The sequence below is a fragment of the Nomascus leucogenys genome, chromosome 15 (assembly GCF_006542625.1).
Source record: "Nomascus leucogenys isolate Asia chromosome 15, Asia_NLE_v1, whole genome shotgun sequence".
Classification (NCBI taxonomy): Eukaryota; Metazoa; Chordata; class Mammalia; order Primates; family Hylobatidae; genus Nomascus; species Nomascus leucogenys.
In genome coordinates this window covers 9,146,270-9,218,358 of record NC_044395.1, presented here as the reverse complement: position 1 = coordinate 9,218,358, position 72,089 = coordinate 9,146,270, and the positions used below count along the sequence as shown (strand labels likewise).

Sequence of the window (72,089 nt, the reverse complement as noted above, 5' to 3'; positions counted from 1 at the left end):
TCCCCACCTACCCAGTTCCCTTATTAGGCTGAGATATTTTAACCAAATTATCTGCTTCCCTGACTATTCCTGGACTACAGCTGCATCTCATTGCCGCCCTTCTCCCCAACCGAAAGCCTCCTTCGCATCTTCTTCTCGTATCCCTCCACCTTAACCCACAAGTATGGAACATCTCTACTCCTTCCCTGGCAACCGATCACATGCCCGTTACCATCCCATTAAAACCTAATCACCCTTACCCCACTCAATGCCAATATCCCATCCCACAGCACACTTTTAAAGGATTAAAGCCTGTTATCACTCACCTGCTACAGCACGGGCTTCTAAAACCTATAAACTCTCCTTACAATTCCCCATTTTACCTGTCCAAAAACCGGACAAGTCTTACAGATTAGTTCAGGATCTGTGCCTTATCAACCAAATTGTTTTGCCTATCCACCCTGTGGTGCCCAACCCATACACTCTTTTGTCCTCAATACCTTCCTCCACAACTCACTATTCCGTTCTCGATCTAAAAGATTCTTTTTTCACTATTCCCCTGCACCCCTCGTCCCAGCCTCTCTTTGCTTTCACTTAGACTGACCCTGACACCCATTAGGCTCAGCAAATTACCTGGGCTGTACTGCCGCAAGGCTTCACAGACAGCTCCCATTACTTCAGTCAAGCCCAAATTTCATCCTCATCTGTTACCTATCTCGGCATAATTCTCATAAAAACACACGTGCTCTCCCTGCTGATCATGTCCAATTAATCTCCCAAACCTCAATCCCTTACAAAACAACAACTCCTTTCCTTCCTAGGCATGGTTAGTGCGGTCAGAATTCTTACACAAGAGCCAGGACCGCACCCTGTAGCCTTTCTGTCCAAACAACTTGAGCTTACTGTTTTAGCCTAGCCCTCATGTCTGCGTGCAGCAGCTGCTGCTGCTTTAATACTTTTAGAGGCCCTAAAAATCACAAACTATGCTCAACTCACTCTCTACAGCTCTCATAATTTCCAAAATCTATTTTCTTACTCACACCTGACGCATAGACTTTCTGCTTCCCGGATCCTTCAGCTATACTCACTCTTTGTTAAGTCTCCACAATTACCATTGTTCCTGGCCCGGACTTCAATCTGGCATTCCATATTATTCCAGATACCACACCTGACCCTCATGACTGCATCTCTCTGATCCACCTGACGTTCATCCCATTTCCCCACATTTCCTTCTTCCCTGTTTCTCACCCTGATCACACTTAGTTTATTGATGGCAGTTCCACCAGGCCTAATCGCCACACACCAGCAAAGGCAGGCTATACTATAGTACAAGCCACTAGCCTGCCTCTTAGAACCTCTCATTTCCTTTCCATCGTGGAAATCTATCCTCAAAGAAATAACTTCTCAGTGTTCCATCTGCTATTCTACTACTCCTCATGGATTATTCAGGCCCCCTCCCTTCCCTACACATCAAGCTCAAGGATTTGCCCCCACCCAGGACTGGCAAATTAGCTTTACTCAACATGTCCCGAGTCAGATAACTAAAATACCTCTTAGTCTAGGTAGACACTTTCACTGGATAAGTAGAGTCCTTTCCTACAGGGTCTGAGAAGGCCACCACAGTCATTTCTTCCCTTCTGTCAGACATAATTCTTCAGTTTAGCCTTGTCATTTCCTTCTGTCAGACATAATTCCTCAGTTTAGCCTTCCCACCTCTATACAGTCTGATAACAGACCAGCCTTTATTAATCAAATCAGCCAAGCGTTTTTTCAGGCTCTTAGTATTCAGTGGAAGACTAAAGGTCTTTTAAAAACACACCTCACCAAGCTCAGCCACCAACTTAAAAAGGACTGGACAATACTTTTACCACTTTTGCTTCTCAGAATTCAGGCCTGTCCTCAGAATGCTACAAGGTACAGCCCATTTGAGCTCCTTTTTATTAGGCCCCAGTGTCATTCCAGACACCAGACCAACTTAGACTGTGCCCCAAAAAAACTTGTCATCCCTACTATCTTCTGTCTAGTCATACTCCTATTCTCCATTCTCAACTACTCATACATGCCCTGCTCTTGTTTACACTGCTGGTTTACACTGTTTCTCCAAGCCATCACAGCTGATACCTTCTCGTGCTATCCCCAAACTGCCACTCTTAGCTCTTGAAGTAAATCAATAATCTTTGCTGGCAGGACTATGCTGAATCTCCTTAGGCACTCTCTATCAGATGTCCTATGTCCTCCCAATTCTTAGAACTTTTATACCTGTTTTTCTCCTCTTATTCCATTTAGTTTTTCAATTCATACAAAACCGTATCCAGGCCATCACCAATAATTCTACATGACAAATGTTTCTTCTAACAACCCCACAATATCACCCCTTACCAGAAAATCTTCCTTCAGCTTAATCTCTCCCATTCTAGGTTCCCACGCCACCCCAATCCCACTTGAAGCAGCCCTGAGAAACATCGCCCATTCTCTCTCCATACCACCCCCCAAAAATTTTCACCACCCCAAGACTTCAACACTATTTTATTTTTCTCGTTAATATAAGAAGGCAGGAATGTCAGGCTTCTGAGCCCAAGCCAAGCCATCATATCCCCTGTGACTTGCACGTATACATCCAGATGGCCTGAAGTAACTGAAGATCCACAACAGAAGTAAAAATAGCCTTAACTGATGACATTCCACCATTGTGATTTGTTTCTGCTCCACCCTAACTGATGAATGTACTTTGTAATCTCCCCCACCCTTAAGAAGGTTCTTTGTAATTCTCCCCACCCTTGAGAATGTACTTTGTGAGATCCACCCCTGCCCGCAAAATATTGTTCTTAACTTCACCGCCTATCCCAAAACCTAGAAGAACTAATGATAATCCACCACCCTTTGCTGACTCTCTTTTTGGACTCAGCCCACCTGCACCCAGGTGAAATAAACAGCCATGTTGCTCACACAAAGCCTGTTTGGTGGTCTTTTTACACTGATGCGCATGAAAGTCTCCTCTGACTGTGAATTTTCAAATAGCTTGTCTTCAAGATTACTAATTCTTTCTTCTGTTTGATCAATTCTGCTATTAAGAGACTCTGATGCATTCTTTAGAATGTCCATTGCATTTTTCAACTCTAGAACTTCTAATTGATTATTTTAAATTATTTGTCTCTTTGTTAAAGATGTCTAATAGAATTTTGAATTTCTTCTGTCTGTTATCTTGAATTTCTTTGAGCTTCCTCAAAACCACTATTATTTGGGAGAAATTGGCCAAAACACAGTGGCTACAGGACCCATGCAAGTCTGAAAGCCAATAGGGCAGGCATTAAAGTTCCAAAACAATCTCCTTTGACTCCATGTCTCACATCCAGGCCACGCTGATGCAAGAGATTGGCTCCCAAGGCCTTAGGCAGCTCTGACCCTGTGGCTTTGCAGGGTACAGCCCCCCTCCCAGTTGCTTTCACAGGCTGGTGTTGAGTGTCTGTGGCTTTTCCAGGTACACAGTGCAAGTTGTCAGTGGATCTACCATTCTAGAGTGTGGAGGATTGTAGCCTTCTTCTCACAGCTCTGTTAAGCAGTGCCCCAGTAGGGACTCTGTGTTGTGGCTCCAACCCCATATTTCCCCTCTGCACTGCCCTAGCAGAGGTTCTCCATGAGGGTTCCACCCCTGAAATACACCTCTGCCTGGACATCATGCATTTCCATATATTCTCTGAAATCTAGGCAGAGGATCCCAAACCTCAATTCTTGACTTCTGTGCACCTTCCAGACCAACACCACGTGGAAGCTACCAAGGCTTAGGGCTTGAACCCTCTGAAGCCATGGCCTGAGCTGTAACTTGTCCCCTTTAGCCACAACTGGAGCAGCTGGGATGCAGTGCACACAGCAGGGGTTCCTAGACCCGCCCCAGGAAACTATTTTTCCCGCCTAAGCCTCTGGGCCTGTGATGGGAGGGGCTGCCACGAAGGGTTCTGACATGCCCTAGAGACATTTTTCCCTTTGTCTTGGAGATTACCTTTTGGTTTCTCATTATTTATGCAAATTTCTGCAGCCAGATTGAATTTCTCCCCAGAATTTTTTTTTTTAATCACATCATCAGGCTGCCAATTTTCCAAACTTTTATGCTGTGCTTCCTCTTGAATGCTTTGCCACTTAGGAATTTCTTCAGCCAGATGCCCTAAATCATCTCTCTGAACTTCCAAGTTCCACAGATCTCTAGGGCGGAGGCACAATGCTGCCAGTCTCTTTGCATAGCAAGAGTGACTTTTACTCCAGTTCTTGCAAGTTTCTCATCTCCATCTGAGACTACCTCAGCCTGGACTTTATTGTCCATATCCCTATCAGCATTTTGATCAAAGCCATTTAACAAGTCTCTAGGAAGTTCCAAACTTTCCCACATCTTCCTGCCTTCTGAGCCCTCCAAGTCTCTAGGAAGTTCCAAACTTTCCCACATTTTCCTGCCTTCTTCTGAGCCCTCCAAACTGTTCTAAACTCTGCCTGTTACCCAATTCCAAAGTCACTTCCACATTTTTGGTTACCTTTACAGCAATGCCTCACTACCTGGTACCAATTTACTGTGTTAGTCTGTTCTCATGCTGCTAATAAAGACATACCTGAGACTGGGTAATTTACAAAGGAAAGAGATTTAATTGACTCACAGTTCTGCAGGGCTGATCAGCCTCAGGAAACTTACAATCATGGCAGAAGGGGAAGCAAACATGTTCTTCTCCTTCTTCGTGTGGTGGCAACAAGGAGAAGTGCAGACTGAAGCGGGGGAAAAAGCCCCTTATAAAACCATCAGAACTCAGGATAACTCACTCACTATCATGAGAACAGCATGGAGGTAACTGCCCCCATGATTCAATTACCTCCCATGACATGTGGTGATTATGGCAACTACAATTCAAGATGAGATTTGGGTGGAGACACAGCCAAACCATATCAGTCATGATCAATGATATTTTAATGTGTTGTTGAATTCAGTTTGCTAGTATTTTCTTGAAGATTTTTTAATAAATATTCACCAGATATGTGAGCCAGTAGTTTTGTTTTTCTGATATTTCTTTCTCTGGTTTGGTATCAGGATAATACTGGCCTCATAGAATGAGTTTGCATGCATTCCTTCCTCCACTATTTTTTGGAATAGTTTGAGTAGGATTGGTATTAGTTCTTTAAATGTTTGGTAGAATTCAGTAGTAAAAATATTGGCTCCCATTCCTTACTTTACTGGGAGACTTTTTATTATTACTTTGATTTCATTACTTATTATTGGTCTGTTCAGGTTTTGTATTTCTTCTGATTCAATTTGGTTGGTTGTATGTATCTAGGAATTTGTCCATTTCTTCTAGAGTTTCCAATTTATTGGTATATAGTTCCTCCTATTAGCCACTGGTGATCCTTTCATTCTCTGCAGTGTCAGTTCTAATGTTTTCTTTTTCATTGCCAATTTTATTTATTTGAATCTTCTCTCTTTTTTCTTAGTCTGGCTTGTCAATTTTGTTTAACTTTAAAAAAAAACCGACTTTTTGTTTCATGAATCTTTTGTATTTTTTAATTTCAATTTCATTTATTTCTACTCTGGTCTTTATTATTTCTCTTCTTCTGCTAATTTTGGGTTTGGTTTGCTCTTATCTTTCTAATTCTTTAAGATCCATTGTTAGTTTGTTCATTTGAAGGTTTTTTAAATGTAGGCACTTAGAGCTATAAACTTCTGTCTTAATACTGCTTTTGCTATATCCCCTAAGTTTTGGTATATTGTGTTTCCATTCTATTTGTCTCAAGAAATTTTTCAACTTTCTTCTTAATTTCTTCATTGACCCACTGGTCATTTAGGTGCAATTCAGGAGAATATTGTTTAATCTCCATGTATTTGTATAGTTTCCAATGTTCCTCTTCTTACTGATTTCTAGTTTTATTCCATTGTGGTCAGAGAAGATGCTTGCTATTATTTCATTTTTTAAAAATGTTTTATGGCTCGTTTTAGAACCTAACATATGAAGAGAATGATCCATGTGCTGAGAAGATCAATGTGTGTTCTGCAACTCTTGGATGAAGTGTTCTGTTAATATTTACTAGATTCGTTGGCCTGTAGTGCAGATTAAGTCTTATGTTTCTTTGTTGATTTTCTATTTGGGAGATATGTCCAGTGCTGAAAGTGGGGTGTTAAAGTCTACAGTTATTATTGTATTGAAGTCTCTCTTTTTAACTCTAATATTTCCTTTATATATCTGAGTGCTCCAGTGTTGGGTGTATACATATTTAAAGTTATTATAGCCTCTTGCAGACTTGACCTCTTTATCATTATATAGTGATATAATGATATTGCTTCTTCTTTGCCTCTTCTAGTTTTTATCTTGAAATCTATTTTGTCTTATGTAAGTACAGCAACTCCTGCTTTTTTTTTGGTTTTCATTGGCATGGAATATCTTTTTTCATCTCTTCATTTTCAGTCTATGTGTGTCTCAGTAGGTGAAGTATGCTTCCTGCAGGCAACAGAGCAATGAGTCTTGTATTTTCATCCATTCAGCCAGTCTATGTCTTTTGATCAGAGAGTTTAGTCCATTTACATTCAATGTTATTATTGATAAGTAAGGACTTATTCCTGCCATTTTGTTATTTTTTTCTGGTTGTTTTTTTGGTCTTCTCTTTATTCTTTATTTCCTTTCTGTCTTCCTCTAGTGAAGGTGACTTTCTCTGTTGATATGATTTAGTTTCTTTCTTGCTTTTTATATATTTTAGTTTCTACTTTGCCACACCTTTTCTTCTTTCTGATTTCTTTGTGTTTTTTTTGTCGATTATTTTGAGTTGGGTGTATTGGTTGTTTCTTTTCTTTTTCTTTTTATGTATATTTAATACTATGAATTTTTCTCTGAAAAATGCCTTAGCTATATTTTATAATTTCTGATATTTTATGTTTCCCTATACTTGCTATTAAAAAATTCTGCATTTTTGTCTTAAATTTTTCTGTTGATGTAAGAGTTGCTAAATAGTATGTTGCTACATTTCCAGCTTGCAGTGCTTTTTCGGATTGGTTTTTAGCATCTAGTTTATTGCACTGTAGTAAGTGACTATTGCTTATGTTAATTCTATTTTTGGAAGTTATCAAGTATTTCTTTGAGGCATTGTGAAGGTTTCTCAAGTTCAGATATTTGAAAGAACCACCAGACTTCATAGAACACACTTATTCTCTGTGGAACATATAAATTCATAGAGCATACTTAATAAGGTCTTTATTTAAAGATAAAAGACACTGCAGCAAATGAAACAGTGCAGACAAACACTGGGAGATCTGAGAGAAATCCCATGCACAAATTCTGCAGTCCTTTTTTTGCACAGAGACCACACTCTGTCTTTGGATTGTGCAACCACAATCTGTGTGGGGAATCTTGGCTTCAGGAAACATCAAAGAGTTACAACATTTCAGTCCGACAAGATGAATAAATTCCAGAGATCTATTGTACAACGTATTAACTATTGTTAATAATAATGTATTTTATACTTACAAACTGCTAAAAGTAGACCTTAAATGTTCTAATGACAAAACATAACAAGTATATGAGGCAGATATGTTAATTAATTTGATTTAACCATTTCACAATTTTTATGTATATATATATATATCTCCAAACATCATATTGTACTATCTTCCTATCTTTCTTCATGATGTGATGATTTTTTTGTAGTGATATGCCTTGATCCCTTTATCTTTGTCTCTCTCTCTCTCTCTCTCTCTCTGTGTGTGTGTGTGTGTGTGTGTGTGTGTGTGTGTGTGTGAATCTACTACAGACTTTTTCTTCCTGGTTACAAGGCTTACATAAAACATATTATCATTAGAACAGTCTATTTTAATCAGATGAAATCTGAATTAGCTGCATACAAAAACTCTACACTTTACCTTTTTCTTCCCTCACATTATGTTTTATTGATGCACAATTTACATCTTTTATATATTGTTTACTAATTAACAAATTATTATACTTATAGTTGTTTTTAATGTCATTGTCTTTTAACTTTTTACTAGAGTTAAAACTGATTTATGCACTACCAATACAGTATTAAAGTATTCTGAATTTGACTATATTCTTACCTTTATAGTGAGATTTATACTCTCATATGTTTTTATGATGTTAGTATCCTCTTTCAATTTAAGGCATTCTGTTTAGCACTTTTTATAAGGCAGGTCTAGTGGTGATAAACTCCTACAGCTTTTGTTTCTGCGAAAGTCTTTATCTCCCCTTCATTTCTGAAGGACAGTTTTGCTGAGTATAGTACCTTTGGTTGACAAGTATTTTCTTTTTCTTTCAGCATTTTAAATATATCATCCCACTCTCTCCTGGCCAGCAAGTTTTCTGCTGAGAAATTACTAATAGTCTTACAAAGGATACCTTCTATATGATGAGTTTATTTTCTCTGAATGCTTTCAAAATTTTCTTTTTGTTTTTGACTTGAGAATTTGATTACAATGTGCTCATAGAAGGTTTTTTGTATTTAATTTATCACAGTTCTTTGGGATTTGTGGATCTGATGTTCATTTACTTCTCCAGATTTGTGAAGCTTTCTATCATTATTTCTTTAAAAAAAAAAAAAGGCTTTCCATCTTTTTCTTCTGCTCTGCTTTCTAGGACTCCCATAACATGTGAATTAATTTCCTTGCCAGTGTCCTATATGTCCTGTAGGCTTTCTGCTTTCTTTTCAATTCCTTTTTCTTTTTGTTTTTCTGATTAGGTAATTTCAAATGACCTGTCTTCAAGATTACCAATTATTTATTAAGCTTAATTGAGTCTGCTATTGAAGCTCTCCATTCAACTTTTTATTTCAGTCATTGTATTCTTCAGTTCTAGAATTTGTGTTTGGTTCTTTTTAATGGTTTTTATCTGTGTTGAAATTCTCATCTTGTTCATATATTGGGTTTTCCTGATTTTGTTTAGTTCTGTGTTCTCTTGTAACTCAGTTTTTTAAAGATAATGATTTTAAATTATTTGTCAGACAGTTCATAGATCTCCATTACTTTAGGGTCATATACTGATACTTTATTTTTTGCCTTTGCTGGTGTTATTATTATTATTATCTTTCATGATTCTTGTGGCCTTATGTTGGTGTTTGTGCATTTGAAGAAGTATGCACTTCTTCCAGTCTTTACAGACTGGCTTTGTCCAGTAAAGCCCTTTACCAGTTAACACATATAAGGATTCTAAGTATGCTACCTGGCAGGGTCTATGAGCAGGCTTGTTACATGAGTCCTCAGGAGAGCTGGTTGGTGCCTACGTTAGCAAGTGGAAGATCTTGGTGCTGGGTTGGTGCCTGGGTTACCAAGTGGAAGATCCTGAGTCCAAGAGGGCTGGCCTAACAATGAGGTGAGCCAGGTGCCTGGATCCACAGGAATTGGCCTTGTCCTGAGTCTGCCGGCCTTATGCCAGGGTCCACTGGAGCATGCCCGGTGCCTGGGTCCACAGGCATGGGACTGGAGCCTAGGTTCACAGAGGCCATTCTAGTACTGGAGTGGGCAATAAGCCTAAGCCCATAGTGGTGGATCTAGGTTCTGATCTGAAGGTATCATCTTGAAATCTGGTCTGGAAGGGTGATCCTGGAGACTGGGTTCATGTGGCCCAGTCCAGTGCTGAGGTCTCCTCAAGTGGCCTTATACCCTGGATCCACTGAAGCAGGCCTGGAACTTGGTGCCACTGGAAGCTAGGGCTATAGGCTTCAGCCTGGCATTGGAGTGGACCTGGAGCCTGAGCCTTTGGGATCTTGTATAGAGCCTGAGTCCACAGGGGCTAATATGGCATTGGGGCAAATCTGGAGCATGGGGTTGCAGGTGGTAGCCTGGAGTCTGGGTCTGCAGGGAGTAGCCTGAGTCCTGAGGCCACAAGGGAAAGTCTATAGTCTGGATGTTGGGGGACAGACTGATGGTTGGCTCTGCGGGTGCAAACCTGGAGCCTAGGTCCATGGGGGCTGGCCCAGAGCCTGAAGCCATGGAGAACAGCCTGATACTAGGGTTCACGGGGGTAGGGGGAGTGGCTCATACAGGGTCTGCGGTGACACTGGGTGTTTATTTCACTCTCTTTACCCCATGCAGAGGGTATCTGTCTCCATGTTGTACTGCCTGGGCTTGGGGTAGGGGTGATATGGGTAATGTGAGACTATTCTTCCTACTCTCTTCAATCCATCTTTTCTTATTTGTGTACTCCACTAAGGTTCTATAATCTCTCACCTGAATTCCTTAGCTCTTGTCAAGGTGTTTTGATGGATGGATAGTTGTTTAAATTGATGCTTCTGCAAGTGATGATCATTTGAGTGTCCTATATGGTCATCTTGCTAGTCACTAGTCCATTAGGTTCTTTTTAATACATTCTATTTCTCTGTTAAAATTATCTATATTTTCATATTGCCCATCTTTTTCTCTCATTTAATATATCTTAATAGTTATTTTAAAGTCATCATGTCATAATTTCAACATCTGGTCTGCTTCTATTACCTATTTTTTCCTGCTTCTTCATATGTCATATAATAAGAATTTATGTGACATAAATTCTTATTATATTCCCAACATTGTAGAAAGCATTATCTTCCCCTAGAGAGAGCACACTCCTTTCTTTGTGAAGCAGATACATGGAGGAATTCATCACCAAGATCACATCAGATTTGAGCAGGGTCAGGACTATTCTGAAGCTTTGGTTGGTTTAAGTTCAAAAAGACTCTCTATCTATGGCAAACCTGTTCTTCTATCAACTGTGAAAAGTCTTGGCAGATATCTTTAAAGCTCCTATTCATCTCTGCTCACCTCAGAAGAGGGTCTTCCTTTCTGGAATTTGAGTTTCTTTTTATTCTGAATCCACACACCTCTCATATCTTTTTAAAATATTTGATTATTTATACAAAAAATTAGCTGGGCGTGGGGGCGTGTGCCTGTAATCTCAGTTACTCAGGAGGCTGAGGCAGGAGAATCATTTGAACACAGGAGGCAAAGGTTGCAGTGAGCCGAGATTGTGCCACTGCACTCCAGCCTGGGTGACAGAGCGAGACTCTGACTCAAAAACATAATAATAATAAATATTTGACTATTAATTTATCCATCTTCCTGGTTATTTCAAAGGCATTCATTGTTTCCAACAACTCTCTACATTATAACCAAAAGCCAGAAATAACAGTATTAATTTCTGAAATGTTTTCTACAAGTATTTTCAAACATATCTCTTACAGTGTTTTTTTTTGTTTTCTAGCCATCTCCATTCTAAGCTTTTCTATATATTTTTCTCAAATTGTATTTAACCCAGCCAAATTCTAAGCTAAATCATATACTTTAGATTGATTATAGTTTGATTGAAGAGTTACTGTTTCTAATACTACAAAGAATATCTTTTTTCTGCACTACTTGTTAATGATACAAGTTAATAATACAATGCTTCATTATTTCTGAACTCTTTCCTATGTGTTTCCTAAAAACAGAGATATTTTTTCTTATAACCACAATACAATCATCACAATCACAAAATTAGTACTGACAAATTACTATCATGTAATCTACAGACCCCATCCAAGTTTTATCAATTTCCCAGTAATATTTTTCATAGCAAAATAATTCAATCTAGGATCATGATATTGCATTTATTTGCAATGTCTCTTTAGTCTCCTCTAATCTGGAACAGGTTCACAGTCTTATTTTCATGGCTTTAATACTTTTAAAATTATAAGCTGGTATTTTATATAATTCCCCTCAATTTGGGCCTGCACAACATGTCTGCATGATTAGATACAGATAATAGATCTTCAACAAAAATTTCGCCGAAGTGGTGCTGTGTTCTCAGTGCATTCTATCTAGGGGCACATAATTTTATCTCTTTACTAGTGATGTTAATTAATTACAATTAAAATTATTTCTCTTCTATAAAATTACTCATTTTCCCTTTGTAATTGCTAACTATTTTCTGGTGAGGTTCTCAGACTTTGTGAATGTCCCAGTATCTTTCCATTTTCACGAAGAAGTTTTATCACTTACTAGTTTTATCATCTGTTAACACTAATAAGTTAGTGATAATCTTAGCATTTTTGCCTGAATTAATGAATTATTTCTTAGCATTTTTGTCAGATGGTGATTCTCCAATTTCAATACTCCTTCAATGTTTATTAGAAGGAATCTAATTTATTAGCTGGCAATCTACTGTAAGGAAAAGTTTTCTCCTCTCCTTATTTACCTATTTGATTACATAAGTATGAACTCATTATTCCTATTTTGTTCAATGAGTCATATTGATCATTATAACATTTATTTTGATGCTCAATTTTGGCCAGTGAGAGTCCCTTTAAGCTTGATTCAATATCCTTTCAGCATTTCCATTATTCTTTGAACACTTCCTTATTTCAGCCCTAGCCTAAATATTCCAGGCTCATTTTGTATTTTCCCTGCAAGGAGCCCTGCCTACTTCTTCTTAATGGGAAAGGATATTTAGAAACCAAAATACGGGTGCTAGGTGTGCCCATTGCTATTGTGGTGTTACTGCTCTATGTCCACTCTATGTTCAAAGCTAGAGAATACATGTGCATACAGAAACATTATATTCTTGGCCAGGCACGGTGGCTGACGCCTGTAATCCCAGCACTTTGGGAGGCTGAGGTGGGCAGATCACCAGGTCAGGAGACCAAGACCATCCTGGCTAACACGGTGAAATCACGTCTCTACCAAAAATACAAAAAATTAGCCAGGTGTGGTGGTGGGCACCTGTAGTCCTAGCTACTCGGGAGGCTGAGGCAGGAGAATGGCATGAACCTGGGAGATGGAGCTTGCAGTGAGCCGAGATCACACCACTGCACTCCAGCCTGGGCATCTCAAAAAAAAAAAAAAAAAAAAAAGGAAACATTATATTCTCTGATAATCGCAATCTTTATACCCTGCTCAATTTTGTTTCTACTAACAGTTCCTTTCTTCCTAAGGATCAAGCTCTATTTTGTGAAAGGAATTTTAGTGACGTATTTCCATATATCTGAGATATCCAAGGGCTTGGGGAACCCTGGTTCCCTGATTTTGTCTATGGCATGTTCCCTTTGCTATCCTAGTGTTACATGTTTTTGTAAAAGGATTTACAGAGCTTCATAAACTATACTGCTGCCTCCAATATGTCCTAACTGAAAGTTCAGAGTACTATGTTGATAGTTCTAAGCAAAGCCTTTTAAAATTAACCCAAGAATTCTAAGGCAGTCAACTTCAGCCTTCATGACTCACAGCCTCTTTTCAGTTGCTGTTCACAGCAATTGAGAGCTGTTTCCCCTGACTGAGGGCTAGGGGGCAGGTTACCCTGCCCTAACAAATCTGCATTAAAAACACAATATATAAGCAATAGTACACTAAAAGCCCAGACTAATATATTTCACGTGACACAACTGCGCTTGTATCCAGAAATCCACACACACACATACACAAATTTTTGCGACAGTGTCTCACTGTCACCCAGGCTGGAGTGCAGCAGTACAATCACGACTCACTGCAGACTCAATCTCCTGGGCTCAAGCTATCCTTCCACCTCAGCCTCTCAAGTAGCTGGGACTACAGTGCATTCCATCATGCCCAGTTAATTTTTGTATTTTTTGTAGAGATGGGGCTTCATCATATTGTTCAGGTTGGTCTTTAACTCCTGAGCTCAAGCAATTCACCTGCCTTGGCCTCCCAAAGTGCTGGGATTACAAGAATGAGCCACCAGGCCCGGCCAAGAGAAAAAAAAAAATTAAGAAAAGTAAAAATAAAATTTTCAATTAATTATGGATCATTTAAATTATACACAGAGAAGGACCGAGCAAGATGGTTGAAAAGAAGCCTACATCATTTGTCCGTCTAGTAGGATCACCAAATTTTAACAACTATAAGCACACAGAAAAGCACCATCACAAGAACCAAAAGTCAGGTTGTTTGAACAATCACAGTACCTGGTTTTAACTTTATATCACTGAAAGAGGCATTAAAGAGGGTAGAAGAGACAGCCTTGAATTGCTGAAACCACCATTCTCCCATCCTCTGGCAGTGGCCATGTGGCACAGAGACCCTGTACACTTAGGAGAGTGAGATCGCAGCAACTGGGGGACTTGGCATTGAACTCAGTGCTGTCCTGTCACAGAGGAGAGTAAAGCCATGCTGGGCTTAGCCAGCACTTGTGTACAGAGGGAACGATTTGGACCAGCCATAGCCAGAGGGTAATCACCCATCCCAGAAGCTAGAACTTGAGTTTCTCAGCAAGCCTTGCCACTGCAAGCCAAAGTGCTTTGGGGTCCTAGGTAAAACTGAAAGGCAGTCTAGGACACAAGGACTGCACTTCCTAGGGAACTCTGGTGCTGGGCTGGGCTCAGAACCAGTAAATACCATGAATCATTGCATTTTTAGAACATACTGCCTGCATCTTCATTCTGTCCATTTAAACTAATTAATCAACCCTGCATGAAAGAATCTACTTTCTATTTCTCAAGATGTTAAAGTATAGTATTCATCCAAATATTATAAAATTTGGGAGAAATCTCATCATACATATATTGAAAATATTTTTAAATTTATTTGTAGATTTAAATATTTAATTCTACTTATATAAATACAACATTACACAAACTAATGAGCAGTCATAATCCTGGATATCAATAGGGATGAGACTAACCCTGGGATAATATTACAAATGTGTGTATGTAATTATAAGCTAAAAAAGTACATTATCATAGTGCCTGTAGATTCTAATACATAGGATGGCTAAAATCATTTTTAAAACGTAAAACTAAAGTCAACCAATAATAATTCAGGGATTAATTATTGTTATTTCATAACTTATTATTTTTGTTAAGGAAAGTACAGTGATGATCTGAAACTCTTATCTCTCCTTAACATTTTTTGTTACAGGGCTGTGCCAATAGATTAAAAACAATCAGCTTTTATCAATGAGTATGTAGAATATGAGGTGATATTGAATATTTTTGAGGACTGGGCATCCCTCACATGCTGTCTTAATTTATTTTCTATCGCTACAACAGAACTGGGTAATTTATAATGAACAGAAATTTATTCAGCTCATGGTTCTGGAGTCTGAAAATTCCAAGAACATGATGCTGGCATCTGATGAGGGCCTTCTTACTGCATAATAACATGGTGGAAGATCAAGCAAGCACACAAGACAGAGAGAAGAAATCAAGCCAAACTCATCGTTTTTAGCAGGAGCCCACCCTCATGATAACAGCATCAATCCATTCATGAGCTCAGCACCTCTTAAGTGCCCCACCTCCCAATATTGTTACATTAGCAATGAAATTTCAACATGAATTTTGGAGGGGGATATTCAAACAACAGCACATGCCAAGAGACAGAGTAACTGGCCGACACTCAGCCAAGTGTGATCAAGGAAAGATGATTAGAAACTTTGTAGCTTAAGACGTGTTGTCAGGAGTAGCTGTGCAGTAGTTTCCCAAAAATGGTGACAGGCATTGTGACTCTTATGTCTAGTACATTGACTATTTCTTTCACATAAGTCAGAGTTTCTAATTTCACATTGACTTTCCCAAACCCCTTCTTAATATAAGCCCTACCTACAACCGCCCCCCACATCAAATACTTTCCTACTCTCCTCTCAAATCATTCTCCCAAAATTTCTGGTAACTTTTTCCCTATTTTTATACAATCTACTTTCTCCTAATCTTCCCCCAGAAGCTCTACCATAAAAATACTCTGCTTCCTTTGCAAGATACTTTAGAATTCTAACTTCAGGCCAGGTTTAGCATCGGAGAACTTAAGGGCAAATGGAGACTGCCAGGCGGTATCAGGTAGCAAAGACCGAGGAATCCAACCAGAAGGCAGAGTTGAGGTTTTTGTGACCTAGATATTTACCCATTCCTGTTAATGGAAACATGGACACTGGAAAGACAGAGCTTCCATAGGTAGATATGCTGGAATAGAGAAGAGAGTGGTTTGGGGGAAAATGTAAGATGATGGTATTACCATTGGGTAAAAAAAAGGGCCAAGACTACAAGGAGATATAGTTTAACAACCTTAATCATTCATAATTACTTAATCATTCATTCATACACTACTTCATCATGAGGCTCTGCTCCAAGAATCCTCGTAATATCTACATTATCTCTGCCAGTATTACACCTGTTTTGATTAATGCAGCAAGTTGTTTCTCTCAGGAGGTCGTGGAATACTTGGAACATTCCCTCATCACAGGGCCTGCAAGACAGTGTTGTATAACGGAACAGATATCTCCCTAAAGGGAAGAAAAGCAAATGTGGTCAGTTTGCCTCATTTCATCATCTTCCTAGCAATGACCTGTCCCCAGTACCTCCTCAATTTTCTGTAGACTGGAATAAGCCCCTAGACTGTGTCTACATCTTGTCTATGTCTCTCTAGCCATGACCAGGCAGAAGACATCTGCCTCCCACACAGGCCCCCATACCCAGGTCTGTGTATGGTGAATCCCACTTCCCACCCTCTCCCATGATTCCAGATTCCCTCCATTCCTTGGTTCCAAGGAATGTGGGCACCATTGGTGATATTTTGTGTCTCTCTGTAACCCCCACACCTACCTGTAGTGCGATCACTAAAGTAATAGTGATCTGTGGCACAACTCCTGTTTTTCAAATATATATTAAACTTCCAGCAACTTCTCATGCCATCACGGCAAATGGATCCATCAAAGTGTTTACAGGAATTGCAAAATCGAACCCCTGAAAAAGAGAGGCACTTTAAAGAATAGCACTAGGGAAAGTGATTCTGCTTCAGAAGTCTGTTCCCACCTGGAAACATTTATATCAGGGTGGTGCAAACCTCATGAGAAGAAAGTTGACACTAGTCCTGGCCTCTGTCAGGGGACCTTACTCCCTTGATTGGGTAACAGCTATGACCCCCAAAGAAGTCAAGGAGCCTCCCAAGTCTAGGGAGGAAAGAAGACACTGGAGTATTGAGTGGGGAGAGGACAATGTGTAAAGAACTCAAGAATGTCTCCCTCATTGTGGCATTATTTATCCAAAAACGACAAACCAACTACACCGTACATTTCCATGTCAGGACTCTGTCTCCTGTGAAGAGAAGAAAAATTGGCCTTAAATTATTTCACAGCAGCCCCAAAAGCCAAGTGTAGAAACCCCTTTCTCCCTCTCCATACATTCTCTCACCACCCATTCGTGCATTCCTCTCCAGACCTTACCCTCATCCATGAAGAGCACTACAAACATGCCCAGTAGAAGCAACCGGAACATCCTGGGGCCTTTTCCTGAGAACATCACAGTAGGAGGTTCCAGCTTTATTTATTCTCATCACCTGCCCTCAGGCATCCCACTAGACTCACAGAATGATAAATTTCAGCTCAAACCACCTGAATGCTCTCTACAACGTTCCTAGAAGAGGGTACATCCTGTCTGTGTTTGCATTCCTCTGGCTACTTGGAACTCAGCCCACCCAGACACCCCATTTCATTTTATCATAAGACATTAATTCATGTTGGCATAGAATCTCTTTGGTTGTGTTTTCATATGTTGGTCTACACAGAACATTTCTAACTCCACATCCACATGACTTCCTTTCACTTATAATAAAGCTGGGATCACTAAGCATCTAAGAAAGAGTCCATCCTTTTCGGGCACCACACCATCCTGGGTTATCACCTGAGCATGACCTCCAGTGGGACTTTCCCCCTCACAGTGAGGCATCAGGAACAGAGCCCAATACTCCAGATATGGTCTGACTGCTCAGTGTACCACACATCATTGATGGATGGGATGAATAGGACAGGCCAGGAAAAAGTGGAGAAGACTTGAAGACTGTCTCAGCTTCTCCTGAGCTTTATTCATCCATTTTTTTCAAGGGAGACAAACATCATAAATGATTCCAGTGGGAGAGAGTTACACTGCTATTATAGGGAGAAAAAGGGAGATCTATTTGGACTGGTCTTTGGAAAGGGTATGTAGAGGGGAAGTTAGGGAGGGCTGGAGATGAGTTTTCCTATTGGTTCTCTGACTTTTCCTTACTTCCTCCAGAAGATGTCATACTTTCCTGCCACCCCTCTTTCTGCTGTCAGCTGCCACTTTCTCCATAAGGCATTTGCTGACCACCATATACATAAAAGACCAAAACTCCCTAACTACACTGCTTTGTCCCTTCCCTCCTCGGTTTTTCTCCAGGATACTTAACTCAATTTGTGCTCCTATAACTTTTGCTTATGTGTATGCATTTTGTTTCTCTTCCCCCACAAGATGAAAACTCTACAAACACCCAGGTTTCAAGTGTTGCATTCATTGCTTTCACCATAGTACCTGTAATTATGCCCTGCACACATCAGATCATCAGCAATATTTGATGAAAAGATTAATGGTGTGACTGGATAAGGGTCACCTGAGAGGCACAAGGGAAGGGTACAAAAGTCTTTATATTGACAGTCCCTAATTCCACTTGACAAGATGAAATTCCTAGCCTTAACCTTGCAGTTGGCAGTCACTACAGAGAAGACAGGCAATGGTAATGGCAGATTCCCTTGTGGTGAACACAGACTGAGGGTGGGGCGCATGTATCTGAGTGGACTCATTCCTATAACTCGACATGGGCTACGTGCTGCATGTCAAGTACGATCCCTCACATAATCCTGACTATGAAGGTACTCCCCACACACCTGGGATAGAAGTCCAAGTATGCTGCCCACTTGCTGTGTGACCCTAAACATGTTATTTAGCCTCTCTGTGCCTCTGTGACCTAATAGGTAAAAATAAAAATCATCACAGGTACATCCGAGGTAGTTGTTAATAAATTTACACATGGGAAAGGGGAGAAAACAAACATTTGTTAAGGCTCTACTTGGCGTTGGACATTCATCTGGGCATGTTACTCACCTGATATCTTTGAATTTTCTGAACAACCTTGTGGGTTAGAAATAATTGACCTCATCTTACAGATGATGACCAAGGATTCTTGAAGTTGAAGTGTTTTCCCTAGGGTAACAAGATGTGCATCTGTCTGATTAAATAGGACATTATCTATCCATTTCACCACAAGGTTTACAGTCTGGAGAGGGGTTCCTAGAACTGGAGCTCCAGGCGGGTCTACCCTAGAATCATCAGGACGATGGGGAGAGAAGTAGAATGAGTAAGAAATGGGTCTCGATCAAAGAAAAATGGGTCTTTCTCTGTCTGGCAGAGACAATACTCATCAGCAAAATCCCACTGAGACTAAGGGGTTCCAAAGCATGACCAAGATCTAGGATTTATGTGCCATTGTCAGAGAAGCAATTCCCATGGGGACCACCTTTATGGATCTTGCATTTGGAACATGTGAGACACAGGCAGCAACCCATGACCATAAGCCCCAGAGGGTCTGAGCTGGGAACATCAAGCATAGGCCTCCAGGCCTTTTTCCTGGCCTAGGAAGATACTCCTGCATAATGATCTGGCCACCCAAACAGGTGGGTGTGAATTACAGACTCCACCCAACCCAAGTCTCTCTCTTCTAGTTCATCCAAGGCATTTTGAACAATGTTTTCCCAGAATAAAAGTAACAGAAATTTTGAAGATACTTTAAACTTACTAATAGATAAGTGAAAATTCCCATTGTGCTCCTAATTCTGAGAAAAGCAGTGTGACTATTTCACCAAGCTCCTTCCAATATAACTTCTGTACATGTATCACACAACCCCATGTTAATAAGCACTACCGTGGTTAATATCATATATGTGATACTCTGATTTTTGCACTTAATATTTTATTGTAGAATTTGTCCCCTTAAATCACTCTCCCTCCTAGAAGTGAGGCCCAGAATTGGCCAGGAGATTCAGGAGCCCATCACCTGATAAACTCCTGTGAAAAGGCTGATGCCCCAGTCCTGACTTCCAGCCTCAGCCACAGCTTCAGCCAGCTGCTCAGCCTATCGACACCTCTCACTCTACCAGCCTAATGTGGACTGCAGAAAGGCCTTGGACACCTGGGGCCACCTCTCCCTCCCAGAGAAAGGAGGCTGTATTGTCTAACTTGCCCTTTCTTCCCCACCTTTCATATCTGAGCCTCCAGAACCTTCCCAGCCCTGCACCGAGTCCTCTCCTAGGGCCCAGAGCATGTACTTTCTCCCTTCCATGCCTGGCTCCTGCCCAAGGCTTTGACATTCCTCTCTGCTCCTTCCTATACCAGGGGTTGTAGGCCATGCTGCCCTGCCCTGCCCTGTCCTACTCCTGTCCTGCCCAGAAGCACAAATTGCACCCATCCCTTATCCCTACAGAGAGAGGAGAAGGTGGTAGATTTGAGACCAAATTAGGCTCCTTGTAGTCAGTCCAGAGTTGTGTTTACTTTGCCCCTTTAGGGAAACGAAGGAAAACAAAATAAAAACAAAAGTCCCCAAAAGAAAGCTTCCTGCACTCAGCAAGATACCACTTCTGCCAACTCCAAAGGAGCAGTGCCCCAGTCCTGCTCAGCAGGGAGGAGACCCAAAAAGCAGAATCACCATGGTTCCAGTGAGTCAGCAAGACGGCAGAGACTGGCTTGATGGCCGGGCTCTATTACAACTCCTCACAGGCGGAGAAAGGAAGCATGTGGCCAGGGTGTGGTCACATTTCTTCTCCATGACAGTTTCTTCTCCATGCCATCTAGTCTGTATCACTCCCAGACCTGACAGGATTTAGGGGTCTAGACAACTAGGTCTCCTGACACTTAGGCCTGCCTCAGACCCAAGCTCCCTCTAGCAGCCAAAAGCAACCCCACGGCATTACCCTGCCTGTCTTGATATTCCCCAGAAACCCTTGACCCGCCCCCCATCTCTTTCATGGCCAATGCACATCAGCCCGCTGACCAAGCCCCATTTACCCTCCTCTTAACTGCCCTCTAAGCTTTCTACCTTCAGACAGCCTTGAAGGTACCATGGAAGGTGCCATTTTACCATATGCATAAAAGAGAGGAGTTGGGCATAGAAGCAATATAGCCCAATGCTTTTATTTTACACACAAGAAACAGGGCTCAATTAAAATGTCACCCCAATATAAAGGCAGAGGAAAACCATGATCCATGTCTTCGTAGTCATCAGGCCAGTGACCATGTTGGCAGGTGAGGGAGTCACGGAGTATGAATTGGATGTCAGATACGAATTCTGAGTCACTTCCTTCCATTAGTTCAGCTCCTGCCACATGCCTGGCATAGGGTATAATTTACTGAACTTGGTGAAAGGAACCCCATAACCCTGCTCCTATGACTTTGCCTCATTTGAGTCACCAGGATGTCAGTCTCTGAGGGTGACAGGGCTTTCACCCGAGTCCCTTCCTCCAGCCTTATTCCAGCCTCCTCGCCAGCCTCTTGCCTTCCACGTGAGATGGTAGCCCACCACCTTTGGGAGTGACGAGCATAGGGATGGGGGATTGCTGCAAGCCACCCCCAAACAACAGTTCTCGAGCAGTTTCCATGGCTGCAGCTTCAGCAGATCTCCCCACTTGCCCTCCCCACTGGAGGCTGCTGGGACACTGACAAGTCAGGCTGGACAGGAAGGACTGGATGCTGTAGCTCCTAGCTGTGACCTCTGCCAGTTCTCCCCTGCCTGAGAAAATCTTTGTGTAAAGCACATGAGAGTGAGAACGTTGATCTTAGGTTCAGATAAATGCGTTATAAAGTTATTCTGGGAAAAGGAGGGCCCACTGCCGTGCAACATAACTTTATGGGATTCATTATTTCTCTTTCACCAAGTAAAAGTGAACCAAGTACTCTGCCATCTATTCTCCCAAAGGCCAAAACACAAGGACATAATCGAGGTAAAATCATGAAACACTTGGTATTTGGGATTCCCAGGAGCCACACAGACTCACTAACCAGAGAATAGGTCTTCGGTCAGCATTGGCCACTCTCAGAGGTCACTTGTCCAGGGAGGGGAGTGACCCAGGGCCTATAGCTGATGCTCTCGCATGGGAAGGGAAAGACCTGGCAATGGGCTTGGCTGCAGGGGCGACCGCTTAAAGGTCAACTACCATCACAGATGAGATTTTGCTTGCATGTTGGAGTGGGCAGGAGATCAAGAACAGTTTCTTCTAGATGGCCTTTGAAGTCAGGAGCTCAAGTTCAGAACAGATTGGTTTCCCTCAGATGGGTGAGCAGCTAAGAAGTTAGCTGAACTCTGACTCACTAAGATAGAGTAAGAGCTCGACCTCTACAACACAGGGTAATCTAAAGACAGAGATATATTCAGAGGATTGTGTAGATCCCAAGAAGGATCTCCACTAAAGGTTCTGGGGATGCTCACCTTGTATATTTCCCCCATCTGCAGGCCTTCCTTCTCTTGGGGATTTTCTGGGAGCCTCCAAGTGCCTTGCCAGATTCTAAACTCCTAGGCATAAGTGGCTTTCTTCTAGGAGAATGCCTACAGGAGCTGGCCCAGGAGTATTAGAGGAGAAACTATTCCCAAACCAAACCCAGAATCAGGCACAATTACCAAGATTTCGAATGCTAAGTCAATGCTACCAATCCCACTGTGCTTTTCCAAAGGCCTTATCTTTAGTACTCTCATATCTTTTGATCTTAGGATGACAAAACTCCTTAACGCTTCCCACAGCAAGTGATTGAAAGAGGGCATCAAAGTCAGAGAACGGCCCTGATCACAAAGGGGCACAATCCTTAAATGCTGTAATAATGACATCTGTAACAACTCCCACTGTGCTGCTTACCCTCCTGGGCCTCACTTAGTGATACTATTACGACCTCTGCTTTTTCTCCCTGCCTCTACCTTTCTGACCTTTCTTTCTTGACAGGGCCTTTCTCTCTAATAATATACCTTTTCCCACTGAAACCAGGGTACAGCAAAGGTGGGATTAAAGACAGTGTTTATCTCCTCTGCTTAACTACGGCCAGAGGGGAAGACTTCTAACCCACAAATTGTTCCTATTATCATAAATAACAAGTTCTACCCTAGGTCAAGAAATCCATTTAAGTGTCAAAACCATTTACTATTGGGACAGCTGAGTTTCATACATTTAAAGCAGCTGTCTTGGGAAGTTTGGTTGCATAAGAAAGATGGTATGGTCCGATAACCATTATGTTGAGTCACAAATGTTTATGCACCTGGAAGAGCAGCTCCCCATGCCTACTTTTCTGATATGTGATGTGTGAATAAGAACTATCTTGTTCCTTCCCTTCTCTCAAGTAGAATAGTTAGGAATATCCAGCTTTAAAAGGAGGTACAAAAAACTAGAGTTTCAGAATTTCTGCCAGATTTTTGTGCACCCATTGGTTGGCAGTCAAGCAGGAGAAACTCTGATGCTTGAAAAAGATAGAATTGTTGGTCCTATTTTTCTGTGTATCTGAGACCACTGGACATAGTTGCAGAGGGAGAGAATGAACAAAGTAGGGTTTACTATCATTCTGCATAATACAGTCCTTACAGTTGGCATACGTTTATGTAGATTATAGTGTTATTTAAAGGAATGTGTCCCATCTTAATTCTGATCTCAACTGACTGCATTGTCTCTGAGAATCTATTTTTTGGAGAGTGATAAGCTTATATGCACACAGGTGTATGCGTTTATGTGTGTACGTGCTTACCATTAATTTCCTGCTGAATGACCAGGAAGATTGAGAAGGGACATGTGCACCTTATGTTGATGGGTGATCTTAAAGGGCAGGGATCTTGGCACAGCAGCACCATCGTGGGCTATTTCAGCAGGTACAAAGACCCAAACTCCTTCTGAATGGCATGGTGGAGGCGTACACCTTTGGACGACAGATTTTTCCCATTGTTCTCCCCTAGGTTACAGAGGTTCTTCTCCTTAAATCCAATCCCTATTCATGCCTGAATAATTCCATTTGGGGGCAAGAGTATGTGGATTATTATACATCAGAATGTACACTGGTAGGGAGAAAGCAGGTCTGTTCTTCCTGAGAGCGGGAAGTAGGGCAACTGAGGGCACCTTTTCTAAAGCATAGTGGGAATTTATACTATGGAAGGTTTAAGGGACACAAACTTTCATACAGACAACCACAACCAGGAATTGGGGTTTGCATGGGCACCACCTGTGATCGGGGGTTTCTGTTTGTTTTTGTGTTTGTTTTTATCTTCTTGTCCTTCTAACCATGGGCGAGGTATATTAAGTGTATAGTTTGAAACGTTCTGTTTCTCTTGTTAAACCAATCTTTCTCAACATTTTGATACCGTAAAGTCTTAAACATCCATACAACCTTTTATTGTGGTGTCAGTAGTAAGAAAGGAATGGGGCAAGAGAAGTGTGGTCCTCCGCACTTTCTTTCCACTGAGTCCCACACCGTGACAGCAGCATCTCCTCAGGAGAACGTCATGCTTCAGACCATCTGGTTTCCAATCCCAGCTCTGCCTCTTACTGATTATGTGATCATGCCTAAGTTGGTTAACTTCTCCCTGCCCATACTAATTACAAGATTACACTCATTATATATGTATATGAAGTATAATTATTATTTTTAAATAATTTTTAAAATAATTATACTAAGCTCATGGGAATTTTGTGATGATGAAATGGGATGATGCAGGTAAATGGTGTGGAATAGTGTCCATAACAGTAAAGTGTTCACTGGATGTTTCTGGTTACGATTAGCATATGAAGAGTCAGTAGCCAAAGAATACCAGGAAGTGTCTCGGATCAAATTGAATAGAGGTTGTATTAGTTTGCTAGGGCTGCCATAACAAAATCTCACAGATTAGGTGGCTTAAAAAACAAAAATTTATTTTCTCACAGTTCTGGAGGCTGGAAGTCCAAGCTCAAGGTGCCAGCAGGGCTATTTTCTCCTGGGGCCTCCTTCCTTTGCTTGCAGGTGGCTGCCCATCCTTACAGGGTCTCTCCTCTGTGAAAGCACATTGCTGGTATCTCTCACTCTTCTTATAAGGACACCAATCTTATTGGATTAGGTCCCAACCATATGCCGTCATTTAGCCTTAATCACCTCTTTAAGACCCTATCTCCAAATACAGTCACAGTCTAATGTATTGTGGGTTAGGGGATTCAGCATATGAATTTGGTGGCGACATAATTCAATAACAGGGATTCTGGTTGGAGCTAAGTCTAGCATGGAACACCAACTACAGTGCTTAACTGGCATAAACGTGGACATAATAATACAGATTTCCTTTGCTCTCAAATATACTCACAAGAAGCACAGAGAAAGCCTGGACAGCAGTAGTTTGCATTGCTTCTAAATGAAGTTGGAGGCAGTCAGCCCTGAGGCAGAGGGGATGCCAGGCATGAGAGAGCCTCTGGAGCCTGGATTGGGCACTGCCTACAGTTTCAAAGCAGCCTTACAGAGTAGGAGAAATTCACATGTTCATTGAGTACACATGGACATACAAAAAAGGAACAATAGACACCAGGGCCTACTTGAGGGTGGAGGGTGAGAGGAGGGTGAGGATCAAAAAACTGCCTATCTGGTACTATGCTCATTACCTGGGTGACAAAATAATCTGTACACCAAACCCCAGCAACACACAATTTACCTGTGTAACAAACCTGCACACATACTCCCTGACCCTAAAAAAAAACTTAGAAAAAAACTAAATTAACATATTCAGTTTCTAACATTCATATAAAACAGTGGGGGTAGAAGGCAATAAGGAAAAAAGCCATACAACAGAAACTAGCAACAAAGTTGTAACCATTGTTTCTGGGTCTTCTAAGGAAATCTGTGCTGTGCACAGTTCTTGGTATCTAAGCAGTCATGTCCCACACCACATGAGCCCATGACCCTTTATAACGTCACAAAATGGAATTCTATAGAATGGAAGATTAGGAAGAGAAACAAAAATAGAGCAAAGTTTTTAAAGTAGTCTGAATCTGCTCAAGGAAATATTTTATGCTTTAAGCAAAATCTCTTGGGACCACCGAAAACCACATTCAGAAATTAATCATGTTGCATTATTTCCCAACCAAATTACATTTCATATTTTTAAACATGTTTAAGCTTCTGCTTACGTTTTTCATATTATATAGCTGTTGCAAATTTTAATCAATACAGAAATGTGAAAAAGAAGTTGATGTTCTTGCTCACCCACCCTCAAATCACACACTTGCAAGATAACCAGTTTATAGTATTATCACACTACATTACATCAGTTGAAATTTTAGTTCCTGAGCCAACCACTGTAACAGGAATCCTTTTCAGCAAAGGAGTGGGGACCCTCCAGCAGCCCTGGCCTTTGAAACACTGTCTCTCCTGCCCCCTTCTGGACAATGCTTTGATTGCCACAGGATGAGGCCGCTCTTGCTGGTTCATTTCAGCAGAGAAACAGACGCTCTGCCTGCCTCAAGGCTTTCATTCTTTCAGCAATATTTATTGATCCCACTTCTGGATTCCAGGCACTATCCTAAGAGCTGGAAAAACAGTGATAGATATGATAGATGAGGTTTCTACTCTCACGAAATTTATATTCAAGTAAACAAGTAAAAGAATGAAGTGTAACATATGCTATGAACAAACCAAAGAGCATACTGGCAAGGAGAACTACGAAATACAGCTGCAAGAAATCATAGATGACACAAACAAATAGAAAAACATTCGAGGCTCATGGATTGATTGGAAGAATCAATATCATTAATATGGCCATACTGTCCAAAGCAATCTACAGATTCAATGCTATTCCTGTCAAACTACCAACATTATTTTTCACGGAAATAGAAAAAACGACTCTAAAATTCAAATGGAACTAAAAAAGAGCCCAAATAGCCAAAGCAATTCTAAGCAAAAAGAACAAAGCCAGAGGTATCACATTACTCAGCTTAAAAAATACTACAAGGCTACAGTAAGCAAAGCAGCATGGTACTGTTACAAAAACAGACACACAGACCAAGGGAACAGAATAGAGAACGGAGAAATAAGCCACACAACACACCTATAGCCATCTGATCTTCAAAAACGTTTGACAAAAACAAGCAATGGGGAAAGGACTCCCTATTCAACAAATTATGCTGGGATAACTGGCTAGCCATATGCAGAAGAATGAAACTGGACCCCTACCTTTCACCATATACAAAAATTAATTCAAGATGGATCAAAGATTTAAATGTAAGACCTCAAACTATAAGAATTCTGGGAGAAAACCTACGAAACATCATTATGAACATCAGCCTTGGGAAAGAATTTATAACTAAGTCCTCAAAAGCAATTGCAACAAAAACAAAATTTGACAAGTGGCACCTAATTAAACTAAAGAGCTTCTGCACAGCAAAAGAAACTATCAACAGAGTAAACAGCCAACCCATAGAAGAGAAGAAAATGCTTGCAAACTATGCATTCAACAAAGATCTAATATCCAAAATTTATGAGGACTTAAGCAAATCAACAAGCAAAAAACAAATAACCCCAATGAGCAAAGGACATAAATAGACACTTCTCAAAAGAAGACATACAAGCAGTCAACAAACATATAAAAAATGTTCAACACAACTAATCATCAGAGAAATGCAAATCAAAATCAAAATGAGATACCATCTCACACCAATAAGGATGGCCATTATTAAAAAGTAAGAAAAAAAAAAAATAGACGCTGCTGGCAAGCCTGCAGAGAAAACGGAATCCTTATACGCTATTGGTAGAAATGTAAATTAGGTCAGCCACAATGGAAAGCAGTTTGGAGATATCTCAGATAACTCAAAACACAACTACCATTTGACCCAGCAATCCCATTAGTGAGTATATACCCAAAGGAAAAGAAATCATTCTACCAAAAAGACACATGCATTCATATGTTCATCATAGCACTATTCACAATAGCAAAGACATAGAATCAACTTAGATGCCCCTCAATGGTGGACTGGATAAAGAAAAGTGTGGTACATACACATCATGGAATGCTACACAGCCATAAAAAAGAATGAAAACATCCTTTGCAGCAACATGAATGTAGCTGGAGGCCACCACCCTAAGTTAATTAGTGCAGGAACAGAAAACTAAATGCCACATGTTCTCACTTATAAGTGGGAGCTAAACACTGGGTACATATGGACACAAAAATGGGAACAGTAGATACTGGGGACTACTAGAAAGGGGAGGGGAAAAGGGACATGGGCTGAAAAACTACCTATTGGGTAATATGCTTACTACCTGGGTGATGGGATTATTTGTACCCTAAACCTCGGCACGACACAATATACCCATGTAACAAACCTGCACATGTACCCACTCAATCTAAAATAAAAGTTGAGATTATTTTTAAAGTATATGTAGAAATAATAATAAAAATATGTCAAGAAAAAAATTGTAATGGTACATTGTGAAGTGGCAATACATGAATATGGGATTGTAACAAGGAAAGTTTTTCTTTTCTTCACAGGAGGATTACTGGATGCCAATAAAGGCATAATACTTGAATAAATTTGGTCACTTTAGAAATGTTTGGGAGTAAAGAGGAATGATTTACTATGTTTCTCCTACCTTTTGAGAGGATTATATCTTATTCCCTCACTACAAATATCTGGGTTCCCTATTTTCTCCTAATGTCTAATGACAGCATTTTCAACTGGGGTAGCCAGTTCACCTCATTCAGACTGGTTAGGCAGTGGGTGCAGCTCACGGAAGGTGAGCAGAAGCAGGGTAGGGCATCACTTCACCCAGGAGGTGCAAGGAGCCAGGGGACCTCCCTCCCTTAGCCAAGGAGGGACTGTGCTACCCAGCCCAGATACTACGCTTTTCCCACAGTTTTTGCAATCTGCAGATCAGGAGATTCCCTCATGTGCCTACACCACCAAGGCCCTGGCTTTGAAACACAAAACTGGGTGACTGTTTGGGCAGACACCGAGCCAGCTGCAGGAGTCTTTTTCATAGCCCAGTGGTGTCTGGAACCCCAGCAAGACAGAACCATTCACTCTCCTGGAAAGAGGGTTGAAGCCAGGGAGCCAAGTGGTCTTGCTCAGCAGGTCCCACTCCCACAGAGCCCAGCAAGCTAAGAACCACTGGCTTGAAATTCTCACTGCCAGCACAGCAGTCTGAAGTTGACCTGGGATGATTGAGCTTGGTATGGGGAGAGGTGTCTGCCATTGCTGAGGCTTTACTAGGCGATTTTCCTCTGACAGTACTAAGAAGGCTGAGAGGTTCGGACTGGACGGAATTCACCACAGCATGGCAAAGCAGCTGTAGCCAGACTGCTTCTCTAGATTCCTCCTCATTAGGCAAACATCTGTGAAAGAAAGGCAGCAGCCCCAGTCAGGAGCTTACAGATAAAACGTCTATCTTCCCTGGGGGAAGGGGCAGTGGTGGGAGCAGCTTCAGTGGACTTAAACTTTCCTGCCTGCCAGCTCCGAAGAGAGCAGCTGATCCTGACAAGGAGGATTCTCCCAGAACAGCACTCACGCTCTGCTGACAGACTGCCTCCTCAAGTGGGTCCCTGACCCCCATGCCTCCTGACTGGGAGAAAGCTCCCAACAGGGATCAACACACACCTCATACAGGAGAGCTCTGGCTGGCATCAGGCTGGTGCTCCTCTGGGACAAAGCTTCCAGGGGAAGGAGCAGGCAGCAATCTTGGCTGTCCTGCAGCCTCCACTGGTAATACCCAGGCAAACATGGTGTGGGGCAGACCTCCAGCAAACTGCAGCAGACCTGCAGAAGAGGAGCTTGACTGTTAGAAGAAAAACTAGCAAACAGAAAGGAATAACATCAACATCAACATAAAGGACCCCGATATAAAAACCCCATCCAAAGGTCATCAGCCTCAAAGATCAAAGGTAGATAAATCCACAAAGATTAGGAAAAACCAGCCCCAAAATGCTGAAAATTCCAAAAACCAGAATGTCTCTTCTCCTTCAGATGATCACAACTCCTCTCCAGCAAGGGCACAAAACTGGATGGAGGATGAGATTGACAAATTGACAGAAGTAGGCTTCAGAAGGTGGGTAATAACAAACTCTGAGCTAAAGGAGCATGTTCTAACCCAAAGCAAGGAAGCTAAGAACCTTGATAAAAGGTTACAGGAACTGCTAACTAGAATAACCAGTTTAGAGAGGAACATAAATGACCTGATGGAGCTGAAAAACACAGCACGTGAACTTTGTGAAGCATACACAAGTATCAACAGCTGAATCAATCAAGTGGAAGAAAGAATATCAGACATTGAGAATCAACTTACTGAAATAATGCATGTAAACAAGATTAGAGAAAAAAGAATGAAAAGGAACAAACAAACCCTCCCAGAAATATAGGACTATGTGAAAAGACCAAACCTATGATTGACTGGTGTACCTGAAAGTGACAGGGAGAATGGAATCAAGTTGGAAACCACACTCCAGGATATTATCCAGGAGAATTTCCCCAACCTAGCAAGACAGGCCAACATTCAAATTCAGGAAATACAGGGAACACCACTAAGATAACAACCCCAAGACACGTAAACATCAGATTCTCCAAGGTTGAAACAAAGGAAAAAATGTTAAGGGCAGCTAGAGAGAAAAGTCAGGTTACCTACAAAAGGAAGCCCATCAGACTAACAGTGGATCTCTCTGCAGAAACCCTACAAGCCAGAAGAGAGTGGGGGCCAATATTCAACATTCTTAAAGAAAAGAATTTTCAGTGTAGAATTTCATATCTAGCCAAACTAAGCTTCATACGTGAAAGAGAAATTAAATCCTTTCCAGACAAGCAAATGCTGAGGGATTTTTATCACCACCAGGCCTACCTTACAAGAGCTCCTGAAGGAAGCACTAAGTATGGAAAGGAGAAACTGGTAACAGCCACTGCAAAAACACACCAAAATATAAAGACCAATGACACTATGAAAAAAACTGCATTAACTAATGTGCAAAATAACCAGTTAGCATCATGATGACAGGATTAAATTCACACATAACAATATTAACCTTAAAAGTAAATGGGCTAAATTTCCCAATTAAAAGACACAGACTGGCAAATTGGATAAAGAGCCAAGACCCATCGGTGTGCTGTATTCAGAAGACTCATCTCACGTACAAAGACACACATAGGCTCAAAATAAAGGGATGGGGAAATATTTACCAAGCAAATAGAAAGCAAAAAAAAGGTAGAGGTTGCTATCCTAGTCTCTGATAAAACAGACTTTAAGCCAACAAAGATCAAGACAGACAAAGAAGGATGTTACATAATGGTAAAGGGATCAATGCAGCAAAAAGAGCTAACTATCATAAATATATATGCACCCAATACATGAGTACCCAGATTCATAAAACAAGTTCTTAGAGACCTACAAAGAGGCTAAGACTCCCACACCATAATAGTGGGAGACTTTAACGCCCCATTGTCAATATTAGACAGATCAACAAGACAGAAAATTAACAAAGATATTCAGGACTTGAACTCAGCTCTGGACCAAGAGGACCTAATAGACATCTACAGAACTCTCCACCCCAAATCAACAGAATATACATTCTTCTCAGCACCACATAGCACATATTCTAAAATTGACCAAATAATTAGAAGTAAAACACTCCTCAGTAAATGCAAAAGAATAGAAATCATAACAAACAGTCTCTCAGACCAAAGTGCAATCAAATTAGAATTCAGGATTAAGAAACTCACTCAAAACCACACAACTACATGGAAACTGAACAACTTGCTCCTGAATGACTACTGGATAAATAACAAAATTAAGGCAGAACTCAAGAAGTTCTTTGAAACCAATGAGAACAAAGAGACAACATACCAGAATCACTGGGACACGGCTAAAGCAGTGTTCAGAGGAAAATTTATAGCATTAAATGCTGACAATAGAAAGCTGGAAAGATCTTAAATCAACACCCAACATCACGATTAAAAGAACTAAAGAAGCAAAAGCAAACAAATTGAAAAGCTAGCAGAAGACAAGACATAACTATGATCGGAGCAGAACTGAAGGAGATAGAGACACGAAAAACCCATCAAAAAAATCAATGAATCCAGGAGCTGGGTTTTTGAAAGGATTAACAAAATAGATAGACCACTAGCTAGATTAATAAAGAAGAAAAGGGAGAAGAATCAAATAGACACAATAAAAAATGATAAAGGAGATATCACCATTGATCCCACTGAAATACAAACTATCATCAGAGAATACCATAAAAACCTCTAGGCAAATAAACTAGAAAATCTAGAAGAAATTGATAAATTCCTGGACACACACACCCTCCCAAGACTAAACCAAGAAGAAGTCAAATCCCTGAATAGACCAATAACAAGTTCTGAAATTGAGGCAGTAATTAGTAGCCTACCAAACAAAAAAAGCCCAGGACCAGACAAATTCACAGCCAAATTCTACCAGAGGTACAAAGAGAAGCTGATACCATTCCTTCTGAAACTATTCCAAATAATAGAAAAAGAGGGACTTCTCTCTAACTCATTTTATGAAGCCAGCATCATCCTGATACCAAAACCTGGCAAAGACACAACAAAAAAAGAAAATTTCAGGCCAACATCCCTGATAAACATCAATGTGAATACCCTCAATAAATACTGTTAAACTGAATCCAGCAGCACATCAAAAAGCTTATCCACCACGATCAAGTCAGCTTCATCCCTGGGAGGCAAGGCTGCTTCAACAATTGCAAATCAATAAATATAATCCATCACATAAACAGAACCAATGACAAAAACCACATAATTATCTCAATAGATGCAGAAAAGGTCTTCCATAAAATTCGACACCTCTTCATGCTAAAAACACTCAATAAACTAGGTACTGATGGAACATATCTCAAAATAATAAAAGCTATTTATGAAAAACCCATAGCCAATATCATACTGAATGGGCAAAAGTTGGAAGCATTTCCTTTGAAAACTGGCACAAGACAAGGATGCCCTCTCTCACCACTCCTATTCAACATAGAATTGGAAGTTCTGGGCAGAGCAATCAGGCAAGAAAAAGAAATAAGGCATATTCAAATAGGAAGAGAGGAAGTCAAATTGTCTCTGTTTGCAGATAACATGATTGTATATATAGAAAACCCCATCGTCTCAGCCCAAAAACTCCTTACGCTGATAAGCAACCTCAGCAAAGTCTCAGGATATAAGATCAATGTGCAAAAATCACAAGCATTCCTATACACCAATAATAGACAAGCAGACAGCCAAATCATGAGTGAACTCCCACTCACAGTTGCTACAAAGAGACTAAAATACCTAGGAATCCAACTTACAAGGGATGTGACGGACCTTTTCAAGGAGAACTACAAACCATTGCTCAAGGGAATAAGAGAGGACACAAACAAATGGAAAAATATTCCATGCTCATGGATAGGAAAAATCAATATCGTGAAAATGGCCATACTACCCAAAGTAATTTATAGATTCAATGATATTACCATCAAGGTACCATGGACTTTCTTCACAGAATTGGAAAAAACTACTTTAAAGTTCATATGGAACCAAAAAAGAGCCTGTAAAGCCAAAATAATCCTAAGCAAAAAGAGTAAAGCTAGAGGCATCATGCTATGGACTTCAAACTATACTACAAGGATACAGTATCCAAAACAGCATGGTACTGGTACAAAAACAGACACATAGACCAATGGAACAGATTAGAGAACTCAGAAACAAGATCACACATCTACAACCATCTGATCTTCAACAAACCTGACAAAAACAAGCAATGGGGAAAGGATTCCCTATTTAATAAATGATGCTGGGAGAACTGGCTAGCCATATGCAGAAAACTGAAACTGGACCCCTTCCTTACACCTCATACAAAAATTAACTCAAGATGGATTAATGAGTTAAACATAAAACCTAAAGCCATAAAAACCCTAGAAGGAAACCTAGGCGATACCATTCAGGACATAGACATGGGCAAAGACTTCATGACTAAAAGCAATTGCAACAAAAGCCAAAATTGACAAATAGGATCTAATTAAACTAAAGAGCTTCTGCCCAGCAAAAGAAACTATCATCAGAGTGAACAGGCAACCTACAGAATGGGAGAAAATTTTTGCAATCTATCCATCTGACAAATGGTTAATATCCAGAATCAACAAGGAACTTAAACAAATTTACAGGAAAAAAAAAACCATCAGAAAATGGGCAAAAGATATGAACAGACACTTCTCAAAAGAAGACATTTATGCAGCCAACAAACATATGAAAAAAAGCTCATTATCACTGGTCATTAGAGAAATGCAAATCAAAACCACGATAAGATACCATCTCACACCAGTTAGAATGCCGATTATTTAAAAGTCAGGAAACAACAGATGCTGTAGAGGCTGTGGAGGAATAGGAACACTTTTACACTGTTGGTGAGAGTGTAAATTAGTTCAATCATTGTGGAAGACAGTGTGGCGATTCCTCAGGGATCTAGTACCAGAAATACCACTTGACCCAGCAATCCCATTACTGGGTATATACCCAAAGGATTACAAATCATTCTACTGTAAAGATACATGCATACTTATGTTTACTGCTGCACTATTTACAATAGCAAAGACTTGGAGCAAACCCAAATGCCCATCAATGATAGACTGGATAATGAAAATGTGGTGCATATACACCATGGAATACTATGCAGCTATAAAAAAGAATGAGTTCATGTCCTTTGCAGGGGCATGGATGAAGCTGGAAACCGTCATTCTCAGCAAACTAACACAGGAACAGAAAACCAAACACCACATGTTCTCACTCATAAGTGGGGGGGGGGGGGGGCAGTGTGCAGGGGGGGGGGGGACGAGGTCAGGAGACGAGACACGGTGAAACCCGTCTCAAAAAAACAAAAAATAGCCGGGGGGGGGGCTGTAGTCAGTCCGGAGGCTGGCAGATGCGTGAACTGGAGCGAGCTTGCAGTGAGCGAGATTGGCCATGCACCAGCTGGTGACAGAGCGGACTCGTCTCAAAAAAAAAAAAAAAAAAATAATGGAGGTGAAAATGAGAACACATGGACACAGTGAGAGGAGCATCACACACTGGGGCCTGTCATGGGGTGGGGCACAAGGGGAGGGAGAGCATTAGGTATTTTTCCTAATGGCTTAAAACCTAGATGACAGGTTGATGGGTGCAGCAAACCACCATGGCACATGTATACCTATGTAACAAACCTGCACATTCTGCATATGTATCCCAGAACTTAAAGTAAAAAAAAAAAAAAAAAAAAAGACAGAAGCCCTATCAGATTAGGGCCCCACCCTTATGACATCATTTGACCTTGATAACCTGCTTAAAAGCCCTACCTCCAAGTACAGTCATGTTGGGGGTAAGGGCTTCAGCAAATGAATTTTGGAGGGACACAATTCAGTCCGTAACAGAATGAATATTAAGTGGAATTATTGCTAATTTGTAAGGGATAATGTTAGCATTGTGGTGATGTAAGAAACATCTAATTTTTTTGAGATGTATTCTGAAGTATGTAGGAGTAAAATCAAATGATGTCTGAGGATTTGCTTTTAAAAACTTTAGAAGAAAGGAAGGGAAAAAGAAAAGATGAGAAGGGAAAGGAAGGAAAGAAAAGGAAGGAAATCAGACCATATATGCCCAACTCTTGATAATTGTTGAATCTTGGTAATGGGTATATTGTGGTTCATCGTATCTCTTTACTTCTTTGTATGTTTGAAATTTTTTGTATTAAAACTTCTACCTTTTGTTTTGAAAAAAAAAGGAAAGATTTGTCTAAGGCTGAATAGCAATATTCAGTGATAAATTAGGACTTTAATCAAGGCTGTCTGTTCCTAAAGTTGAGGCACTTAACAACTATGCAACATTGCTACACAGAGAGATGAAGTATTTTTTAACCTTTTGGTAAATGTAACTGATTCTTAAAAAGAAGGAGGTGCTATAATTTTTCCACACAAATTATATGTGGCATATCCCGGATAAATCCTTCGGGTTAAGCAAAGTTTTAAATTGATTAACAATAAATATTAGAATACCAATGGCTGGTTTATATACCTTCCTTTATTCCAAGACTTGAAGTTTTGAGTGGTGGTTGTTTAATAAATATTTAACCCTTCTTTTTATTCATCATTGTAGTAAATACTCTTGAATCCATCTGTTTATATTTAAAGTGTGTTTCTTATAAGCACCATATTGTTGGTTCTTGTGTTTTTATCCAATCGGACAAACTCTGCCTTTTAATTGGAGTGTTTAGACTATTTATATTTAATGTGATTATTGCTATTGTTGGATTTAAATCTATCATCTAGCTGTTCATTTTCTATTTGTACTTTTGTTTTTGTTCTCTTTTTTTTCTTTTAATATTTTCTTTTGTATTGATTATTTCTAATGATTCCATTTTATTTCCTTCATTGGATTATTAGGTATAACTCTTTGTTGTTATATTTTAGTGGTTGCTTTAGGTTTTATAAAACACAGGTTTTTTCTTTGACTTACCTCGGCCTGCCTTTATATTAAATTATGTTTTTATTTTCTGTGTTTACTGATGCTTTGACATCTGGGGGCCTAACTGATCCTAGACAGATTGTCCCATCAGAGCAAACCAATGTCTAGAGATAGTAAACAACTTGTCTATGAGTTACACCTTTCATATGAAAACCAACCAATCCAAAGCTCATAACCCCAACCACCTCCTTTATCAACCTCTTATACTCTGATTCACCATTTCTTTGCCCTAATCACCAAAGGGCCAGGTACCAGACAGCTAGAGACAGCCCCTTACACTTCAGAACCTGCTAAAATGATGCAAACTAGCCAATCCTAAGCCTACTTCCCTGCCCTGAATTGCTTTTCCCACAGAAACAATAAAGGCTCCAGTCTATGTTTCCCCTTGCTTCGTTTCCTGACCAATCCTGGTGCTTCTCTATGTGCCCCTCTATGTGCACCCCCTGCATGGTGTTCTGTGCCTCCTGCTTCTTGGTAACTATGAGCAAAATCTTTCTTCACGATAGTAATTTTTATATCTGCCTGCCTTACCATATCTGAGTAAAACAAATTCTGGGTGTATATATATATATATATATTTTTTTTTTTTTTTTTTTTTTGAGACAGTGTCTCACTGTATTGCTCAGGCTGGAGTGCAGTGGTGCAATCTCGACTCACTGCAAGCTCCACCTCCCAGGTTCACACCATTCTCCTGCCTCAGCCTCCCGAGTAGCTGGGACTACAGGCACCTGCCACCACACCCTGCTAATTTTTTGTATTTTTAGTAGAGACGGGATTTCACTGTGTTAGCCAGGATAGTCTCGATCTCCTGACCTCATGATCCACCTGCCTCAGCCTCCCAAAGTGCTGGGATTACAGGCTTGAGCCACCGTGCCTGGCCAATTCTGGGTATATTTTTTAAGTAAACTTCAAGTTATATTAATCATCACAAATATAGTAAAAGAACATTACAACATTCAACTTCCATTTCTCTTCTCTGGGCCTTGTGCTATTGTTGTCATATTTTACTTAAACATATTAAGAAATTTTATAATTCCTCATTATTTTTTGTTTTGAAAAGTTAACATTCTGTCAAAGAGATTTAAAACTAAGAAATAGTTGTTATATTTATCCATGTAGTTACTGTTTCTGATACTATTCATTCTTTTGCATAGATCCAGATTTCAGCCTGATGCCATTTTCTTTCTTCTTGAAAGACATCCTTTAACATTTATTATGGAACAGGTCTACTGATGATGAATTTCCTTTGGATTTCATATTAGAAAAAATCTTTATTTTACCTTCATTTTTTTAAAGATATTTTCTCTGGGTAAAGAATTCTAGGCTTACAGGTCATTTTTTTTTTTCAATACTTTGAAGATGTTGCTTTTCTGTCTTCTGACTAGCATTGTTTTCAACAAGAAATTTGTTGTCATCTTCATTCCACTGTTTGTAATGTGCCTTTCCCTCTGGATGATATTAAGATTTTTCTTTTCATAATTGTTTCAAGTAACTAGGTTACGATGTGCCTTGATATGGTTTTCTTCATGTATCTTGTATTTGGGGTTTTCTAAACTTCTGAAATCTGTGGGCTTATTGTTTTCCTCAAATTTGGAAGAATTTTGGCCATTATCTCTTCAAATATTTTTTTCTGTTCTTCCCTTTCTTTCCTTTTTTTCTAATTATATGTGTATTATTCCATTTGAAATTGTTCTGCAGTTCACCAATGCGCTGTTCATTTTTCCCAGTTTTTTCTTTGTTTCATTTTGAATAGTTTCCATTGCTATGTCTTCAAGTACACCAATAAGCATCCTCTCCCCAAGCATCATTTCATCTCTCAGTCAACCACTCTGCCCCCCTCTGTTTCCAGGAGTTATCTATAAGTGGACAGAGCTGAGCAACCATGCCCAGTAGGCACAGAGGTGCAAAACAAACATCCTGAGAGCTTTGTCATGTGCAGCTCCCTGTGGGAGATGCTGGCTGTTCTCCCCATATGATCATTCTTGGGCTATTTACCTAATATCACAGAATCATGAAATCCCATGGCCACTTACAATCCCCAAAACCAAGCCACCCTACCTGAGTTCCCCACATCATTCCCAGGACAATGCTTACTCTAATCTTCCAGCTACTGAAAACTTACTACCCAAAGGCCTCCATTGTATCTTTTGTTCAAGTTATTATAAAATTCTCCCCAAAGTTGAGCTGAAGTCTCTGTCCCTATAACTTCCACTTATTAATTTACCAACATTGTTATTCAAGGAACCATCATTGATCACATACTAAGCGCTAGACTCTCCATTAGTCTAAGACACTAATTGATGACCTCACAGAACTTGAAATCTAGTTTAAAAGACCACAAATACATCAACCACAGCTAGCCACAGAGGCTTAAATGACAGGCATTCAAATTAAACTACCTGATCAGGTAAGCCTTCCTTGAAGAGGGAGTAGAAGAGCAGGACTTTGAAAGCTAGTGAGGAGTTAGCTAAATGAAGAAGGGAGTTGGGGAGGGTGCCAAGAGAACACAAAATATCAAAGCATAGATTTGTCAAACAATCCAACAGACTGTTAGAAGAGCAGGTGTTTGCTATGGCCCAAATAAAGGGATAATAGGAATGTAGATGGGCAAGAAAGCCAGGCAAAGAAAGACATATCTTACTGGAAGTGGTTGCTTATGGATAAACAGAAGGGCTTAAGGGGATGGTGCAATGATTGTGCCTCTGAGAATATGTATTAGGCTAAATAACAATCTCCAAGGATTTTTACATCTTAATTTCTGAAACCTGTGAATGTTACCTTTTACACAAAAAGGGCTCTGAAGTTCTGATTAATTTAAGAATCTTGAGTTGGGGAGGTTATCTTGCATTATCTCAGTAGCCCTAAATGCAGTCACAAATGTCCTTATAAGAAGGAAGCAGAGAATTTGATTATAGAAGAAAAACAGGCAATGTGATGATGAAAGCAGAGACTGGAGTGATATGCTTTGAAGATGGAGGAATGGGCAATAAGCCAAGGAATACAGGAGGCCACTAGAAGCTGAAAAAGTCAAGGAAACAGATCCTCTCTTCAGAGCCTACAGAAAGAACCAACTCTGCTGATACTTTGCTTTTAGCCCCATCAGACTTCTGGCCTCCAATACTTTGGGAGAATAAATTTGTGTTGTTTTGAACCACTAAATTCCTGATTTATTTATAGTAGCAATAGCAAACTAATACATAGTACTTAAGCCAAAGATTACAGAATTGAATTTCTATGAATTACTATGGTGCAGTTCCAGGAAATCAATAATAAAGGACTCCAAGGGTTGGGAAATATAGCAAAAAGCACACTCCATCTGCCTTAATGATGACTCCTAGAAAGGATATCTCCTTTTTATCTCAAATATAAGTTTGCTATACACTGTCATGGGTTCAAACCCTCTGCTACCTGCTAGCTGTGTGGCCTTGAGTAAGTTACTGAACCATTCTGAGCTTATTATCTCATGCATAAAAATGAGACAAATGTACATATCTCACAGGGTTTCTGTAAAATAAAGGATATGAAAGGAGGAAAGGTGGGCAATCCATATTAAGATCCTAGAAAGTGCCAAGCACCAAATACCCAAGAAGAAGGACATGGCTGAGGTGGAAACAAGGAAGACCTTAATGATGGTTATCTTGAAATGAAATCCAGACCTGTTAGCTAGGGTAAATGTCAAAGGCTTCATCCAGCTGGTGCCACACATAGACAAGGGCACCTGGGCAAGGAGAACAATGAGACAATGGCTATAACTAGAATGAGGAGGGGGGAGGAGTGACCTTGGAGATGGCAGTTGAAAGGGTTACATTTTACCAAGAAGATTGAAATGTTTAAGGGGCAAAAATCAAGAAACCTTCTTCTAGAAGTTTTTTTCTAAATAAAACTGAAGAATATGGGATGAGGTTAGAAATGGACTGTTTCCCTAAAGAGTAAGGAGAAAGGACATTATCTGAGACATACCTGAGAATAGTTGAGACATAGTTCTGGCTCTAATACTAGAAGAGCTAACGTTAAGAAAATATCCAGAAAATGTGTGGAGATCCCAAGAAGGACCTCACCCAAAACATCTCTGGAGAAGCCCTTCTTGCATCTCTTCCTGCATCCCTAAACTTCTCATCTCCAAGAGATTTGCTGGGAACCTCCAAGAGCCTATCTAGATATTCCCAACACCCAGGCATAGGAAATATTCAAGGTTTCTAAGGGGTGAAGATGACAATGCTGGAAGTTAGAAGCCTAGGGGAATTGTGATGTGGTGCTTAGGAGAAAAAACAACCCTTGGCTGGGCATGGTGGCTCATGCCTGTAATCCTAGCACTTTGGGAGGCCAAGGCAGGTGGATCACCTGGGGTCAGGAGTTTGAGACAAGCCTGGCCAACGTGGCGAAACCCCATCTGTACTAAAAATACAAAAATTAGCTGGGCGTGGTGGCAGGCACCTATAATCCCAGCTACTCGGGAGGCTGAGGCAGGAAAATCGCTTGAACCCGGTGGGTGGAGGTTGCAGTGAGTCAAGATTGCACCACTTCACTCCAGCCTGGGCGAAAGAGCAAAACTCCATCTCAAAGAAAAAGAAAAAGAAAAAGAAAAAACAACCCTTGCCCAAGCCTTAAACTGGGGAAAATTTTTTCAGTATTGGAGTAAGCTGTATCACCACACCTCATGTTACATAAAACTCTCTGGATATCTTTGAATTCTGAAATTCATATGTCATCCCAATTTATGTCATTGTCCTAATGATGAATAGACACTCTTTCACTTAGTATGCAAAAGAAATTTCTAGGGAACCAGAAATCTGATAGTATTGCTGTATTAGGCCATTTTGCATTGCTGTAAAGAAATACCTGAGGCTAGTTAATTTATAAAGAAAAGAGGTTTTATTTTGGCTCATGGTTCTGCAGGCTGTAATGAAACATAGTGCCAGCATCCACTTCTGGAGAAGCCTCAGAAAGCTTACAATCATGGAAGAAGGCAAAGGGGGAGCCAGCACATCACAGGGCAAGAGATGGAGCTGGAGACAGGGAGGGGAGGTTCCAGCCTCTCTTAAAAAACCAGGCCTCACATGAACTGATAGAGTAAGAATTCACTTATTACCACAAGGTCAACATCAAGCCATTTATGAGGGATCCTCTCCCATGACCCAACGCCTCCTACCAGGCCTCACCTCTAACACTGGGAATCATACTTCAACATGAGATTTGTAGGGGACAAACATCCAAAACATATCATTCTGTCCCTGGCCCCTCAAATCTCATGTCCTTTTCACATTGCAAAATACAGTCATCTATTCCCAACAGTTTCCCAAAGTCTTAATTTGTTCCAGCATCACTCAAAAATCTAAAGTCCAAAGTCTCATCTGATTCTCAAAGCAATTTCCTTCAATCTATGAGCTTATAAAATCGAACACAAGCTATTTACTTCCAAGATACAATGGCGGTACAGGCATTGAGTAAACATTCCCATTCCAAAAGGAAAAAATCAGCCAAAAGGAAAGGACAAGAGGCCCATCTAAGTCTGAAATCCAGCAAGGCAGTCATTAAATCTTAACGTTCCGGAATAATCTCCCTTGGCTCCATGTCCCACATCCTGGGCATGCTGGTGTGAAAGGTGGGTTTCCAAGGTTTTGGGAAGCTCTGCCTCTATGGTTCTGCAGGATGCAGCCTCTGTGGCTATTCTCACAGATTGGAGTTGAGTAGCTGTGGCTTTTCCAGGCTCAAGATGCAAGCTGTCAGTGGCTCTACCATTCTGGGGTCTGGAGGGTGATGGCCCCCTTTCCACAGCTCCACTAGGCTGTTCCCCATTCAGGACTCTTGTGGGGGCTCCAATACCACATTTTCCCTTGGCACTGTCCTAGTAAAGCCTCTCTGTGGGGGCTGTACCCTTGAAGCAGGCTTCTTCCTGAGCACCCAGACTTTTCCATAAATCCTCTAAAATTGAGGTGGAAGCTGCCAAGCCTCCTTCACTCTTGCATTCTGCACACCTGCAGGCTTAGCACCATGTGGAAGCTGCCAAGGCTTACAGCTTGAACCCTTCAGAGCAATGGCCCAAGCTATACCTGAGCCCCTTTGAGCTGAAGCTGGAGCTGGAGTGGCCAGGATGTGAAAGCAGTGTCCCAAGGCTGCACAGGGCAGAAGGGCCCTGGGCCTGACCCCTGAAAACATTCTTTCCTCCTAGGCCTCTGAGCTTGTGATAGGAGGGGCTGTCTTGAAGATTTCTGAAATGTCTTCATGGCCTTTTTCCCATTGTCTTGGATATTATTAGCCAAGAGCTATTATCCAGTAATAGCTATTATTATGTAATAATATATTATTGGATAATAGTTCTTGGCTCCCTTTTAGTCATGCAAATATATCTAGCAAGTAGTTCCTCCATAGGCCACTTGAATTCCTCTCCTGAAAACATTCATTCCTTCTCTGCCACATGTGAATTTTCCAAATTTTTATGCTCTACTTATCTTTTTTTTTTTTTTTTGACGGAGTCTCACTCTGTCTCCAGGCTGGAGTGCAGTGGTGCGATCTCAGCCCACTGCAACCTCTGCCTCCTGGGTTCAAGCAATTCTCCTGCCTCAGCCTCCTGAGTAGCTGTGACTACAGGCATGTACCACCACACCCAGCTAATTTTTGTATTTTTAGTAGAGATGGGTTTTCACCATGTTGGCCAGAATGGTCTCAATCTCTTGACCTCGTGATCCGCCCTCCTTGGCCTCCCAAAGTGCTGGGATTACAGGCTTGAGCCGCTGCACCCAGCCTCTACTTATCTTTTAAATGTAAGTTCCAACTTTAAGTTATTTCCTGCCTCCCATACATAATTATAATTGTAGGCTGTTAGAAGCAGCCATATCACATCCTAAACACTTTACTTATTAGAAATTTCTTCTGCCAGATACCCTAGGTCATCATTCTTAAGTTCAATCTTCCACAAATTCCCAGGGCATGGACACAATGCAGCCAAGCTCTTTGCTAAGGCATAGCAATGGTGACCTTTGCTCCAGTTCCAAATAGCTTCCTCATTTTTATCTGAGACCTCCTCAGCCTGGTCTTTGCTATCCATATTTCTATCAGTATTTCGGTCACAACCACGTAACAAGTTTCTAAGAAATTCCAACATTCCCCCATTTTCGTGTCTTCTAAGCCCTCTAAACTCTTCCAACCTCTGCCCATTACCCAGTTCCCAAGCTTCTTCAACATTTTCAGGTATCTTTATAGCAACACCCCACTTCTCAATATCAATTTTCTGTTAGTGCATTTTTGCATCACTATAAAGAAATAGGAGACTAGGTAATTTGTAAAGGAGAGAGATTTAATTGGCTCACAGTTCTGCAGGCTGTACAGGAGGCATGGTGCTGGCATCTGCTCCTGGTGAGGGCCTCAGAGAGCTTGCAATCATTGTGGAAGGCAAAAAAGGAGTTGGTGTATTACATGGCAAGAATGGGAGCAAGAGAGAGAAGGGAACAAGAGAGAGAAGGGAACAAGAGAGAGAAGGGAAGGCGAGGTTCCACACTCTTTTAAACAACCAGCTCTCACTTGAACTACCAGAGCAAGAGCTCATTCATTACAATGAGGATGGCACCAAGCAATTCATGAGGGATCTGCCCCCATGACCCAAACAGCTCCCGCCATGTCCCACCTCCAACATTATGGATTACATTTCAACATAAGATTTGGAGGGGACAAACATTCAAACCATATCAATCACACTCACACATACATGCAGACACACAGAGAAAAAAGGGTGAGTAGAGACTGTAGTCCCAGCTACACTGGAGGTTGAAGCAGGAGGATCGCCTAAACCAAAAAGTTTGAGGCTGCAATGAGCCCCTGCACTCCAGCCTGGGCAACAGAGTGAGACCCTGTCTCTTAAAAAAAAAAAGCGTGGGCCGGGTGCAGTGGCTCACGCTTGTAATCCCAGCACTTTGGGAGGCCGAGGTGGGCGGATCACGAGGTCAGGAGATCGAGACCACGGTGAAACCCCATCTCTACTAAAAATACAAAAAAATTAGCTGGGCGTGGTGGCAGGCACCTGTGGTCCCAGCTACTCGGAGAGGCTGAGGCAGGAGAATGGCGTGAACCCGGGAGGCGGAGCTTGCAGTGAGTCGAAATTGCGCCACTGCACACCAGCCTAGGCGACATAGCGAGACTCTGTCTCAAAAAAAAAAAAAAAAAAAAAAAAAAAAAAAAAAAAAAAAAAAAAAGACAGATATGGGGCAGGGAAGGCAGAGAGAGGATGGAGAGTCGGGGTGGAAATCTTACTCAACTTTAGCCAGAAGCATTCCCTGACACTGCTCACCAGCCTGCACTTTCCACATTAGTACAGATTTACGGCTCCTTAAGAGAAGGGAATGAGGAAAGGACAGTTCTGCCTCATGCCTTTATCAGGGACTCCTCCCTCCTTTCTATTTACTGGCTGTGATAGAACATCTAAGCTTTATAAAGCAAGCTAGTGGCTGTCCTTTCCAATACCTCACTCAGCACACCTTCTGTCACCCGAACAAGCATCCAATAAGGAAAATGAACACACTGCTCCTCGTCAGCTTCTCTCTTCTCTACCTCAAAGAGGGTAAGTTTGAACAATGGGGGTGGAGGGAGGCAACTTAGGGGTGCTGTTCTCTAAACCTCCACTCTCCAAGTCTCACTCACATGCTCCAGCTGAGACCTGAAGACTCAGTACAATCTGAATTTCAGGATGTCAGCGAGATCATATATAACACACTAATCCAGAAGAAAATGTACTGATTGCAGGGAAACAGGACAATTTTCTGACTTCATATTAATTGACTTTTCATCCATACTTATCTCACTTTGGTCCCTTACTTTCTTAATATACTTTTCTCCTTTATTCTCTCCTACGCTCTGCTAGTTTTCCTTTCCTCTGGCTACTTCTCAGTGTATTTTGTAGGATTCTTTATTCTACCTGATCATTAAACACTGGGATACCTCAAGGCTTTATAGTATCCACTCAGACCCTCCTCTATATCAACTTACCCACTTCCATGGCTTCAATTACAATCTATATGCTGAAAATGCCCAGTTTCATATCCTAGCCAGATTTCTATTCTGAGCTTCAGTCTTTCGTCAACAAACACCTCCTACACTTGGAAGTCACCCTTGAAATCTCTCTCTCCCTTAACACTCACTGAAAATTAGTGAAGGATTCCTATGCTTCCTACCTATTAAATGTGCTTCAAATATGATTATATTTCTACCTTATATTTCTATTTTGCTACTTTTTGACACTTAGTAAGAAATAATAAACCATAAAAGAATTATAAGAATATGTGACATAATTTATAAGCTTAGAAATGAGAAAGGCCTTTCTAACTATGACACAAAATCCAAAGCTCTTAAAAGAAAAACTGACAAATTTGACACAAGAAAATCAAAATATTCCTCGTGGCAAAAATTAAAAATGCAACTCACATCACAAACAAATGGCTAATATCCCTGATATGTAATGCCTCCTTTAAAAAAATCAAAAAGGAAAAGGCCAACAACCTAATAGAAAAATGGGCAAAGTATGTAGATAGTTCACACAAAAGAAAATGAAAATGGCTATTAAACATATAAAAAGTGCTCAATCTCACTCATACTAAGAAAAATACAAACTAAAAGAACACTGAAATACCATTTTTGACCTATCAGATTGGCAACATCCAGGAGTTTGATAAAATACTTGAGTATTAAAGTTGTGGTGAGACAAGAATTTTCCAAACATTGATTGCAAGAGAATAAATAGTTACATCTCCTGTGACAGGCAATTCAGCAATACCTATCAAAATTACAAAAGTGTTTACTTTTTATCCAGCAATTCTGCTTGTATGAAATTATCTTACAGATATACTCCCACACAAATGAAATATGTTCAGCATTATTTACTGCAGCAAATAATATCAAAAAGTGCAAATAACTTAAATTCTCATAAGAGACTGGTTAATTAAAGCATGGTACAGCACTACAGTGGAATACTATACACTTAGTGTACATTATTCAAAAAATCAAAGTGTAAAGTATGTATAGTATACTACCAATTATGAAAAGGGGGTAAAAAGATACATGTACATATTTATATTTGCTTGAATATACTGAAAATCAATCTAAAAGATATAAAAGAAATAAATAAAACTGGTTTCCTTTATTTGGCAGATGAAAACTGGATAACTAGCTGGCAAGAGTGGGAGATCAACTTTACACAACATTCTTTTTCTATTACTTACTATTTAGTCACATCAATGTGTTACCTATTTTTAAATAATGCATTTTTAAAATGTTGAAATTAGAAATACTCAGAGGTTAAAAATCAAAGAGACAATTATTCGAAAAGCATTATCAGTGTACTGCGCAGCCTGCTCCCAACTCCCATGAGAGAGAGAAGCCTCATGAAAGTTGCTTCAGGGAGAAATGGATAGTGTCCTCTGGTGTTTGGAAGGCACAGTGAGCTTGAGGAATCTAAAGGTGAGAGAGAGCCTGAGGCTACAGCCCTGAAATGGTGGAACTGAGAGACAGCTGAGCTGCATTACATACAAGCAGGGAGGATGTGCATACATTCCCCTGGATCTGATCTGGGCCATGCCATATCAAGCAAGTCAGGCTTGCACTGTTTAAAGTTCTATCCAAGAGGGCTGTCTGGAGGAACAAGGTATTCTAGCAAGGTGTGGGCCACTAGCTTCTTACAGCTGAGAGAAAATATAACCACCAGCTGCGGGAAATACACCACTCACAATACAGCAGTGGAATTGAATATTTTTGTGGGGGAAATCCTGAAGAACCCGCAAATGTTCCCCTGACTCAAGGAACTCAAGAAAGTGAGTTCTCCTGGCTCAAGAAAATGAGTCAGTTTTTATTAAACACAAAGTCCAAGAGATTGGGTTTTAAGTAACTACCATGGACAAAAGATGATGGCACCAGAGCCAGTCCGATGACATCTTTCCTGTCCTTTACCTGTCCCCCTCCCTGTCACCAACTGAAATGGGTCAGAAACTATCACTCATAAGCCAGAGGTGAGTAGGAGGAAGCCAAGAAGAGAAATAGAGAAAAAGTCAAAGCCACCCCCTCCTGCCCATTACAAACACCTAAGCAAGCCTGAGCTATGTGTCTGTGCATATGTATGTGCATGTGGGTGGGTGTGCATGGGCATGCATACAGGGATAGCGGGTTGTTGGTGAGAAACGTGGGCTTTTAATAGAGCTATTTTATTATTATTGCTTGGGGCTCGATGCATAAATTACTGAACCCAGATTATTCTTATGCCCAAAAGTGACGGCAAGACTTTTTTTTTTTTCTAAAAGTACATAGACAAGTTAAGAGACTTGCCTGAAATTACCTGCAGGACTAGAAGAACTAGCTTTAGAAAGAATACTCAAATGGGTAATGGGCAGAAGAATAAAATTGTTTTCTGTTTGCCCCTTTTAAGTCCCATGTTGACTTAGATGGCCTGCTAGATAAATGTAAATAGGATCAGATCACTTCCTTGCTTAAAATTTTTCAATAAATTCCCGTTGCTCATGGATCAAAAACCATACTCATGTCTTTGGCCTAGGAGGGCTCAGGAAGTTGAATCTCTGCTCACCTGACCAGCCGTGTCTCATAGCACAACCCACTCCATTCTGTGCCCCAGTTACATTAGCATTTTTGTCCCTCAGCAGACAAGCTTCTTTTCACTGCTGTTCCCTCTGCCTGAAATGTTCTTCACTCTGTCCGTATCACACCACCTATTTACCTGGCTGACTCTTATTTATCATCAGGCCTCACCTTACATCCCACTCCCCACAGAAACCTTCCTTGGCTCTCTAAAATACGTTAATTCTTCCCTCCTAAATGCTCTCATTGCATGTTTAACTATTTCTTGATATTACAATACAACTGTATATAATTTGGAGGGATTGTGTAATGCCTGCCTCCCCAGCATGTATATAAACACTTGTTTATCTTTGCATTCCCAGCACCTAAAAAAATGTCCAGAATGTGAACATGCTCAAAAACCAGCAACTAACATCATCCTTTCCCTCTAAATAAGAGGAAAAGAGAAGGATGTTCACTCTCACAACTTCAGTTCAACATTGTTGAGTGAAGGAAAAATGAATAAACTTTAGGGTTATGCAAAGGCATTTGGTTTATCATTAAGAGGTCGTTAGCAGCAAGATAGTCTTGATGGAATAGTGAGAATGGAATTTAGAATGAAGAGATGCCACAAGACCATTCCCAAAATTGGACATAAATCAATAGCACTCAAGTCCTCCTGGGCTCCATATAAATTCTGATTCTATAACCTTGGAACGTCTGAGATGAAGATTGAAATCATCTACTTTCTTTCCCCATCATCACCATCACTTAGTCCTTAAATCTAAATTACCCATAGGCTCCAATGTCCTCTCCCTACCCTGCATCTCCTCTCCTCTTACTTCCTGGTCACAGGGACTCCCAGATCACCTCTCTCTCTGCCTGGTTGCAGTTATTCCCTGAAAAAAGAGAAAGGCCAGACCAAGCCATATGGAGCTATTAGAGGGTGTAATCTCAGTCAGTCCACTCTAAACATGCCATTTCCATTCCTACCTCTGTGTTCTCCCTCTTTATGACCAGCTATCTGGAACACCTTGTCTGCCCATCCCCTGCCCCACCTACCCAAGTTTAACCTACACCTCAAGAGCCAGCTCAAGTCTTTAGCTAAAGTATTCCCCTACTTTTCCAGCCCACAGTAATCTGCCTGTTGCTATACTCTTAATCTGCATCACAGGATTTATCTGGTTGACTATACATTATCATCTCTGTTCTTTTATTATTTCATACGTTTATCTTGCCTTCAAATATAAATGGACACTATTCAGGTCACAGAGACTGTCGTATCTTTTTTATCCACCTCCTAGCTTAACTTACAAAGCTAAATTAATCAGGAATTCCACAAATACCAGCTAACGGAGTGAGTGGACAGTATAGTCAATATGCAACCTCTTACTGATGCTGAAAACCCACTTTCCCATTGTCCCACAATCCAGCCTGAATATTCTATTCTCTCCACCCTGCAGTTATGGGTCTGAAGTGTAATACCTGCATATACACAGAAGGATGGAAGTGTATGGCAGGCCGAGGCACTTGCATTGCAAAAGAAAATGAGTTATGTTCAACAACAGCCTATTTCAGGGGTAAGTGGGGCTCATGAAGATTCCAAAAATGCCTGCAAAGAACCATGACTCTTGCTAGTGCCTGCAATAAAGAACTCGATATCATTTAGCCCTGCTAGGAGGTAAGGCAAGGAATAAAAGAGGGGGCAAGAAGGGATAATTTCCAACTTTGCACTGTAGGGTTTGGTATCCAGAGCCACTTACGGTGGTGATTGGGAACATGAACCCAGGAGCCAGGGAAGGAGACCCAGTGTTAAGTGCTATTCCTCTTGGTGGTGAGTTTTAGTAAGTCACTATTGAGGCAATCTCCTCCAGCATTTGTAACAGGCTTCTTCATTTTTAGGAGACAAACATATGTACTCAACACATATGTGTAAGTATAAGTGCCGGGAAGAGGAGTCCTCCAAAAGAGGCCTGTTGAGAGTGACACTGTGCTGTGACAGAAACTTCTGTAACGTCTTCTAATGGAGCTTAGAAACTTGCAGAGGATCATCTGATCAAGATCTAGAATCAAGACCAACCAATATGAAATGTTTTATTTCCCACGCCAAATTCCACATTGGCCTAAGACCCCAGAGAGAGCTGCAGGGGCCGTGTCCTCATTACAACGAAGGGGCTCCCCACACCCAACCTCCACCACTAGATCCCTAAAATCATGAGCATTGAAACAAAATCCTCCATGAGCTATGCTTACTCTTTTGTCTTCTACTCCTGATTTCTGATTTCTATCCCTATGGTAGGCTAAATAATGGACCCCCAAATATTTCTACATCCTAATCTCTGGAACCTGTGAATGTTACCTTACATGGCAAAAGGGACTTTGAAAATGTGATTAAGGATCTTGAGAAAGGGAGGTTATCTTGCATTATCTGGGGGGGCCCTAAGTGGAATCAAAATGCAAAGTGCAATAAGATGCAAATAAAGGGAGATACGACACAGAAGAGGAAAAGATGATGTGATAATGGAAGCAGAGACTGGAGTCATGTGCTTTGAAGATGGAGAAATAAGCCATAAGCAAAAAACTAGGAGGCCATTAGAAGCTGAAAAAGTCAAAGAAATAGGTTCTCCCCTCAGAGCCTCCAGAAACCAGCCCTGCCGACACCTTGATTTAAGCCCTGTAAGACTCATTTTGGATGTCTGGCCTCCAGAACTTTAAGGTGGTGTTGTTTTCAGCCACTAAGTGTGTATTGTTTTAAGCCACTAAGTTTGCAATAATTTATTATAGCAGCAATGGGAAACTAATACAATCCAAATAAACTTCTAAGAATTCAAATCATTGGTAAGCCTGAGTACCCAGGGGCCAGTCTACGTGACAACAGTATCCACCGCTCAGGGCCTATGGTGACCTTCAGGAAAAGAGGAATACAGAGCAAGTGCTATGAACGAATGTGGAGATCGATTTATGGATTTTAAACTTCATGACATGCTGCAGATAATCCTTTAGGTATATCTGTGGTAAATGGTGCCTCGCTATGTTCTGAAGCAATCAAACACGATGTCCTAATAGCTCAATTTATCAGTTCCTCATTAGCTTGTGTACTCACTGAAATTCTTTTAGCAGTTAATGTCCCTGTATTAGTCTGTTTCCACGCTGCTGATAAGGACAAACCCAAGACTGGGCAATTTACAAAAGAAAGGGGTTTATCAGACTTACAGTTCCATGTGGCTGGGGAAGCCTCACAATCATGGCAGAAGGTAAAAGGCATGTCTCACACAGTGACAGACAAGAGAAGAGAGCTTGTGCAGGAAAACTCTCCCTTATAATAACCATCAGATCTCATGAGACTTACTATCACGAGAACAGCACAGGAAAAACCTGCCCCCATGATTTAATTACCTCCCACCAGTCCCTCCCACAACATGAGGGAATTCAAGATGAATTTGGGTGAGGACACAGCCAAACCATATCAGTCCCCTTCTTAAAACTCTCCTCTCTTAGCTCCTATGACTGTATATTTGTAGTTCTCTTACCTCTCTGAAGAATCCTCCGTGAGGGTCTCTGGGGACCTTGTTTTGATTTGTTACTGTTTTTATGTTCAGTCTTTAACCTATGTGAAGTCACCTTTGTAATATTGAGTTAAGTAAAGATCCAGTACCATTTTTCTCCATAGAATGAGCCAGATTTTTTAACACCATTGACTACAAAGTCTATCCTTTCTCCATTCACTTGTGATACAATTTTTATCATTAATTATAAAGGAAAAAAATCACTATTTTCTCTACTATACTGTCTCACACACAACACTTCTGACATGAAATATGTGGGGTTTTCCACACCAACAAATTATCCAATTACCCAGTGCACACTGACTGAGTGCTCTAAAATTTAACTCAATTCTGACACTAATTGTCCAGAGTTAATTCAAACCCCACAAAGGGCTCAGTACCACAAGACTGCCCCCCAACTGCAGATGCCAATCACAAATTATGGGTCCTCAGGTTATGCACAACTTAGGTCCAAACTGGAAATTCCCACATTCCCCTCCTCAAGTTCAATAATTTGCTAGAACAGCTCACAAAACTGAGGAGATAATTTACGATTACAGATTTATTGCAAAGGATATATTAAAGGATACAGACGCACAGCCAGATGAAGGGGTATATAGGGCAAGGTATGGACGGGTCCTGAGCACAGGAGCTTCTGTCCTTGTGGAGTTTGGAATGCACCACCCTTCCAGCACACAGATGTGCTCTTGTTCACCACGCAGTAGCTCCAAAAACCTTTTTAATTAGTAATTTTTAATGGCAGTTTCATTGCATAGACATGATTGATTATTAATAAATGATTGGCTACTGGTGATTAATTCAGCCTCCAGTCCTCCCTTCTCCAGAGGTCAAGAGGCAGGGCTGAAAGTTCTAACCCTCTAATCACATGGTTGATTCCCTTGGAAACCAGCCCTTATTCTGTGATTATTTAAAGGCTTTGCAAAAATCACCTCACTAATATAAACTCAGGCATGGTTAAAGGATTTCTTGTAAGACATGTAAATGCTTCATGAACCAAGGACAAAATAGCAAATATTACAACACAAGATGCTCCTATTGCTCTTATCATTTAGAAAATTACAAGGGTTTTAGGAGCTCTGTGCCAGGATGTGGACAAAAGGACAAAAATATACAGTTTACCTTTGAACGACATGCGGGTTAGGAGTGCTAATCCCTACACAGTCAAAAATCCAAATATAACTTTTGACTACCCAAAAACTTTACTAACAGCCTGCTATTGACTGGAAGCCTTACCGATAACATAAACAGCCAATTAATACTTATTTTGTACATTATAAGTATTATATACTATATTCTTGCAATAAAGTAATCTAGAGAAAAGAGAGTATTAAGAAAATCGTAAGAAACAGAAAGTACACTTACTATTCATGAAGTGGAAGTCATCTTCATAGAGGTCTTCATCCTCATTTTCTTTACACTGACTAGGCTGAAGAGGAAGTGGAAGAGGAGGGGTTGGTCTTGCCATCCCATGGGTGGCAGAGGCAGAAGAATCCACATATAAGGAGACACAGAGTTCAACCCTGTGTTGTTCCAGTATCAATTTTGTATTTGTTATATCAAAGTATCATATACATACAAATATGTTTGTGTGTGGCCATGTGTGTGCGTGTATATAAAACTTTCCATTCTAGACCGGGCACGGTGGTTCATGCCTGTAATCCCAGCACTTTGGGAGGCTGAGGCAGGCAGATCATGAGGTCAGGAGATCAATACCATCCTGGCTAACACAGTGAAACCCCATCTCTACTAAAAATACAAAAAATTAGCCAGGCATGGTGGCAGGCGCCTGTAGTCCCAGCTACTCGGGAGGCTGAGGCAGGAGAATGGCATGAACCAGGTGGCGGAGCTTGCAGTGAGCCAAGATCGCACCACTGCACTCCAGCCTGGGCGACAGAGCAAGACTCCATCTCAAAAAAAAAAAACAAAAAAAAACAAAAAAAAACACTTTCCATTCTATTCCACGGTCTATTCATGCTATGGTCTGAATGTCTGTGTCCCACCAAAACTCATATGCAGAAACCTAATCCCCAGTGCAATAGCATTAAGAGGTAGGGCCCTTCAGAGATGATTATGTCGTAAGGATGGGGCCCTAATGAACAGGATTGCTGTCCTCATGAAAGAGGCCAGAGAGAGCTTGTTTGCCCCTGCCACCATGTGAGGACATAGCAAGAAGGCATCATCTGGAAAGCAGAGGGTGAGCCCTCACCAAACATGTAATCTGTTTGTACCTTAATCTTAAGTTTCCCAGCCTTTAGAATTATAAGCAATAAATGTATATTGTTTATAAATTACCCAGTATATGGTATTTTTGTGATAGCAGCCCAAACACACTAAGACAATTTGTTTTCAAATGAATACTATGCCATTTTTTTTTACTATAGTTTTGTAGGAGGTCTTTAAATCTAGTAGGGAAAGTTCCCTCATTGTGCCATTTCTTTGTCTGTTGGCTCTCAGTTCCATTGCTGTCCATTATTCCTCTTCTCTGAATTGCAGGAAATTCAAAATGAGCCTGTGGTTCTGACTGTGGCAGCAGCAAACAACTGCAGGAGACTGCCAGCTAACACAATAGCACCATATTCATGGCAGCTGTGGCAGCAAATCCAACAGCATCAGCAACTTCTGCTTCTGCAGAAATATAGGTTCCTGCTTCCTGAAAAGTGGTGATGACGATATTACACAAGCAGTTTCAGCAGCAAGCTCTCCCTCGTCCCAGTTACCCCCCAGCACTTATGGACTCTAGATAATACCAAGTTCCCTTTGCTCCTGCAGCCCTAGGGATGATAACAGCTTCTCACAGGTACCGATATCTGGGGAATAGAATTGTTTCCTTTTTGGCTCCTTCAATCTCTCAACACTTTTGTAACCATTTTCTTGTATTTACTTCCCCTTGCTTGAAAACCTAGAAATGTGAATGTTTCTTTTTTTTCTTTTCCCCCATAGCTCTTGGGGTCCAAGTGGTTTTTGGTTACATGGATGAATCGTATATTGGTGAAGTCTGAGATTTTAGCATAACTGTCACCTGAGTAGTGTATGCTGCACCCAATATATAGTTTTTGGGGTTGTTTTTGTTTTGTTTTTGTTTGTTTGTTTGAAATGGAGTCTCAATCTGTCGCCCAGGCTGGAGTGCAATGGCGTAATCTTGGCTCACCACAACCTCCACCTCCTGGGTTCAAGTGATTCTCTTGCCTCAGCCTCCCAAGTAGCTGGGACTATAGGTGTGTGCCGCTACACCTGGCTAATTTTTGTATTTTTAGTAGAGATGAGGTTTCACCATGTTGCCCAGGATGGTCTTGAACTCCTGACCTCAGGTGATCAGCTTGCCTCAGCCTCCCAAAGTGCTGGAATTACAGCCATAAGCCAACATGCCAGGCCCAATATATAGTTTTATCCCTTGCCACCTCCCACCCTCCCCTCTTCTGAATCTCCAAAGTCCATTATACCATTATGTATGCCTTTGTGTCCCCACAGCTTAGCTCCCACTTATAAGTGAGAACATATGGTATTTAGTTTTCCATTCCCGAGTTACTTCACTTAGAATAATGCCCTCCTGCTGTACCTAAGTTACTGCAAAACACATTATTTCATTCCTTTTTATGCCTGAGTAGTATTCCATGGTGTATATATACCACATTTTCTTTAGCCACTCATTGGTTGATGGGCACTTAGGTTGGTTCCATATCTCTGTAATTGGGCTGTAATAAACTAAACATATGTATACAGGTGTCTTTTTGATATTATGACTTCAAGAAAGGTTAATGTTTCTTAACTGAACTCTGATACATTCTTCTTAACTCTTCTTATTCAAGGCTGATTTTGATATTTATGTGCATTTATTCTTCCACATAAATTTTAAATACATTTATTAAATGCAACAAAAGTGCAATTGAAAATTTTATTGAGGTGAGTTGACATTTCATTCAAGAACATGAAACAATTCTCCATTTTTTCATATTATAATCGAAACCATTTATTAGTCTTTAGATTTTCTCCATAAAGTTTTTGAGTATTTTTGGTTGAATTAATTTCTAGAAACTTTTCTATATGTGTTGTTGTGAATAGTAACTTAGCTTTTCATTATATCTTATGCTTCATTATTACTTATGCAGAGAAGTGCTATTAATTTTTGTAAGTTGTAGGAGAGGTACCAAGATCGCCCAATAGAAACAGCTCCAGTCTGCGGCTCCCACCAAGAAGAACGAAAGGGTGAGTGAATTCTGCATCTTCAGCTGAAGCACCCAGGTTCTCTCATTAGGACTGGCTAGGCAGTTGGCACAACCCACGGAGAGTGAGCAAAAGCAGGGTGGAGCAAGGGCCCACCCAGGAGCTGAATGGGGCAAAGGGAGCTCCTTCCTCCAGCCAAGGGAGACAGTGAGTGATTGTGCTACCCCACCCAGGAAACCACGCTTTTCCCACAGATCTTTGCAACCCACAGATTAGGAGATTCCCTAGTGAGCCCACGTCACCAGAGCCTTGGGTCCAAAGCACAGAGCTGTGCAGACTCACAGCAACCGCTCAGGGCAACAGCCACTTGGGCAGGCACTGAGATGCAGGAGTTTTGCATATTTTAGCTCCAGGAAATCCAGTGAGGCAGGAGATCTATCCACTCCCGTAGGAAAAGGGCTGAAGCCAGAGAGCCAAGTGGCCTCACTCAGCAGGCTCCACTCTCACAGAACCTCACAAATTAAGACCCACTGGCCGGGCACGGTGGCTCACGCTTGTAATCCCAGCACTTTGGGAGGCCGAGGCGGGCGGATCACGAGGTCAGGAGATCGAGACCACGGTGAAACCCCGTCTCTACTAAAAATACAAAAAAATTAGCCGGGCGTGGTGGCGGGCACCTGTAGTCCAGCTACTCAGAGAGGCTGAGGCAGGAGAATGGCGTGAACCCGGGAGGCGGAGCTTAGGAATCCCACTGCCAGCTTAAGAGAAAAAAAAAAAAAAAAAAAAAAAAAGAATCCCTGCCAGTTAGGCCAGCAGGCTGGAAACTGCCTAAGACTACTGAGCTCCTGGCAGGGAGGGGTAACTACCATCACTGTAGCTCCATTTTCCCCTGCAAGTGCCAGGGAGACAGGGCGGTTTGGACTGGAAGGAGTTCCCCACAGCACAGTACAGTGGCTGTGACAGATCATGGCCAGGCTGCTTCTTTAAGTGGGACCCTGACCCATCCTTCCTCACCAGGCAGGGTCTCCCTATGGTAATTTCAGCATCTCCAGTCAGGGAGTTATAGACAGAACTCTGATCTCTCTGAGATGAGCCCCTAGGGGGAGGGGCACTGCGGTCTCCACAGATCAGCTGTCTTAGTCTTTTCTGCCTGCTAGCTCTGAAGAGTTAGGGTAGCCCGGATGAGGGGGTTTTCCCCCAGTGCAGCACACCTGCTTTGCCAAGAGGCAGCCAGACTGCTGATTTAAGCAGGTCCCTAATCCTGTTATTCCAGACTGGGTGAGACCTCCCAACAGGGGCCTCCAGACACCTCATACAGGAGCATTCCAGCTGGCATCAGGTTGGTGCCCCTCTGGGAAGGAGCTCCCAGAGGAAGGAACAGGCAGCCATCTTTGCTGTTCTGCAGCCTCCACTGGTGATACCTCCAGGTGCAGGTGGGACCCAGGTGAATAGGGTCTGCAGTGGACCCCCAGCAAACTGCAGCAGCCCTGGGGAAGGGAGGCCTGACTTCTAAAAGAAAAACAAACAGAAAGCAACAACAACAACAACAACAAAAACAATGAAGAAGACCCCACAGAAACCCCAGCCAAAAGTCAGCAGCCTCAAAGACTGAAGGTAGATAAACCCATGAAGATGTCAATCAATGCAAAAACACTGAAAACTCAAAAAGCCAGAGAGCCTCTTCTCCTCCAAATGATTGCAACACCTCTCCAGCAAGAGCACAGACCTGGGCTGAGGCTGAGATGGATAAATTGATGGAAGTAGGCTTAAGAAGGTGGGTAATAACAAACTTCACTGAGCTAAAGGAATATGTTTTAATCCAATGTAAAGAAGCTAAGAACCATGATAAAACATTACAGGAGCTGTTAACCAGAATAGCCAGTTTAGAGAGGAACATAAACGACCTGATGGAGCTGAAAAACACAACACAAGAACTTCACAATGCAAACACAAGTATCAATAGATGAACAGACCAAGCAGAAGAAAGAATATCAGAGCTTGAAGACTATCTTGCTGAAATAAGAGAGGCAGATAAGATTAGAGAAAAAAAAATAAAAAGAATGAACAAAACTTCTAAGAACTATGGGATTATGTAAAAAGACCAAACCTATGACTGATTGGGGTACCTAAAAGAGATGGGGAGAACAGAGACAAGTTGGAAAACACAATTCAGGATATCATCCAGATCTCTCTGGATGCCTAGCAAGGCAGGCCAATATTCTATCAGGAAATCCAGAGATGCCCGGTAAGATATTCCATGAGAAGATTAACCCCAAGACACATACTCATCAGATTCACCAAGGTCAAAATGAAGAAAAAGATTTTAAGGGCAGCAGAGAGAAAAGCCAGGTCACCTACAAAGGGAAGTCCATCAGACTAACAGCAGACCTCTCAGCAGAAACCCTACAAGCCAGAAGAGATTGGGGGCCAATATTCAACATTCCTTAAAAAAAAAAATTTCCAACCCAAAATTTTATATCCAGCTAAACTAAGCTTCATAAGCAAAGGAGAAATACAATCCTGTTCAGACAACCAAATGCTGAGGGAATTTGTCACCACTAGGCCTGCTTTGCAAGAGCTCCTGAAGGAAGTACTAAATATGGAAAGGAAAAACCATTACCACCCACTACAAAAATGCAGACAAATGACAATATGAAGTAACTACATAAACAAGTCTGCAAAATAACCAGCTAGCATAATGATGACAGAATCAAATTCACTCATAACAATATTAACCTTAAATGTAAGTAGGCTAAATGCCCCCAATTAAAAGACACAAAATGGAAAACTGGATAAAGAGTCAAGACTCATTGGTGTGCTGTATTCCAGAGACCCATCTCACATGCACAGGCACACATAGATTCAATAAAGGGATGGAAGAAAATTTACCAAGCAAATAGAAAACAACAAAAAAAGCAGGGGTTGCAAATTTACTATATTAGTCCATTTGCATGCTGCTAATAAAGGCATACCTGAGACTGGGTAATTTATTAGAAAAGAGGTTTAATTGACCCACAGTTCAGCATGACTGAGGAGCCCTCAGGAAACTTACAATCATGGCAGAAGGGGAAGAGACATGTCCTTCTTCACATAGTGGCAGGAGAAAAAAGAATGAGCAAAGAGGGAAAAACCCCTTATAAAACCATCAGATCTCACTCACTATCACAAGAACACCAGCATGGGGGTAACCACCCCCATGATTCAATTGCCTCCCACTGGATCCCTCCCACAACAGATGGGAATTATGGAAACTACAATTCAAGATGACCTTTGGGTGGGGACACAGCCAAATTATATCCCTTATTTTCTGACAAAACGGACTTTAAATCAACAAAGATCAAAAAGGACAAAGAAGTGCATTACATAATGGTAAAAGGTTCAATTCAACAAAAAGAGCTAACTATCATAAATATATATGCACTCAATATAGGAGCGCCCAGATTCATACAAGAAGTTCTTAGAGACATACAAAGAGACTTAGACTCCCACACAATAATAGTGGGAGACTTTAACACCCCACTGTCAATAGTAGACAGATTATTGACACAGAAAATTAACAAAGATATTCAGGACTTGAACTCAGTTCTGGATCAAGTTGTCCTGACAGATACCTACAGAACTCTCTCCACACACACACACACACACAAAACAAAAAAACAAACAGAATATACATTTTTCTAAGACACCCCATGACACTTACTCTAAAATTGATCACATAACTGGCAGTAAAACACTCCTCAGCAAATGCAAAAGAACTGAAATAATAATAAACAGTCTCTCAGACCACAGCACAATCAAATTAGAACTCAAGATTAAGAAACTCACTCAAAACCACACAACTACGTGGAAATTGAACAATCTGCTCCTGAATGACTCCTGGGTAAATAATGAAATTAAGGCAGAAATCAAGAAGTTCTTTGAAACTAATGAGAAAAAAGACACAATGAGGCCAGGCGCAGTGGCTCACGCCTATAATCCCAGCACTTTGGGAGGCCGAGGTGGGCGGATCACAAGGTCAGGAGATCAAGACCATCCTGGCTAACACAGTGAAACCCCGTCTCTAATAAAAATGCAAAAAATTAGCCAGGCATGGTGGCAGGCACCTGTAGTCCCAGCTACTGGGGAGGCTGAGGCAGGAGAATGGTGTGAACCCGGGAGGCAGAGCTTGCAGTGAGCTGAGATCATGCCACTGGACTCCAGCCTGGGTGACAGAGTGAAACTCTCTCTCCAAAAAAAATAAAAAAAGAAAGAAAAGAAAAGACACAATGTACTGGAATGTACTGGAACCTCTGAGACACAGCTAAAGCAGTGTTATGGGGGAAATTTATAGCACTAAATGCCAACATAAAAAAAATGGAGAGATCTCAAATCAACATCTTAACATCACAACTATAAAAACTAGAGAACCAAGAGCAAACAAACCCCAAAGCTAGCAGAAGACAAGAAAAAACCAAGCGTAGAGTAGAATTTAAGAAGATAGAGACACAAAAACTTTTCAAAAGTCAACAAGTCCAGGAGCTGGTTTTGCAAAAAAAAATAAAAATAAAAAAATAGACCGATAGCTAGACTAATAAGAGAGAAGAATCAAATAGACACAATAAAAAATGTTAAAGGGAATATCACCACTGACCCCACACAAATATAAACAACCATCAGAGAATACTATAAACACCTCTATGCAAAAAACACTAGAAAATATAGAAGAAATGCATAAATTCCTGGACACATACACTCTCCCAAGACTGAACCAGGAAGAAGCTGAATCCCTGAATAGACAAATAACAAGTTCTGAAATTGAGGCAGTAAATAATAGACTACCAACCAAAAAAGCCCAGGACCAGATGGATTTACAGCTGAATTCTACCAGAGGTAAAAAGAAGAGCTGGTACCATTTCTTCTGAAACTATTCCAAACAAAAATGAGCGAGTCCTCCTTAACTCATTTTATGAGGCCAGCACCATCCTGATACTGAAACCTGGCAGAGATACAAAAAAAAAAGAGAAAACTTTAGGCCAATATCCCTGATAAACACTGATACAAAAATCCTCAAATACTGGCAAACTGAATCCAGCAGCATATCAAAAAGCTAATCCACAATGATCAAGTAGGTTTTATCCCCGGGATGCAATGCTGGTTCAATATACAAAAATAAATAAAAGTAATTCATCACATAAGCAGAACTAAAGACAAAAACCACATTATTATCTCAATAGATGCAGAAAAGGCCTTCAATAAAACTCAACATCTCTTCATGTTAAAAACTCTCAAAAAAACTAGGTATTGAAGGAACATACCTCAAAATAATAAAAGCCATTTATGACAAACTCACAGCCAATATCATACTGAATGGGCAAAAGCTGGAATCATTCCCCTTGAAAACTGGCAAAAGACAAGGATGCCCTCTCTCACCACTCGTATTCAACATAGTATTGGAAGTTCTGGCCAGGGCAATCAGGCAAGAGAAATAAAGAGTATTCAAATAGGAAGTCAAATTGCCTTTGTTTTCAGATGACAAGATTCTGTATCTAGAAAACTCCATTGTTTCAGCTTAAAAGCTTCTTAAGCTGAAAAGCAATTTCAGCAGTCTCAGGATACAAAATCAATGTGCAAAAATCACAAGCATTCCTATATATCAACAACAAAGCAGAGAACCAAATGAAGAATGAACTCCCATCCACAACTGCTACAAAGACAATAGAATACCTAGGAATACAGCTAACAAGGGAAGTGAAGAACCTCTTCAAGGGGAACTACAAACCACTGATCAAGGAAATCAGAGAGGACACAAACAAATGGAAAAACATTCCATGATCATGGATAGGAAGAATCAACATCATGAAAATGACCATACTGCCCAAAGCAATTTATAGATTCAATGCTATTCTCATTAAACTACCATTGACATTCTTCACAGAATTAGAAGGAAATATTTTGAAATTCATATGAAATTTAAAAAGACCTCATATAGCCAAGACAATCCTAAGCAAAAAGAACAAAGTTGGAGGTATTAAGCTACCTGACTTGAAACTATACTACAGGGCTACAGTAACCAAAACAGCAGGGTACTGGTACAAAAAGAGACACATAGACCAATGGAACAAAATAGATAACTCAGAAACAAGACTGCATATCTACAACCATCTGATCTTCAACAAACCTGACAAAAACAAGCAATGGGGAAAAGATTCCTATTTAATAAATGATGCTGAGAGAACTGGCTAGCCATATGCAAAAAAAAAAAAATTGAAACTGTACCACTTCCTTAAACTTTGTACAAAAGTTAACTCAAGATGGATTAAAGACATAAATGTAAAACCCAAAACTCTAAAAACTCTAGAAGAAAATCTAGGTAATACCATACAGGACATAGCCAGAGGCAAAGATTTCATGACAAAATCACCAAAAGCAATTGCAATGAAAGTAAAAATTGACAAACATGGGATCCAATTAAAGAGCTTCTGCACAGCAAAAGAAACCATCATCAGAATGAATACAATTTACAGAGTGGGAGAAAATTTTTGCAATCTATCCATCTGACAAAGGTCTAATATCCAGAATCTACAAGGAACTTAAACAAATTTACAAGAAAAAAATGAACAACCCCATTAAAAATTCAGCAAAGGACATGAACAGACACTTTCAAAAAGAAGACATTGGGCCGGGCGCGGTGGCTCATGCTTGTAATCCCAGCACTTTGGGAGGCTGAGGCGGGCGGATCACAAGGTCAGGAGATCAAGACCACGGTGAAACCCCATCTCTACTAAAAATACAAAAAATTAGCTGGGCGTGGTGGCAGGCACCTGTAGTCCCAGCTACTCGGAGAGGCTGAGGCAGGAGAATGGTGTGAACCCGGGAGGCAGAGCTTGCAGTGAGCTGAGATTGCGCCACTGCACTCCAGCCTGGGCGACAGAGCAAGACTCCATCTCAAAAAAAAAAAAGAAGACATCGATGCGACCAACAAATATATGACTAAAGCTCAACATCACTGATCATTAGAGAAATGCTAATCAAAACCACAATGAGATACCATATCATGCCAGTCAGAATGGCAATTATTAAAAAGTCAAGAAACAACAAATGCTAGAGAGGTTGCAAAGAAATAGGAACACTTTTACACTGCTGGTGGAAATGTAAATTAGTTCAACCATTGTGGAAGACAGTGTGGCAATTCCTCAAATATCTAGAATCAAAAATACCATTTGACCCATTACTGGCTATATACCCAAAGGAATATAAGTCATTCTATTATAAAGATACATGCACACATATGTTCATTGCAGCACTATTCACAATAGCAAAGACATGGAATCAACCAAAATGCCCATCAATGATAGACTGGATAAAGAAAATGTGGCACATATACACCATGAAATACTATGCAGCCATAAAAAGGAATGAGATCATGTCCTTATCAAGGTCATGAATGCAGCTGGAAGCCATTATCCTCAGCAAACTAATACAGGAACAGAAACCCAAACATTACATGTTCTTACTTATAAGTGGGAGCTGAACAATGAGAACATATGGGCTCAGGGAGGGGAACAACACACACTGGTGCCTGTCAGGGGTTGGGGGGCTGGGGGAGAGAGATCATTAGGAAAAATGCCTAATGCATGCTGGGCTTAAGCCTAGGTGATGGGTTCGTAGGTGCAGCAAACCACCATGGCAGATGTTTACCTATGTAAAAAACCTGCACATGTATCCCAGAATTTAAAATAAAAATAAAATAAAGTTTCAAAAAATATTGTAAGTTGATTTTATACCCAGTGTATTTGTCAGGGTTCTCTAGAACTAATGGGTACATATAAATATATATATCATATTTATATATAAAGGGGAGTTTATTAGATATTAACTCACATGATCACAATGTCCCACAATAGGCTGTCTGCAAGCTGAGGAGCAAGGAGAGCCAGTCTGAGTCCCAAAACTGAAGAACTTGGAGTCTGAAGTGTGAGGGCAGGAAGCATCCAGCACAGGAGAAAGATGTAGGCTGGGAGGCTAAGCCAGTCTACTCTTTTCACATTTTTCTGCCTGCTTTACATTCTAGCTGTGCTGGCAGCTGATTAGATGGTGCCTACCCAGAATAAGGGTGGGTCTGCCTTTCCCAGCCCACTGACTCAAATGTTAATCTCTTTTGGCAACATCCTCAGACACAACCAGGATCAATATTTTGCATCCTTCAATCCAATCAAGTTGATACTCAGTATTAACCATCACAACCAGCAAACTTTCTATATAGATTCTCCTTATTTTCCCATATAAATGCTATATCATCTGCAAACTATTTAATCAGAACACAATTTCTTTTTCTTTTCTAAAATCATTGAAAAAAGCCACCTTTCCTTGGGTCTTGTGTATTTTCAAAGTTATTTTCCTTCATTATGCTGAAAAATTATATTGTAGTATTTTTGTATCCATTGTTGCTGTTGAGAATTCTGAATTGAATCTGATTTGTGTTTCTATGTAAATGCCTATTCCTTCTCTCTGAAAGCATTTGAAATTTTCCCTTCATCACATGTTCTTTAATCTCGCCAAACTGTAAGTGTAGGTTCTGCCTCATGTCTCCTGTTTTGCACTCTATGCACCCCTTCAATTTCACTTATTTCATTTTCTTTTTTGTTATTTTTATTTTGGGGAGTACATAGTAGGTGTATATAGTTATGGGGTACCTGAGATATTTTGATACAGACATGCAATTTATAATAACCACATCAGGTTAAATGTAATATCCATCACCTTAAGCAATTACCCTTTGTGTCGCAAACAATCCAATTATACTGTTTTGGTTATTTTTAAATATAAAATTAATTTTTTTTAGATGGAATCTCACTGTCACCCAGGATGGAGTACAGTGGCACAATCTCAGGTCACTGCAGCCTCCACCTCTGGGTTCAAGTAATTCTCCTGCCTCAGCCTCCCAAGTAGCTGGGATTTCAGGTGTCCATCACCATGCCTGGCTTTTTTTTTTTTTTTTTTTTGTACTTTTAGTAAAGACAGGGTTTCACCATGTTGGCCAGGCTGGTCTCAAACTCCTGACCTCAAGTAATCCACCCACCTCGGCCTCCCAAAGTGCTGGGATTACAGGTGTGAGCCACCACACCTGGCCATATTATTTTTTTCTATATTCATCCTGATATGCTATAAAATAGTGGGTCTTATTCATTCTTTCTATTTTTTGTACCATTAACTATCTTCACTTCCTTCACACCCACCTCCTGCCTCACTACCCTTCCCAGCTTCTGGTAACCATTCTTCTACTCTCTGTCTCCACAAGTTCAAATGTTTTAATTTTTAGTTTCCACAAACAAATGAGAATATGTGAAGTTTGTCTTTCCATGCCTGGCTTATTTCACTTAACATAATGACCTCCAGTTGCACCCATGTTGTTGTAAGTGACAGGATCTCATTCTTTGTATGGCTGAATAGTACTCCATTGTGTATAGGCATCACATTTTCTTTACCCATTCATCTGTCGATGGACACTTAGGTAGCTTCCAAATCTTGGCTATTGTCAATGGTGCTTCAATAAACACAAGAGTGCAGGTATCTATTCAATATACTGATTTCCTTTCTTTTGGATATATTCCTAGGAGTTGACCCAGTTCTGCTTGGATTAGGAGACTTAAGGAAGTTCCTATTATTCTCATGTGCTGAATAATAAATATAATGTTCCAATGTCTTTATGATTAGTTGAGAATAATCAACAATTTATAAACATAGGTATGAGGGTAAAATGGATTATACAGTAGCTCTACTTTTAGTTTTTTGAGAGACCACCAAACTCCATAGTGGTTGTACATTCCCATGAACAGTGTACAAGCCTTTCCTTTTCCCAATATCCTCACTAGCATTTGTTATTTTCTAACTTTTGGATAAAAGTCATTTAAACAGAAGGGGATGATATCTCATTGTAGTTTTCATTTGCATTTCTCTGGTGATCAGTGATGTTGAGCACCTTTCATATGTCTGTTTCCCATTTGTGTGTCTTATTTTTGAGAAATGGCTATTCAGATGTTTTATCCATTTTTAGATTATTGTTTTTCCTTTAAAATTGTTTGACCTCTTTGTATATTCTGGTTATTAATTCCTTGTCAGATGGGTAGTTTGCAAATATTTTCTCCCATTCTGTGGGTTGTCTCTTCACTTTGCTGATTGTGTCCTTCGCTGTCCAGAAGATTTTTAACTTGATGTAACCCCTTTTCTCCATTTTTTTTTTGTTTTGATTGCCTATGCTTGTGGGGTATTACTCAAGACATATTTCCTCAATACAATGTCCTGGAGAGTTTCCCCAATGTTTTCTTGTAGCAGTTTTACAGTTTCAGGTATTAGATTTAGGTCTTTAATCCATTTTGATTTGATTTTTGTATATGGCACGAGATGGGGGTCTACTTTCATTTTTCTGCATATGGATATCCAATTTCCACAAGACCATGTACTGAAAGACTGTCTTTTCCCCAGTGTATGGTTCTTGACACCTTTATTAATAATGAGGTTGCTGTAGGTGTGTGGATTTGTTTCTGGGTTCTCTATTCTGTTCCATTGGTGTATGTGTCTGTTTTTATACCAGTACCTTGCTGTTTTGGTGACTATAGCTCTATAGTATAATTGGAAGTCAGGTAATGTGATTGCTCCAGTTTTGTTCCTTTTGTGCATGATAGCTTTGGATATTCTGGATCTTTTGTTCTTCTGTATAAATTTTAGGATTTTTTTATTTCTGTGAAGAACATCACTGATATTTTGATACAAATTGCATTGAATCTTTAGATTGTTTTTGTAGTATGGACATTTTAAAAATATTGATTCCTGCAATCCATGAACATGAAATATCTTTCTGGTTTTTGGTGTCTTCTTCAATTTCTTTCATTGGTGTTTTATAGTTTTTATTGTAGAAATCTTTCACTTCTTTTGTTAATTCCTAGGTATTTATTTTTTTCTGTGACTATTGTAAATAGGATTTCTTTTTTGGTTTCTTTTTCAGATTGTTCATTGTTGGCATATAGCAATGCTACTGATTATTGTATGTTGATTTTTTTATCCTGTAACTTCATGGAACTTTTTTATCAGTCCTAACAGGTTTTTGATGCAGTCTTTAGGTTTTCCAAATATAGGATTGTATCATCTGCAAACAAAGATAATTTGACTTCTTCCTTTCCAATTTGGATGCCCTTTATTTCTTTCTATTGTCTGATTGCTCTAGTTAGGACTGCCCGTACTATGTTGAATTATGGTGGTGAAAGTGAGCATCCTTGTCATGTTTCTGTACTTAGAGGAAAGGCTTTCAGTTTTTCCGCATTCAATATGATATTAGCTGTGGGTCTGTCATACATAGCTTTTATTATGTTGAGGTGCGTTCCTTAGATACCCAGTTTTTTTAGGGTTTTGTCATGAAAGGATGCTGAATTTTATCAAATGCTTTTTCAGCATCAATTGAAATATCATCTGGTTTTTGTCCTTCATACTATTGATGTGATGTACCACATTTATTGATTTATGTATGTTGAATTACCCTTGCATCCCAGGGATAATGCCCACTTGGTTATGATCAATGATATTTCTAACGTGTTGGTGAATTCAGTTTGCTAGTATTTTGTTGGAGATTTTTCCATCAATATTCAACAGAGATGTTGCCCAGGAGTTTTCTGTTTTTGATGTGTCTTTGTCTGGTTGGGTAATGCTAACTAAAAATACAAAAATTAGCTGGGCATGGTGGCAGGAGCCTGTAGTCCCAGAAGCTTGGGACGCTGAGGTGGGAGAATGGCTTGAACTCAGGAGGCGGAGGTTGCAGTGAGCCGAGATCACATGACTGCACTTGAACCTGGGAGGCAGAGTGAGATTTTATCTCAAAAAAAAAAAAAAAAAAGGATTGGTGAGCCTGACAAGAGAACATTTGAAATTATCCAATCAAAGAAGGAAATGGGGGGGGGGGGGGAGAAAGAAAAACAGTGAAGCAGACCAGTGGAAATTATGGGAAACCATAAACTTAACAAATCTTGACATAATAGGAGTTCCTGAAGGAAGAAGGGAGAAAAAATTTACAAAGCATATTTAAGAAAATAACGGATGAAAGTTTCCCAAATCTGATGAAAGGGGATATCATTCAGGTATAGGAAACTTGGAGATCACCACCAAATTCTACCCAAAGAGGAGAATCATAAGACATATCATAATCAAATTATCAAAACTTAAAGGAAAAGAAAGAATACTTAAAGCAGCAACAGATGAGAGACATATTACATTCAAGAGTGCCCCAATATGGATTTCAGTATATTTCTCAGCAGAAACCCTGCAGACCAGAAAAGAGTAGAATGATATATTCAAAGTGCTGAAGGAAAAAGGCTGCTAATCAAGAATACTTTACCTGACAAATCTGTCCTTCAAAAATAAGGGAAAAATTAAAACTTCCCCAGACAAACAAAAACTGAGAGAATTCTTCACCACTAGGCTTACTTTACAGGAATTACTAATGGGAGTTCTTTAAGCTAAAATGAACAGCCACTAACTAAAAACAAAAAAATATAAAAGTAAAAAACCCAGTGCTATAAGTAATAGAGCCATACTCAGAATTCTCTCACGCTATAAATGAGATGTGTAAAGCAATTTTATTCCTACCATGAAAGTTAAGAGACAAAACTATTAAAAATAATTGTACCTACAAAAAAATTTTAAGGGATAAAAATTACCAAAAAAAGTAAATTTTGATATCAAAATCATAAAAGATGTGTGAACAGGATGAAAATGTAGAGATTTTGCATGTGATTAAAGTTAAGTTGTTATTACCCTAAAGTTGCTTGCTATAAGGATAAGATATTTTGTGTAAGCTGCAAGGTAATCACAAAGCAAAAAACTGTAATAGTTGCATGACATATAAAAAGAAAGTATTCAAAGCAAACCACAACAGAAAACCATCAAACCACAAAGGAAGACACGAAGAAAAGAAGAAAGAACCAAAGGACCTAAAAAACAATCAGAAAACAATACTAAAATGATAGTAGCAAGTTGTTAACTGCCAATAATTACATTGAATATAAATGGATTAAATGATCCAATAAAAAGGCATACAGTGGCTGAATGGATTGAAAAAACAAGATTCAACTACATGCATGTAAGAGATTCACAGTGCTAGTATGGACATACACAGATTGAAAGAGAATGAATGGAAAAAGGTATTCCACACAAAATGGAAATGAAAGAGGGTAAGGATAGCTATATGTAGACAGAATAAACATTAAGTCAAAAACTAGTTTTTAAAAAAGACACTCTCCTTATCTGGTGATAAGAATTAATTAATTAGCTAAAAAGACTGAGGTCATTACATAATGATAAATGAATTCATTAGCCAAGAGGATAAGTTGTAAATATTTACAAACCCAACATCTGGGCACCTAAATACATAAAGCAATTATTAAATGATCTGAAGGGAGAGATCGATGGCAATACTATACTAGTATTGCATTTTCAACAATGAACAGATCATTTAGACAGAAAATCAATAATGAAACAACTGACTTGAATTACACTTTAGACTAAATGGGCCTAACAGACATACAGAACATTCCACCTAATAGCAGCAGAATACACATTCTTCTCAAGCACACACAGAAAATTCTTCATTATGATAATATGTTAGTCCACAAAACAAACGTTACCAAATTTAAGAGAATTGAAACCATACCAAGCATCTTTTCAGACTACAACAACAATAAAATAGAAATCAATCACAGAAGAAATATTGAAACACAACTATGCGGAAATTAAACAACATGCTCCTAAACAACCAAAGGATCTCAAAAGAAATTTAAAAAAATTTTTAAAAAAACCTCAACACAAAAATGGAAACACAATGTATCAAAACTTATGGGATTCAGCAGAAACAGTCTTAAGAAAAAATATATAATGGTAAATGCTTGCATTTAAGAATAATCCAGATAATCAAATGTTACACCCCAAGGAACTAGAGAAAGAAGAAGTAAGCCCAAAGGTAGTGCAAGTATATAACAAAGATCAAAGCAAAAATAAATGACGTAGAGACTACAAAAACAATAGAAAAAAACATACAAGACTAAGAGATGGTTTTTTGGTTTTTGTTTTTTGAGATGGAGTCTTGCTCTGTTTCCCAGGCTGGAGTGCAGTGGTGCCATTTCTGCTCACTGCAAACTCTGCTTCCCAGGTTCAAGCGATTCTCTTGCCTCAGCCTCTCGAGTAGCTGGGACTACAGGCATGTGCCACCACTCCCAGCTAATTTTTTGTATTTTTAGTAAAGATGGGGTTTCACCGTGTTAGCCAGGATGGTTTTGATCTCCTGACCTCGTGATCTGCCTGCCTTGGCCTCCCAAAGTGCTGGGATTACAGGCGTGAGCCACTGCACCCAGCCTAAGAGATGGTTTTATAAAAAGATACATAATTTCAGCAGATTAATAAAATCACTAACCAGGAAAAAAAGAAAAATTCAAATAAATAAGATAAGAAATGAAAGAGACACTGTAACTGATGCTACAGAAATACTAAGAATCATAAGAAACTGCTATGAACAAACATATGCCAACAAATGGGATAATCTAGAAGAAATGAACAAATTTCTAGACAAATATAACCTACCAAGACTGAATCAAGAAAAAATAGAAAATGTGAACAAATAAAGTAAGAAGTAAGAAGGGCAAGAAGATCAAATTAGTAATAATAAAAACATTTTATAAAAGAAAATTTCAAAACCAGACAGTTTACCACTGAATTTTACCAAATATATAAAGAAGAACTAACATCAGAACTAACATCTTCTCACACTCGTCCAAAAAATCAAAGTGGAGAGAATACTTCCAAATTCACTTTATGAGGCCAGCATTACCCTGATACAAAATCCAGACAAGGACACTAGGAGAAAGGAAAATTACAGAAAATATCCCTGATGAATGCATATGCAAAAATTCTCAACCAAATATTAGCAGACTGAATTCAAGAAAATATTAAAAGAATTATTCACCATGATTAGGAGGAGGTTCCAAGATGGCTGAATAGGAACAGCTCCAGTCTACAGCACGCCCTCTGAGTGACGCAAAAGACAAGTGATTTCTGCATTTCCAACTGAGGTACCGGGTTCATCTCACTGGGGCTTGTCCGACAGTGGGTGCAGGACAGTGGGTGCAGCCCACAGAGCATAAGCCAAAGCAGGGCAAGGCATCGCCTCACCTGGGAAGTGCAAGGGGTTGGGGAACTCCCTTTCCTAGCCAAGGGAAGCCGTGACAGACTGTACCTGGAAAATCAGGTCACTCCCACCCTAATATTGCACTTTTCCAATGGTCTTAGCAAACGGCACACCAGGAGATTATATCCTGTGCCTGGCTCAGAGGGTCCTATGCCCATGGAGCCTCGCTCACTGCTAGCACAGCAGTGAGATTGAACTGCTAGGCAGCAGCGAGGCTTGGGGAGGGGTGCCTGCCATTGCTGAGCCTTGAATAGGTAAGCAAAGTGGCCGGGAAGCTCAAACTGGGTGGAGCCCACTGCAGCTCAAGGAGGCCTGCCTGTGTCTGTAGACTCCACCTCTGGGGACAGGGCACAGACAAACAAAAGACAGCAATAACCTCTGCAGACTTACATGTCCCCGTCTGACAGCATTGAAGAGAGCAGTGGTTCTCCCAGCACGCAGCTTGAGATCTGAGAACAGGCAGACTGGACGCAGTGGCTCACACCTGTAATCCCAGCACTTTGGGAGGCCAAGGCGGACAGATCACAAGGTCAGGAGTTCAATAACAGCCTGGCCAATATGGTGAAACCCCATCTCTACTAAAAATACAAAAATTAGCCAGGCGTGGTGACAGGTGCCTGTAATCCTAGCTACTTGGGAGGTTGAAGTCTCCAAGGAATGCTAAGTTTCCTCCTTGTCGTGAGAGACATGAAGTGAACTTAGTTTCGGGAGATGGAGGCTGGATGGCCCTCAGGGGCTGACCCGCAGGGTGTCGAACTTTGGGATATAGCAGAGAGAGAGCTTGGCACGACTTGTTATCCCGGGCTGTGGAATCCTGGAAAAGAGCTACCATACAGCCCATGCCTGGTCGACTGGAGGACCATCCTAGTGGAAAGGGGATAATCCGGGCCTCTGGCCTACCGTGGTCACAAGCATAACAATTCCTTTTGTTTAAAGTGTGGACAGACAGTGTGGCGATTCCTCAGGGATCTAGAACTAGAAATACCATTTGACCCAGCCATCCTATTACTGGGTATATACCTAAAGGACTATAAATCATGCTGCTATAAAGACACATGCACACATATGTTTATTGCAGCACTATTCACAATAGCAAAGACTTGGAACCAACCCAAATATCCAACAACAATAGACTGGGTTAAGAAAATGTGGCACATATACACCATGGAATACTATGCAGCCATTAAAAATGATGAGTTCATGTCCTTTGTAAGGACATGGATGAAACTGGAAACCATCATTCTCAGCAAACTATGGCAAGGACAAAAAACCAAACACCGCACGTTCTCACTTGTAGGTGGGAATTGAACAATGAGAACACATGGACACAGGAAGGGGAACATCACCCTCCAGGGACTGTTGTGGAGTGGGGGGAGGGGGGAGGGATAGCATTTGGAGATATACCTAATG

The 72,089-nt window shown here is 40.4% G+C and overlaps 2 protein-coding genes across 2 annotated transcripts; one reads left to right on the top strand and one right to left on the bottom strand.

Annotated features, from left to right (window-relative positions):
- Positions 1 to 15,902: 15,902 nt before the first annotated feature.
- On the bottom strand, positions 15,903 to 17,507 carry LOC105737592 (prostate and testis expressed protein 2-like). Its single transcript, XM_012495838.2, has 4 exons — positions 17,124 to 17,507; positions 16,972 to 16,995; positions 16,504 to 16,644; positions 15,903 to 16,184 (listed from the first exon to the last, which is right to left on the bottom strand). Exons 1-4 carry the CDS (start codon positions 17,197 to 17,199, stop codon positions 15,994 to 15,996), a joined length of 432 nt encoding a protein of 143 aa, XP_012351292.2. The 5' UTR covers positions 17,200 to 17,507; the 3' UTR covers positions 15,903 to 15,993.
- A 1,004-nt stretch (positions 17,508 to 18,511) lies between these two features.
- Positions 18,512 to 51,419, top strand: PATE4 (prostate and testis expressed 4). Its single transcript, XM_012495835.2, has 4 exons — positions 18,512 to 18,566; positions 44,611 to 44,754; positions 49,214 to 49,330; positions 49,653 to 51,419. Exons 1-4 carry the CDS (start codon positions 18,512 to 18,514, stop codon positions 49,772 to 49,774), a joined length of 438 nt encoding a protein of 145 aa, XP_012351289.2. The 3' UTR covers positions 49,775 to 51,419.
- Positions 51,420 to 72,089: the final 20,670 nt, after the last annotated feature.

Bases quoted from the DNA above. Each gene is read 5' to 3' on its own strand.
- LOC105737592 (XM_012495838.2), bottom strand. From the start codon at position 17,199: ATGTTCTCAGGAAAAGGCCCCAGGATGTTCCGGTTGCTTCTACTGGGC. The intron at 16,645-16,971 runs GTACGGTGTAGT...TCTCTTTTTCAG, and splicing joins CAGAGTCCTGACATGGAAAT to GGGTTCGATTTTGCAATTCC. The intron at 16,185-16,503 runs GTAGGTGTGGGG...TCTTCCCTTTAG, and splicing joins CTTTAGTGATCGCACTACAG to GGAGATATCTGTTCCGTTAT.
- PATE4 (XM_012495835.2), top strand. From the start codon at position 18,512: ATGGGCTACGTGCTGCATGTCAAGTACGATCCCTCACATAATCCTGAC. The intron at 44,755-49,213 runs GTAAGTTTGAAC...TCCACCCTGCAG, and splicing joins TCTTCTCTACCTCAAAGAGG to TTATGGGTCTGAAGTGTAAT. The intron at 49,331-49,652 runs GTAAGTGGGGCT...CTTCATTTTTAG, and splicing joins AACAACAGCCTATTTCAGGG to GAGACAAACATATGTACTCA.